The 72089-nt window shown below is 45.4% G+C and overlaps 1 long non-coding RNA gene across 1 annotated transcript; it reads right to left on the bottom strand.

Annotated features, from left to right (window-relative positions):
* Positions 1-54082: 54082 nt before the first annotated feature.
* On the bottom strand, positions 54083-58073 carry LOC125537241 (uncharacterized). Its single transcript, XR_007295712.2, has 2 exons — positions 57147-58073; positions 54083-55172 (listed from the first exon to the last, which is right to left on the bottom strand). It is a non-coding gene; the product is annotated as an uncharacterized LOC125537241 (long non-coding RNA).
* Between the last annotated feature and the right edge of the window lie 14016 nt (positions 58074-72089).

The following is a 72089-nucleotide window of genomic DNA, read 5'->3' as shown; positions in this document are numbered from 1 at the left end:
ATGATCTGATTGACATGACCCATTCCATTAGCTTAGCACCCGATCGTTTAGTATGTTGCTATTGCTTTCTTCATGACTTGTACATGTTCCTATGACTATGAGATTATGCAACTCCCGTTTGCCGGAGGAACACTTTGTGTGCTACCAAACATCACAACGTAACTGGGTGATTATAATGGTACTCTATAGGTGTCTCCAAAGGTACATGTTGGGTTGGCGTATTTCGAGATTAGGATTTGCCACTCTGATTGTCGGGGAGGTATCTCTAGGCCCTCTCGGTAATGCACATCACATAAGCCTTGCAAGCATTGCAACTAATGAGTTAGTTGTGAGATGATGTATTACAGAACGAGTAAAGAGACTTGCCGTAACGAGATTGAACTAGGTATTGAAATACCGACGATCGAATCTCGGGCAAGTAACATACCGATGACAAAGGGAACAACGTATGTTGTTATGCGGTCTGACCGATAAAAGATCTTCGTAGAATATGTAGGAGTCAATATGAGCATCCAGGTTCCGCTATTGGTTATTGACCGGAGATGTGTCTCGGTCATGTCTACATTGTTCTCAAACCCGTAGGGTCCGCACGCTTAAGGTTTCGATGACAGTTATATTATGAGTTTATGCATTTTGATGTACCGAAGTTTGTTCGGAGTCCCGGATGTGATCACGGACATGACGAGGAGTCTCGAAATGGTCGAGACATAAAGATTGATATAATGGAAGCCTATATTTGGATATCGGAAGTGTTCCGGATGAAATCGGGATTTTACCGGAGTACCGGGAGGTTACCGGAACCCCCCGGGAGGTATATGGGCCTTAGTGGGCTTTAGTGGAAGAGAGGAGAGGTGGCCAGGGCTGGGCCGCGTGCCCCTCCCCCCTAGTCCGAATTGGACAAGGAGAGGGGGGCCGGCGCCCCCCCTTCCTTCTCTCTCTCCTCTTTCCCCCTCCCGAATCCTATTCCAACTAGGAAAGGGGGGAATCCTACTCCCGGTGGTAGTAGGACTCCTCCTGGCGCGCCCTCCTCCTGGCCGGCCGCACCCCCCCCCCCCTTGATCCTTTATATACGGGGGCAGGGGGCACCCCTTGACACACAAGTTGACCCACGTGATCATATTCTTAACCGTGTGCGGTGCCCCCTTCCACCATAGTCCTCGATAATACTGTAGCGGTGCTTAGGCGAAGCCCTGCGACGGTAGTACATCAAGATCGTCACCACGCCGTCGTGCTGACGAAACTCTTCCCCGACACTTTGCTGGATCGGAGTCCGGGGATCGTCATCGAGCTGAACGTGTGCTAGAACTCGGAGGTGCCGTAGTTTCGGTGCTTGATCGGTCGGGCCGTGAAGACGTACGACTACATCAACCGCGTTGTGCTAACGCTTCCGCTGTCGGTCTACAAGGGTACGTAGATCACACTCTCCCCTCTCGTTGCTATGCATCACCATGATCTTGCGTGTGCGTAGGAAATTTTTTGAAATTACTACGTTCCCCAACAGTGGCATCCGGGCCTAGGTTTTATATGTTGATGTTATATGCACGAGTAGAACACAAGTGAGTTGTGGGTGATATAAGTCATACTGCTTACCAACATGTCATACTTTGGTTCGGCGGTATTGTTGGATGAAGCGGCCCGGACCGACATTACGCGTACGCTTACGCGAGACCGGTTCTCCCGACGTGCTTTGCACAAAGGTGGCTAGCGGGTGACTGTTTCTCCAACTTTAGTTGAACCGAGTGTGGCTACGCCCGGTCCTTGCGAAGGTTAAAACAGCACCAACTTGACAAACTATCGTTGTGGTTTTGATGCGTAGGTAAGATTGGTTCTTGCTTAAGCCCGTAGCAGCCACGTAAAACTTGCAACAACAAAGTAGAGGACGTCTAACTTGTTTTTGCAGGGCATGTTGTGATGTGATATGGTCAAGACATGATGCTAAATTTTATTGTATGAGATGATCATGTTTTGTAACTGAGTTATCGGCAACTGGCAGGAGCCATATGGTTGTCACTTTATTGTATGCAATGCAATCGCGCTGTAATGCTTTACTTTATCACTAAGCGGTAGCGATAGTCGTGGAAGCATAAGATTGGCGAGACGACAGCGATGCTATGATGGAGATCAAGATGTCTCGCCGGTGACGATGGTGATCACGATGGTGCTTCGAAGATGGAGATCACAAGCACAAGATGATGATGGCCATATAATATCACTTATATTGATTGCATGTGATGTTTATCTTTTATGCATCTTATCTTGCTTTGATTGACGGTAGCATTATAAGATGATCTCTCACTAATTATCAAGAAGTGTTCTCCCTGAGTATGCACTGTTGCGAAAGTTCTTCGTGCTGAGACACCACGTGATGATCGGGTGTGATAGGCTCTACGTTCAAATACAACGGGTGCAAAACAGTTGCACACGCAGAATACTCAGGTTATACTTGACGAGCCAAGCATATGCAGATATGGCCTCGGAACACGGAGACCGAAAGGTTGAGCGTGAATCATATAGTAGATATGATCAACATAGTGATGTTCACCAATGAAACTACTCCATCTCACGTGATGATCGGACATGGTTTAGTTGATTTGGATCACGTAATCACTTAGAGGATTAGAGAGATGTCTATCTAAGTGGGAGTTCTTTAAGTAATATCATTAATTGAACCTAAATTTATCATGAACTTAGTACCTGATAGTGTCTTGCTTATTTATGTTTGATTGTAGATAGATGGCCCGTGTTGTTGTTCCGTTGAATTTTAATGCGTTCCTTGAGAAAGCAAAGTTGAAAGATGAGGGTAGCAATTACACGGACTGGGTCCGTAACTTGAGGATTATCCTCATTGCTGCACAGAAGAATTACGTCTTGGAAGCACCGCTGGGTGCCAGGCCTGCTGCTGGAGCAACACCAGATGTTATGAACGTCTGGCAGAGCAAAGTTGATGACTACTCGATAGTTCAGTGTGCCATGCTTTATGGCTTAGAATCGGGACTTCAACGACGTTTTGAACGTCATGGAGAATATGAGATGTTCCAGGAGTTGAAGTTAATATTTCAAGCAAATGCCCAGATTGAGAGATATGAAGTCTCCAATAAGTTCTATAGCTGCAAGATGGAGGAGAACAGTTCTGTCAGTGAACATATACTCAAAATGTCTGGGTATAATAATCACTTGATTCAATTGGGAGTTAATCTTCCAGATGATTGCGTCACTGACAGAATTCTCCAATCACTGCCACTAAGCTACAAGAGCTTCGTGATGAACTATAATATGCAAGGGATGAATAAGACTATTCCCGAGCTCTTCGCAATGCTGAAAGCTACGGAGGTAGAAATCAAGAAGGAGCATCAAGTGTTGATGGTCAACAAGACCACTAGTTTCAAGAAAAAGGGCAAAGGGAAGAAGAAGGGGAACTTCAAAAAGAACAGCAAGCAAGTTGCTACTCAACAGAAGAAACCCAAACCTGGACCTAAGCCGGAAACTGAGTGCTTCTACTGCAAGCAGACTGGTCATTGGAAGCGGAACTGCCCCAAGTATTTGGCGGATAAGAAGGATGGCAAGGTGAACAAAGGTATATGTGATATACATGTTATTGATGTGTACCTTACTAATGCTCGCAGTAGCACTTGGGTATTTGATACTGGTTCTGTTGCTAATATTTGCAACTCGAAGCAGGGACTATGAATTAAGCGAAGATTGGCTAAGGACGAGGTGACGATGCGCGTGGGAAATGGTTCCAAGTCGATGTGATTGCAGTCGGCACGCTACCTCTACATCTACCTTCGGGATTAGTGTTAGACCTAAATAATTGTTATTTGGTGCCAGCGTTAAGCATGAACATTATATCTGGATCTTGTTTGATGCGAGACGGTTATTCATTTAAATCAGACAATAATGGTTGTTCTATTTACATGGGTAATATATTTTATGGTCATGCACCCTTAAGGAGTGGTCTATTCTTATTAAATCTCGATAGTAGTGACACACATATTCATAGTATTGAAGCCAAAAGATGCAGAGTTGATAATGATAGTGCAACTTATTTGTGGCACTGCCTTTTGAGTCATATCGGTATAAAGCGCATGAAGAAACTCCATACTGATGGGCTTTTGGAACCACTTGATTATGAATCACTTGGTACTTGCGAACCGTGCCTTATGGGTAAGATGACAAAAACACCGTTCTCCGGTACTATGGAGAGAGCAGCAGATTTGTTGGAAATCATACATACAGATGTATGTGGTCCGATGAATGTTGAGGCTCGTGGCGGATATCGTTATTTTCTCACCTTCACAGATGACTTAAGCAGATATGGGTATATCTACTTAATGAAACACAAGTCTGAAACGTTTGAAAAGTTCAAAGAATTTCAGAGTGAAGTTGAAAATCATCGTAACAAGAAAATAAAATTCATACGATCTGATCGTGGAGGAGAATATTTGAGTTACGAGTTTTGTGTACATTTGAAACAATGTGGAATAGTTTCGCAACTCACGCCACCTGGAACACCACAGCGTAATGGTGTGTCCGAACGTCATAATCGCACTTTACTAGATATGGTGCGATCTATGATGTCTCTTACTGATTTACCGCTATCGTTTTGGGGATACGCTCTAGAGACGGCCGCATTCACGTTAAATAGGGCACCATCAAAATCCGTTGAGACGACGCCTTATGAACTGTGGTTTGGCAAGAAACCAAAGTTGTCGTTTCTGAAAGTGTGGGGCTGCGATGCTTATGTGAAAAAGCTTCAACCTGATAAGCTCGAACCCAAATCGGAGAAATGTGTCTTCATAGGATATCCAAAGGAAACTATTGGATACACCTTCTATCACAGATCCGAAGGCAAGACTTTTGTTGCTAAATTCGAAAACTTTCTGGAGAAGGGGTTTATCTCGAAAGAAGTGAGTGGGAGGAAAGTAGAACTTGATGAGGTAACTGTACCTACTCCCTTATTGGAAAGTAGTACATCACAGAAACCTGTTTCTGTGACACCTACACCAATTAGTGAGGAAGCTAATGATAATGATCATGAAACTTCAGAACAAGATACTACTGAACCTCATAGATCAACCAGAGTGAGATCCGCGCCAGAGTGGTACGGTAATCCTGTTCTGGAAGTCATGCTACTAGATCATGATGAACCTACGAACTATGAAGAAGCGATGGTGAGCCCAGATTCCGCAAAATGGCTTGAAGCCATGAAATCTGAGATGGGATCCATGTATGAGAACAAAGTATGGACTTTGGTTGACTTGCCCGATGATCGGCAAGCAATAGAGAATAAATGGATCTTCAAGAAGAAGACTGACGCTGACGGTAATATTACTGTCTACAAAGCTCGACTTGTCGCAAAAGGTTTTTCGCAAGTTCAAGGGATTGACTACGATGAGACCTTCTCACCCGTAGCGATGCTTAAGTCTGTCCGAATCATGTTAGCAATTGCCGCATTTTATGATTATGGAATTTGGCAGATGGATGTCAAAACTGCATTCCTGAATGGATTTCTGGAAGAAGAGTTGTATATGATGCAACCAGAAGGTTTTGTCGATCCAAAGGGATCTAACAAAGTGTGCAAGCTCCAGCGATCCATTTATGGACTGGTGCAAGCCTCTCGGAGTTGGAATAAACGCTTTGATAGTGTGATCAAAGCATTTGGTTTTATACAGACTTTTGGAGAAGCCTGTATTTACAAGAAAGTGAGTGGGAGCTCTGTAACATTTCTGATATTATATGTGGATGACATATTACTAATTGAAAATGATATAGAATTTCTGGATAGCATAAAGGGATACTTGAATAAGAGTTTTTCAATGAAAGACCTCGGTGAAGCTGCTTACATATTAGGCATTAAGATCTATAAAGATAGATCAAGACGCTTAATTGGACTTTCACAAAGCACATACCTTGACAAAGTTTTGAAGAAGTTCAAAATGGATCAAGCAAAGAAAGGGTTCTTGCCTGTGTTACAAGGTGTGAAGTTGAGTAAGACTCAATGCCCGACCACTACAGAAGATAGAGAGAAAATGAAATATGTTCCCTATGCTTCAGCCATAGGCTCTATCATGTATGCAATGCTATGTACCAGACCTGATGTGTGCCTTGCTATAAGTCTAGCAGGGAGGTACCAAAGTAATCCAGGAGTGGATCACTGGACAGCGGTCAAGAACATCCTGAAATACCTGAAAAGGACTAAGGATATGTTTTCTCATTTATGGAGGTGACAAAGAGCTCATCGTAAATGGTTACGTAGATGCGAGCTTTGACACTGATCCAGACGATTCTAAATCGCAAACCAGATATGTGTTTACATTAAACGGTGGAGCTGTCAGTTGGTGCAGTTCTAAACAAAGCGTCGTGGCGGGATCTACGTGTGAAGCGGAATACATAGCTGCTTCGGAAGCAGCAAATGAAGGAGTCTGGATGAAGGAGTTCATATCCGATCTAGGTATCATACCTAGTGCATCGGGTCCAATGAAAATCTTTTGTGACAATACTGGAGCAATTGCCTTGGCAAAGGAATCCAGATTTCACAAGAGAACCAAGCACATCAAGAGACGCTTCAATTCCATCCGGGATCTAGTCCAGGTGGGAGACATAGAGATTTGCAAGATACATACGGATCTGAATGTAGCAGACCCGTTGACTAAGCCTCTTCCACGAGCAAAACATGATCAGCACCAAGGCTCCATGGGTGTTAGAATCATTACTGTGTAATCTAGATTATTGACTCTAGTGCAAGTGGGAGACTGAAGGAAATATGCCCTAGAGGCAATAATAAAGTTATTATTTATTTCCTTATATCATGATAAATGTTTATTATTCATGGTAGAATTGTATTAACCGGAAACATAATACATGTGTGAATACATAGACAAACAGAGTGTCACTAGTATGCCTCTACTTGACTAGCTCGTTAATCAAAGATGGTTATGTTTCCTAACCATGGACACAGAGTTGTTATTTGATTAACGAGATCACATCATTAGATGAATGATCTGATTGACATGACCCATTCCATTAGCTTAGCACCCGGTCGTTTAGTATGTTGCTATTGCTTTCTTCATGACTTATACATGTTCCTATGACTATGAGATTATGCAACTCCCGTTTGCCGCAGGAACACTTTGTGTGCTACCAAACGTCACAACGTAACTGGGTGATTATAAAGGTACTCTACAGGTGTCTCCAAAGGTACATGTTGGGTTGGCGTATTTCGAGATTAGGATTTGTCACTCCGATTGTCGGGGAGGTATCTCTGGGCCCTCTCGGTAATGCACATCACATAAGCCTTGCAAGCATTGCAACTAATGAGTTAGTTGTGAGATGATGTATTACGGAACGAGTAAATAGACTTGCCGGTAACGAGATTGAACTAGGTATTGAGATACCGACCATCGAATCTCGGGCAAGTAACATACCGATGACAAAGGGAACAACGTATGTTGTTATGCGGTCTGACCGATAAAAGATCTTCGTAGAATATGTAGGAGCCAATATGAGCATCCAGGTTCTGCTATTGGTTATTGACTCGAGACGTGTCCTGGTCATGTCTACATTGTTCTCGAACCCATAGGGTCCGCACGCTTAAGGTTTCGATGACAGTTATATTATGAGTTTATGCATTTTGATGTACCGAAGTTTGTTCGGAGTCCCGGATGTGATCACGGACATGACGAGGAGTCTCGAAATGGTCGAGACATAAAGATTAATATATTGGAAGCCTATATTTGGATATCGAAAGTGTTCCGGATGAAATCGGGATTTTACCGGAGTACCGGGAGGTTACCGGAACCCCCCGGGAGGTATATGGGCCTTAGTGGGCTTTAGTGGAAGAGAGGAGAGGTGGCCAGGGCTGGGCCGCGCGCCCCTCCCCCCCCCCCTAGTCCGAATAGGACAAGGAGAGGGGGGCCGGCGCCCCCCCTTCCTTCTCTCTCTCCTCTTTCCCCCTCCCGAATCCTATTCCAACTAGGAAAGGGGGGAATCCTACTCCCGGTGGGAGTAGGACTCCACCTGGCGCGCCCTCCTCCTGGCCGGCCGCACCCCCCCCCCTTGATCCTTTATATACGGGGGCAAGGGGCACCCCTTGACACACAAGTTGATCCACGTGATCATATTCTTAACCGTGTGCGGTGCCCCCTTCCACCATAGTCCTCGATAATATTGTAGCAGTGCTTAGGTGAAGCCCTGCGACGGTAGTACATCAAGATCGTCACCATGCCGTCGTGCTGACAAAACTATTCCCCGACACTTTGCTGGATCGGAGTCCGGGGATCGTCATCGAGCTGAACGTGTGCTAGAACTCGGAGGTGCCATAGTTTCGGTGCTTGATCGGTCGGGCCGTGAAGACGTACGACTACATCAACCGCGTTGTGCTAACGCTTCCGCTGTCGGTCTACAAGGGTACGTAGATCACACTCTCCCCTCTTGTTGCTATGAATCACCATGATCTTGCGTGTGCGTAGGAAATTTTTTGAAATTACTACGTTCCCCAACAGCTGGACGATCCGCTGGCAGAAATGGGCGTGCGCCAGCACTGTAAGTTGTGGTCGAGGCCAGGGCATAGCCGCATGATGTCAGCAGGGTTGGTGAAGAGCCAGGCTGGCCTCACCTTGTTGTGCAGAGGAGCGATCCGGCGACGGATGAAGTCCGCCCCGATCATCTCGAGGGTGAGCCCAGCCTGGGTAAGCCGGAGAATCCCGGTGATGGCAACCGTGAGATTTTCGTCGTCGGCGTCGACATCGCTGCAACCGCTTCCGCGAACCGACGGCGCCCGGCGAACTCTGCAGAACACCGGCGGGTCCGTCTCGTCGATCCAGCACCACCGGGCCCGCCATTCTTCCCACCTCTCCTTCATGGCCCATCCGGGTACGCTCCCTTGGCTTTTGGGATCCAGGCGACGCACCCCGAGATGGCACCTCCCATCTGGATCCGAGGGAAGAAGTAATGGCGGAAGAGCGCCGTGTTGGGATGCACCTCGGCACAGCCTACGCAGAGATGCGCAAAAGGGTCCATGCACGCCACCGCATTCGGAGTAAAATCCAGGAGGTGGAAGACGAAGGTGTGCATGATGTCGCTGAATAAATTGGAGAAGGGAGGACAGAGCCCGCAAGAGAAATAATCAACAAAGAAGGGGTACCGACTTGGGGCAGCCTCGGCGCAGTCGGCGGGGATAACGCGGGTGGCCGGATGCCCCGAATTCTCTCCCCCCGTCTTCACTCCCCACAGGGACCTGAAGGACTCCCGAAGCTCGAACACTCGAGCGTCGAGGGGAAGAAGGCGGATTGCGTCCGCTGCACCGCCAGTGCACTCTCCGGCGGCTCCGTGGCTTCGGCGTCCTTGGCCACTCCCTTTCCCTTGGTGAATTTTGGCGCCATGGCGACTAGGAGAGGAGGGCGGGACAGAGAGCGACGGAAGCACAATGACGGCAAGCGAGGACGAAGCTTAAGGAAGAAGAGGAAGGCAGATGGAGATTTCCGAGATTGGGGTTGCGCGGAGGGTAAAAGGAACAGTGCGCCCGCGGTTACCCCTTTTTATGGGGAAGCCGCGGGGCGCGCTGCCCATTTACTGCGACGTGACGCATGCGCGCGGAAACCGTGCCACGCATGCCGCCCACATCACGCACACCCCCCCACACCGTGCCACGCGCGTGGGTCGTGGGAGACGGAGCGCACGAAGAATCTTACCACGGTAAAAACCGCCCCACCTGGCCGCGCACCGTTTTGGCCCTGGCCCAACAACGTGTTGCGCTTATGTGTGGCACAGGCCCGGGGCTCCTGTCGGTGGACAAAAATAGGGGTTCATCTTTGTACCCCTTTTCCTGTGCACGGGCAGTCAGAGCCACGCCCGCGGCCACACCAAGCAAAACGAGGGGGGTGAGCCAAGGTAAGATCAAAGTCCAAGACAGTCAAAGTGACGCCAAGGCCAAGACTACAAAGAGCAGAGGGACGAAGCAGGTTCCCCCGGCAAGACCCTTGCCGGGTGGCCTCAGCGGCCCTGGCAAGACTCTTATCGGGGCAGCTCGCCCCGCACCAATAGAGCGAGCCACCCATGAGCCCACGGCCCCTAGTGCCATCATCAACATGGGCCCGGGGCTCGGGAAGGCACCCCTGTGGTGGCATGAAGATCTTTGTGAAGACATATTCAAGATCAGATTAGAAGACAACGGTCCTCGGCAAGATCCTTGCCAAGGAAGGCCACCAGACCCCCGGCAAGATCCTCGCCGGGGACGACAACAAGCCATGGCGCGGCCCTTGCCGGGCCACCAGGCAAGGCCCTCGCCAAAGACGCTGGCAAGGCCACCGCCAAGCCCACGTCAACCAAGCATCCACCACCGTTCACATGCAGCTGCTAGCCCAACCAGCTGGGCGGGCACCTGCGTGGCAACATGCAGCTCCTAGGCAAACTCATCAAGCGCCTGCGTGGCGGCATGCAGATCTTCGTGAAGGCTCCACCACCGCACCAACACAGCTGCCTACCTGCCTACATGGCACTGCATGCATCCCTGGTTGAGGCGCGTGTCGAAGCGAGGAGGAGCGGTGACGGATGGGACGGGCCTCACCCCCGTCCCTGATAAAGCAGGAGGACACCTAAGCGGTGCATTAAATGCACCTTGTCCTGTAATACGAGGGATAACCTCGTGCCACTGTAGACCTTACCACCTCCTGTGTGCCACTGTGGCAACCCCTTTTCCTATAAAAGGAGGCCCAAGGCGACCAGGAGAGGGATTCGGCTCTTTGGAACCACACGCTGACTACAGCTATTTCGAGAGCTCAAGAACTCTCAGAAATACACCCACCAAAGCAGGACTAGGGTTTTGCGCCTCCTTGCGGCCCGAACCTGGGTAAACGATCCTTGTGCTGTCTACTAGCCCTGCTCTCCTTGCAACCCTGCGCCCCGGCAACCGTAGTAGGGATTCTTATGATCCCATAGGTGTCGTTCTCAACCCCGACAGAAAGTAAAAGAAGTTCAGCATCAGGAACTCGGGAAGTTCAGCTACATCACAACAGGCAGTTCAAAAGGCCAGAAGTTCAGCACCAAAGAAGTAAAAATTAGAAGTTCAGCAACATAGAGTAAAGAAGTTCAGGTATGAAACCATAGGCAGTTCACAGGGGGTAGATGGATGTAAAATATTAACCACCTGCACTCACCTCTTGGAACGATCATTCTTAAGCCTAGTTACACTGAAATAAAAGTCATCAACCTTCTTTCGGACGACAGCAAGGTCATTATCTGCTCAACAAAAGAAATAGAAATTAAGAGCAACATTCAAGCACATAGATTCACGACAGTTCAATCAATAGCAACATTCAAGCACAACATTCAAACACAAGCACATCTCAGCTGCTACACCAGAAAACATCACAACACATGCATTACAAACCTTCCCCCACATAGAAAACATGTTCACTTAACTTTCTTTACAACCCACATGACAAAGCATTAAGCCAGAAGTTCAACTTGCACCACACAAGAAGTTCACAGGGATATCATGGACAAAAACAAACAACAAGAGGGACGGGGATGGGGAAAGAAGAGAGAAGCATGCTCCTCTCTTTATGGATTCTTGCCTAGACCAGTGGCAGCACAGGAATGATCAACCTCCTCTCCATAGCTATCGCTTTCAGTCTCTTCATCATCATCTCCAGTAGACATTGCAACGTCCTCGGGAAGGACACCAGCAGCAGATGGAGCAACTGGAGAATCTTGTAACACCCCGATGTAACTTGCCATATTTGTACTCCGACTATTGCCATTTTCGGCTCTAAGTTATGAGATTCCTTCATGGTTGGGTTTCGTCTTTGTTTTGCATTTTGTTCTTGTCATGCATTTTATATCATGTCATCATGTGCATCTCATTTGCATTCGTGTTCGTCTCATGCATCCGAGCATTTTCCCCTTTGTCCGTTTTGCAATCCGACGCTCCTACGTGCACTGGCGCCCCCTTTTGACTCTTTTTGTGAATGGGTGTTAAATATTCTCGGAATGGACCGAGATTTGCCAAGCGGCCTTGGTACACCACCGGTAGACTGCCTGTCAAATTTCGTGCCATTTGGAGTCCGTTTGATGCTCCAACAGTTAACCGGGGATCCGTAAAGGCCTTGTGTGTGTTGCAGCCCAACACCCCTCCAAAATGGCCTGATAACCCATCCAAACCTCTTCCATGTCCTCCGCCGTCGGATCACGATCGCGTGGTCAAAAACTACACCCCATTTGGATACTCCTACCTCCTCCTAGGTATAAATAGGTGCACCCCTCTGTCAAATTCGCGCAGTCAAACCCTAGATCCAATCCCTCCGCGTCGCCGGACACGTCCGCCGCTGGCTGGACGCGTCCGCCGCCTCCCTCAGCCACTCCGGGCGCGACACGTGTCCCCGGACCCGTCCCCGCCATGCGGCCCGACGATCCCGAGGAGGGCCCGCCCGAGCCCAGCTGCCGCCGGCGCGCTCCGCCGCCCCGCTCGCCGGCCACCGCCGCCTCGCTGCCCTACACGCCGCCGCCCTGCAGGCCACCACGCGCCGCTCCTCCGCGTGTTTCCCGCCGTCGCCGGTGCCTCCTCCGGCCAGATCTGGGCAGGAGCCGCCCGGATCCGCCGGCCCCGAACACCACTGCTCGCCGGAGTTGCGTCCGTCGCCGCCTCGGTTCACGAGCCAACGAACCCTAGATCTGAGGTTGACCCCCCCTTTTTTTCCTCTAAGTCTTTTCTGCAACTTTTTCTTGCCCTGTTCATCATGCCATAACTCTGTGACCGTAGCTCCGTTTCATGCACATGATATATCAAAATGTTCATCATGATGTTCTCTTCATTTTGTTTCATTGGGTCATGCTTGTTTGAGTCCATCTTGATGCCCAAATCACTGATGCAAGAGTGTTATATATTGTTAGGTGCTGATTCTTGTCAGAGTATGAGGATTTGTCATTTTTGTCACATTTGTTGTGTGCTGCATATGTGCATGAGCTCTACATGTGTTTTGGTCTATGCCATGCCATCTTTACAAGGGTGCTTGCCATGTATTTTTGTGATCTTTTTGGTGACTATCACAAGCATGCAAAGTAGCCTTCATGTTCTTGCTGATTTCAGGATCTCAGGATTTTGGCTAAGTCTTGTTTGCTTTTATTTTGATGCCATTTAACCATGTTGCTATAGTGAGATACATGCTTGTTTTGAGTTGCTTCAATAAGGATGATTTGGACATATGGTTATGCTCTATCCATCCATGCCCCTGTTTGTAATTATGGAGTGCCCTAGCATGTCTCAATCTTGCTCTACTTTTGCTATAAAATGTTCCTGCCAGATTGTTTACATGTTAATCAATTTTTCCATGGTTGTTGTAGTTGATCCATGCATGCTATGAACTTGCTCTTACCTTGGTTAGCTTCATAAACATGCCATCTTGCTGATGCTATGGTTATCTTCTCATGTAATGCCTTGTGTTGAGTGAATCAAGCTCGCAAAGATGCCTTCATAACTCTGTTTATGCCATGCTCAGTTTTCTGCTAAGTCTGAATCTGTTTATAAAACTTGCTATGTTTACATGGGTGCCATCATATCTTCTGTGCCTTTTTGGCTCATGATCAGTAAGGGACTTTTGTTCTATGCATTTAGTAGATTCATGCCATGCCTTTGTTTGCTATGATCTGTTCATGTAGCATGTTGTTTGCTTGCTCTAAACATTGCTTCCTGATGTTATTTCCTGGCATGTTAGTATTTTCACGAAGTCTGTGAAGGTGATATCTTTTGCACTTTTGCCATGCTTGTTTGAACCTGCTATTGTGTGTTTTAGCCGTAGCTCAGTGTTCATGTTTTGTCAAGCAACTTGAGTAGATCACTGCCATATTCTTTGTGGATATGTTGGAGTGCACTAGCTTAGTTTCTTGTTGCACTCTAGATGGCATCGTGTTGTTAATCGCAGAATTGTGCCATTATTGTTTTGCAAACCGTGCATCCGATTCCGGTGATCTTTATATTGATTTCGACCAAAATCATCTCATCTTTCCAGCGGCACACTTGGTTTGCCAAGTTGATGCCTGGTTCAATCTTTTCCTTCCGGAGCATGCATATGCATTGCATATCACATCTCGCATATCATGTCATGCTTTGCATCATGTTGCTTGCGCATTGCGCTGTGATTGATTGTTGGTCCTTTGCTTGTGTTCTTGCTTTGGGTAGAGCCGGGAGACGAGTACGTGATCAAGGAACCTGTTGAGTATGCTAACGAGGATCAAGCTTTCGTCAACTCTGAGAATTTTGCAGGCAAGATGACCATACCCTCAAAATCACTTCTATCTTTGCTTGCTAGTTGTTCGCTCTATTGCTATGCCGCAATACCTACCACTTGATATATCATGCCTCCCATATTGCCATGTCAAGCCTCTAACCCACCTTTCCTAGAAAACTGTTGTTTGGCTATGTTACCGCTTTGCTCAGCCCCTCTTATAGCGTTGTTTGTTGCAGGTGGAGATGAAGTTTTGTTCCATATTGGAACATGGATATTGTTGGGATATCATTATTATATCTTGTTTACTTTAATGCAACTATATACTTGGTAAAGGGTGGAAGGCTCGGCCTTATGCCTGGTGTTTTGTTCCACTCTTGTCGCCCTAGTTTTCGTCATACCGGTGTAATGTTCCTTGATTTTGCGTTCCTTACGCGGTTGGGTGTTATGGGAACCCCTTGACGGTTTGCTTTGAATAAAACTCCTCCAGCAAGGCCCAACCTTGGTTTTACCATTTTCCTACCTACCACCATATACCTTCCCTTGGGTTCTGCAGACTCAAGGGTCATCTTTATTTTAACCCCCCTCCCCCCCGGGCCAATGCTCCTCTGAGTGTTGGTCCGAACCGAGCTGCGTGCGGGGCCACCTCGGGGAAACTTGAGGGTTGGTTTTACTCATAGCTGGTCTCATCCTGTGTTGCCCTGAGAACGAGATACGTGTGAATCCTATCAGGATTTGTCGGCACATCGGGCGGCTTTGCTGGTCTTGTTTTACCATTGTCGAAATGTCTTGTAACCGGGGTTCCGAGACTGATCGGGTCTTCCCGCTAGAAGGAATATCCTTCGTTGACCGTGAGAGCTTGTGATGGGCTAAGTTGGGACACCCCTGCAAGGTTTTGAACTTTCGAAAGACGTGCCCGCGGTTATGGGCAGATGGGAATTTGTTAATGTCCGGTTGTAGAGAATTTGAAACTCAACTTAATTAAAATGAATCAACCGCGTGTGTTGCCGTGATGGTCTCTTTTCGGTGAAGTCCGGGAAGAGAACACGGTCTCGTGTTATGCTTGAACGTAAGTAGCTTCAGGATCACTTCTTGATCACTATTATTTTCTCGACCGTGCTTTGCTTCTCTTCTCGCTCTTTTTTGCGTAAGTTAGCCACCCTATATGCTAGTGCTTGCTGCAGCTCCACCTCACTACCCCTTTCCTACCTTTAAGCTTAAATAGTCTTGATCGCAAGGGTGTGAGGTTGCTGAGTCCCCGTGACTCACAGATACTTCCAAATAGATGCAGGTGCCGATGATGCCAGTGAAGGGGACGCTACCGAACTCAAGTGGGAGTTTGACGAGGATTCGGGCTGTTACTATGTTCATTTTCTGGATGATCAGTAGAGGAGCCAGTTGGGGCGATTGGGGATCTAGCATTTGGGGTTGTATTTCTTTATTTTGGTTCCGTAGTCGGACCTTGATTGTATTCTTGGATGATGTATGATATATTTATGTATTGTGTGAAGTGGCGATTGTAAGCCAACTCTTTATCCCTTTCTTATTCAGTACATGGGATGTGTAAAGATTACCCCTCTTGCGACATGCCTACCATGCGGTTATGCCTCTAAGTCGTGCCCCAACACGTGGGAGATATAGCCGCATTGTGGGTGTTACAAGTTGGTAATCCGAGCCTTCCTCGACTTAGGAGCCCCCTGCTTGATCGAATCACTAACGTTGTTGAGTCTAGAAGAAAACGTTTTGAGTCTTAGGATTATATATAACGGAGAGTAGGATTCTTTTTACTCCTCAGTCCCTTCATCGCTCTAGTGAGGCCTCCTGACGTAGAGTTTTGACCCTTCTCTTCTCAAATTTCACTAAAAATAATTTTAGGATCACGCGGGTATCTTGGAATCGTTCCGATGGTTTTATGATGAGAACATTGTTCTTGGTGCCTCCTGACATTTAGGGGTTGTGGCAGTGTCCCGGGGAGTTGAGCTCCGAGGTGTTGTCGTCACAATTTTATCGTTGCAATTCTGGAATACCTGAGTTCACCGACATCAAAAATCTCTTTTATGCGGTTGTTGGTGAGATAACCTCGACGCCACCCATTACTGGGGCGGGAGTTCAGGAGTACTGCCATAACTCGTATAATGGATGCTTTTCGAAGGTTGAGGTAAATGATTTCCGAAGGTTTCTTGGTTATGTGTTGAAGGATGGATACAGCTGGATGTAGGATTTGGTAGTTTTGGGTGAGATATTATGCTTCCCCTGTATCCCCAACACCTGATTGCATAACCAGAAAGTTTCAGGAGTTTTATTGGTGGGAATTCATGTAGCTTTAGTATTTCTACACGCAGATATTTGGTTTGCGATTGGGTAATCCTTACCAATTATTTGTTCATATCTGTACCTTGTCGATTTATTCATCTACCTTTATCTAAGTGGCTTCTCAACTTAATGGAAGTGTGATGATTTACCTTGGAATTCATTCGTTCATTCTTGTTCGAATGTTAAGGCTATATGTTGCAATTTTGATCCATTGATTCAGCTTGAATATATGTCTTTCAAGATGCTAACAGATGTCAACCTCTTCAGGATGGCTCCTCCAATGCGTCAGAATCCGGACCACAATGATGGGGAACAGTCGCAACCTCCGCCACCACCTCCACCTCCGGAGCCATGGAAAGCTGTCATGGCAGCCACCAATGCCAACACTCAGATGCTTTTGCAACTCTTGCAAGAGCGCAACCAAGAGCAAGGCAACCAGAGGAATCAAGGCCAAGGCAACAATCGACCTCAGTTTGCTACCCTCAATCAGTTCCTCGCAAACCAGCCGAAGTCCTTTAGTAACTGTGTCGAGGCCACAGACGCCGACGACTGGCTCATGGATATCTGCAAACATTTTGAGTGTAGCAATGTCAGGCCTGAGGACTTTGTCAAGTTTGCTTCATTCCAATTCAAAGACCAGGTTGCTGAGTGGTATCAACAATACAGAGATTCCAGAGGAGGTCGTGTGATTACCTCGGATGATTTCCGCCGAGACTTCAAAGCTCACCACATTCCACAAAGTGTTGCTGAGAGTAAGCGTGTGGAGTTCCGCAATCTCAAGCAAGGCAGCATGTCTGTTTACCAATACAATATCCTGTTTCAGAGGCTCGCTCGCTTCACTAAACAAGATGTCCCTGATGAAAAGAGCATGATTTATCAATTCAGAGGTGGCCTCAGAGAAGATCTGCCATTAGCTCTCGTGCTTTTTGAGCCGACCAAGTATGATGAATTCTACAACATGGCACTAAACCAAGAAGCTGCTCAGCTCAAGTATGATGAATTCTACGGAGACATACCCATAGGATTTTTATATGCAGTTCTATAAGCCCATAATGCATCATCAAGTTTCTTGGACCAATTCTTTCTAGATCTATTAACAGTCTTTTGCAAAATTAATTTGAGCTCTTTGTTACTCAATTCTATTTGACCACTAGACTGCGTGTGATATGGAGATGCAATTCTATGATTAACATCATACTTAGCAAGCATTTTACGAAAGGCACCATGAATAAAATGTGAACCACCATCAGTCATTAAATATCTAGGGACTCCAAACCTCGGAAAAATAACTTCTTTAAGCATCTTAATAGAGGTGTTATGATCAGCACTACTAGTTGGGATAGTTTCTACCCACTTAGTAACGTAATCAACAACAACTAAAATTTGTGTACACCCATTAGAGGAAGGAAACGTTCCCATATAATTGAAGCCCCAAACATCAAATAGTTTAATAATGACTGAATAATTCATAGGAAATTCTTTACATCTACTAATATTACCGATTCTTTGACATTCAACGCAAGATAATACGAACTTACGGGCATCCTTAAAGAGAGTAGGCCAATCAAAACCGGATGCAATACCTTATGTGTAGTTTTATTTCCAGCATGGTGTCCTCCATAAGCTTCGAAGTGACACTTGCGTAGGATCTGTTCATGTTCATACTCAGGTATACAATGTCTAATAACACCATCTACGCCTTCTTTATAAAGGTGTGGGTCATCCCAGAAGTAATGTCTTAAATCATAGAAAAACTTTTTCTTTTGCTGGTATGTGAAACTAGGTGGTATAAATTTAGCAACAATGTAATTAGCATAATCAGCATACCATGGAGCAGTGCGAGAAGCATTTATGACAGCTAATTGTTCATCAGGAAAGCTATCATCAAATAGGTAGTGGGTCATCAAGAACATTCTCTAACCTAGACAAGTTGTATGCAACGGGATTCTCAGCTCCCTTTCTATCAATAATATGCAAATCAAATTCTTGTAGCAGGAGAACCCATCTAATAAGTATAGGTTTAGCATCTTTCTTTTGCATAAGATATTTAATAGCAGCATAATCAGTGTGAATAGTTACTTTAGAATCAACAATATAAGGTATGAACTTATCACAAGCAAATACAACTACTAAGAATTCCTTTTCAGTAGTAGCACAATTTCTCTGTGCATTGTCTAGAGTTTTACTAGCATATTGAATAACATTTAATTTTTTATCAACTCTTGGTCCTGGAACAGCACCTACCGCATAGTCACTGGCATAAGACATGATTTCAAAGGGTAAATTCCAATCAGGTGGCTGAACAATAGGTGCAGAAATCAAGGCTTTCTTAAGTATTTCAAATGCTTCTACACAATCATCATCAAAGACAAAAGGAATATGTTTTTGTAATAGGTTAGTCAGAGGCCGGGAAATTTTTGAGAAGTCCTTAATGAACCTCCTATAAAAACCGGCATGACCAAGGAAACTTCTTATACCTTTGATGTCCTTGGGGCACGGCATCTTTTCAATAGCATCAACTTTAGCTTTGTCAACTTCAATACCTCTTTCAGAAATTTTATGCCCCAAGACAATACCTTCATTAACCATAAAGTGGCACTTCTCCCAATTCAAGACAAGGTTAGTTTCTTCACATCTCTGCAAAACTCGATCAAGGTTGCTCAAGCAATCATCAAAAGAGGATCCATAAACAAAGAAATCATCCATGAAAACTTCACAAATCTTTTCACAAAAGTCAGAGAATATAGCCATCATGCATCTCTGAAAGGTAGCAGGTGCATTACATAAACCAAAAGGCATACGTCTATAAGCAAAGGTACCGAAAGGGCAAGTAAAAGTAGTCTTTTCTTAATCATCAGCTGACACAGGTATTTGAGAGAAACCAGAGTAACCATCTAGAAAGCAAAAATGTGTATGTTTGGATAATCTTTCTAGCATTTGATCAATGAAAGGCAAAGGGTAATGATCTTTTTAGTAGCTTTATTTAATTTGCGAAATCAATCACCATCCTATAACCTGTAATAATTATTTGTGGAATCAATTCATCTTTATCATTAGGAACGACAGTAATACCTCCCTTCTTAGGGAAACAATGGAGAGGGCTTACCCACTGACTATCAGCAACGGGATAAATTATACCTGCTTCAAGGAGCTTTAATATTTATTTTCTTACCACTTCTTCCATCTTAGGATTTAGCCGTCGTTGGTGATCAATAACTGGTGTGGCATCTTTCTCCAATTTTATTTTGTGCTGGCATAAAGTGGGACTAATGCCCTTAAGATCATCAAGAGTATATCCAATAGCAACACGATGCTTCTTCAGAGTTTTCATGTCACATCCGTAGTTCTAGTATGACCTAGACTAGCTAGTCATGTGTGCATCATGTTTAAATTTCATTTAAACTTGAAATGGGGATTTGTTAAACCCTCAGAAATCATTTCTGGTAATAACCCAGATAAAAATTGCTCCAAAAAGGTCTAAGAAAATGTTCATGTCTCTCTCTAAAAATATTGGTCAGAGGTAAAATTCAAACCAATATTTTTAAGAGCTCATAAATATTTATATTGGCCATTTGTAATTAATGCATAATTATTTGCATTGGATATATATATATGTTATATACATAATATATGTCCAAAAATTATGCCAGTTGTTGAGGAGCTCTGGAATAATACCACTAGCTCCTACAAAAATTGGCATAAGAAAATAAATTGGTTTAGTATTAGTTTTAAAGCAAAAACAAATGTCAAAAATAGAAAACAGAAACAAAATAGAAAAGAAAGCTTACCTGGGCCGACCTACCTGGCACTGTGCAGCCCAGCCGGCCCACTGGCCCAGTTCCAGTTGTCCTCGCGCCAGTCGGACAGGCATGTGGCCGACGCGTGCGTCCCGCCGTGCCGCCACGACACTAGCCTGCCTGCCCCCTTCCCTGCTAGCGCGACGCGCTGGGCGACGTCGCTGGTGTCGTCCCGATCCGATCGACCTCCTCACTTTTCCCCTCGCCTTCTCCCTTGCTTGCCGCAGCCATGGCCGAGCGCCATCCTCGCCGCCGTTCGCCGTAGTCGTCGCCAGAGCCACCTCCTTGCCCCTCTGTCGTGCCCAAGAGCTCCGCTCCGTCGTCCTGCGTCGTCTCCATCAGCCACGCATCGCTGGACGCCCTGTGGAGCTGCCTCCGCCGTCGTCTTCAACATCCACCACCGGAGATCTCCACTGCCGCCCCGTCGACCTCAGCGCATCCCCGAGCTCGCTAACGACTTCCCCGAAATCGTTGTGAGCCACCGCGTCGACTCCCCCTACTTCCCAGCTTGTCCACGCCCTCTGGCCCCTCCTGCCGCTCGAGCCGAGCTTCGGCCGCCGCCACGAGCTCCGCTCTGGCGAGCTCCGACCTCCCCGCCGTGTCCCACCTACCGCCCTGGATGCGGGTGAGCCCGGGCAGCGCCCCGATGCTCTCAGCTGCCGCCCTCGTGCCCTGCACCGCGGACTCCTCCGCGACCAGAGGTCGTCGGCGATGACCTCGCCGGCCTGACATGCGGGCCTGGCCTGCCAGGTGATTAGCTTAAGGCCAATCACCATTTAACTAAACCCTGACACTGACAGTGGGACCCTACGCCCTAATCTTTTAATTAGATTAGTAATAACCCCCCTGTTTAACACTGTGTCACTGACTTGTGGACCCCACAAGTCAGGTTTGACTCTGGTCAGCACTGTTGATTTGCTGACATAGGCATGACGCAGTGCTGATGCAATTAACCATTTTCTGGATTATTTCTATTTTGGAAATTCCAGAAAATAAGCAAAACTTCTAAAATTCACAGAAATTCAATCGGAGCTCAGATTGAAATAATTTATATATGAAAAATTATCAGAAAAATTCAATCTATCCATCTGTACCAGTTTCATGCATGACAAACCAACTTATACATGTTGTATAAGTGAAAACACATAAAGGGCATTTCAAATGCTTAAGTTTGGAGTTGCATTTGAATCCTTGATTCGAATGAGCTCCATTGAACTTGTTGATGGTTACATTAGCACAAACAACATCACATCTACATGCCATGATCATGCATCATATTGTTGCATATGCTTGTGTATTGATTGTCGGCACTGTTCTTCTCGATAGGTCCTGCTCTGGAGAGTGTTCGAGAGTACCTGTCTGAAGAGCAGTGCTCTCCTGTCGATTTATTAGGCAAGCAAACCCCCCTTGTTCATTTCGATACAATCCTACTCTCTCATTGCTGCTCTCTTTTATTGCATTAGGACAACAATGATTCAACTGCTACTTTATGTTGCGGTAGTTGAACCCATTCCTCTGCATGACCTATCATTGCCACAGTAAATAGTTGAAACCCACTAGCATGTGTAGGAGTTGATTGAGCCATGTTGTGTTCCTACCATGCCATGCCTGCTATTGCTTAGAGTTGTGTCAGGTCTGATTCATTGGGAATGAATTGGAGTGTTATGATATGTTCTGGTGCTGAGAGTTAAGTGTGTGAACACGATTTGGTAAAGGTAGTGGTGAGAGGCCATGTAGGAGTACATGGTGGTTTGTCTCACTGGAACCGTCCTTAAGCACTGAGTTATGTGTATGTTGTCCAATGACTAGCTACTACCACACATTGGAATGCTAAAGTGCCCCTCTCGACTTATTAACCAACTTGATCTCTGTCCAGGAGTTCCAATTAGTTTCTGGTGTTTGTAGGTAGTGTTAGTAGTCTACCAAGTGGCACCCGGCCAGGTGGACTTGGGACAGACTAGGCATAGTGGCACGGTGTACCAAGTGGCTCCTGGATGGTGGGCTTGGGAACCCTGCTGACATCATTTGGGGCCGTGAGCGACACCCCGGCCGGATCTCCTTGCGGATGGAACCCGAATAGGCGATAAACCTGGACTAGAGTCTTGTGTGGTTAGTCAGGTCGTGGCCGAGTCCCTCGCCAGGCTTCCGCTTGAAGATTTCCGAGATACATGACGTGTACATGGTGGTAAGTGGCGAGAGCGTGTGTGAAGAAGTACACCCATGCAGGGTTAACATGATCTATTCAAATAGCCGGGTCCACGATTATGGACTTCTTGGATGCTTATGTGGTACATAGACAACTTGAAGTGGATACTCTTAAATGCTCAAGACAAGTGTGAGTGCTACTGATGGCCTTCTCATAGGGAGACGGGAATGAATCCATAGTGGTGTATTGATGTGGTGATTAGTGGACTCGTGTGCGCTTTCTTACCTCAAAGAAGTTACTCGTAGTCATAGAATAGGTTAGCCACTGAGTCAAAGTTGGCTTGCTGCAACTGTTCCCCACATTACCTCCTTGATACTAATGCATGTACGATAGGATTTGATGTAAGCCTTGCTGAGTACCTTTGTACTCACATTTCTTAATTTATGTTTTTGCAGATGAGACTTCTGTCTCAGTAGTAGTTCTGCATGGACTTCGACGACTAGCTTGTTACCTCAGCTACGATTTTGTACCCTTGGGAGGGTCTTGTAGATAGTCAGGCTTCTCAGCCTTTTTCTTTTGTAGATGTCTATACTCAAACATGTAATGCTTCCATTGCTTGTGTGCTCTGAATGATGGGTCATGAGACCCCTGTTTGTATTAAATGTTATGTGGCCCTTCTGGGCCTTTATCTATATGAGTTTGAGTTATGTTGTGATGCCATGTTTTACAGCACATACTTGCATGTTATGCGTACGTGTGACGTGTATTGCTATGTGTGGGATCCGACAAACTAGTTGTCTATCCTTGGTAGCCTCTCTTATGGGTAAATGTAGTCTGGTGCTTCCACTGAGCCATGGTAGTCCGCTGCAGCCCGGTTCACCGGAGTCCTGCTAGCCCAGAACTACTGCTCCGGAACACTTAGACTGTCCAGCATGTGATTCACATCGTTCCTGTGTCTATCCCTTCGGGGAAATGTCACGCGGTGACTTCCGGTGTCCTGCTAGCCTGCTACAACCCGGATTCCCAGAGTCCTGTTAGCCCAGTTGCTACAGCCGAATTCACATGCTGATGACCAACATGCTCGATGTTGTTTCATGTATATCTGTTCCTGTAAGTTAGTGCCACTTTGGGTTCACGACTAGTCATGTTGGCCCAGGTTCTCTGTCATATGGATGCTAGCGACACTATCATATACGTGAGCCAAAAGGCGCAAACGGTCCTGGGCCAGGTAAGGCGACACCCGTGGGAATACCATGCGTGAGGCCTCAAAGTGATATGATGTGTCACATGCTAGATCGGTGTGACTTAGAATCGGGGTCCTGACAGCTTTGGTATCAGAGCCTGACTGCCTGTAGGATTACCAAGCCAAACTGGTCGAAGTTGAGTCTAGAAATTCTTTAGTTATATAAAGGAATTGATTGTGGAAGGGAGTGTAAGGCTCTTTTTACTCCTTATACCTCATGCCTTCTGATCTGAGTAATCCTATCTTTCCTATGGGGTTAAGGAACTAGGCTTTCTCTTCCATCTATTAGGATCACAAGTTACTACTCCATAGTCTCTTAGGATTGGTTGATGAGAGTCATATTCCAGTTTTCAAGTACTTCTGGTGTAGTCTATTTAGTACTATCGCAGAACCTTGAGTGATGATGTTGAGTATGGTACTACCCCATCGTTTGCAGGATGTCTAATTTTGAGCATTTTACTGCCATTATGCTGCCGGAACTGTCCTAGGAGTTCGAGAGATACTAATTTCCTTGTGCTACATACTGCATCCTATAGTTGATGTTGACTCCGCCCTTGGTTACGTTTCTCAGGACGTCGTCAGCTAACTGAAGTTTTGTTGCTCGTAGTCGGTACCACGAAGATGGTAGGGATGAGGATCCTCCCGACCAGCCTTCGTTGGCAGAGTTCATGTTAGAGATGGAGAGGAACAAGCGTGAGTCTAACCGCTTGTTAGCACGTTTGAGGAGAATACCACACATCAGTACAAAGAGTCAGCGACCATCTATGACTTCGTTGGTCTGAACCCACCCACCTTCCATCATTCCATTGAGCCACTCGATGCAGATGACTGGCTTCGTAGTATCACTCACAAGTTGTGTTATGCGAACGTAGCTGAAAGTGACAAGGTCACCTACGCTGCATATCACCTGGAAGGTCCTGCTAGTCTTTGGTGGCAGAACTATGAGGGTATGCTTCCAGCTGGTTAGATTCCTACCTGGAGAGATTTCACTGAGGCCTTTCGCGAGCATCAGATTCCTCAAGCCCTCATCGATCGCAAGAGAGAAGAGTTCTGTAGTTTCACCCAGAGTAAGATGGTTGTTGATGCTCATAGTAGAGAGTTTGAGAACCTCGCCCGCTATGCTACAGAGGAGGTGTCCACGAACGCCAAGAAGCAAGCTAGGTTCCGGAAGGGTCTTAACACCAAGTTGCGTCGTGATCTCCACTTGCACCATTGCAATAAATTCTAGGCTCTTGTAACCAAGGCCATTAATGCGGAGACAGCTCAGCTCACTTACGAGGAGTCCCGTAAGCACACCCGTGATTTGGGTTCTTCCTCCGGTTCTAGTTCTCAGAAGCGTCGGATTTGGGTTCCGAACTCTGCTCTTCCACCCGGATATTCACCGAGGCCATCTTATGTGGCACCTCACCCATTTCAGCAGTATGCTCCACCTAGGCCTATTGTTAGACCGCTTGTCAATGCGGGTCCACATCCAACTCCAGAGACTTTCTTCACATGCGGAGAGCCAGGGCACTATGCATGTGACTGCTCTCAAGCCAGTTATGCTCCACCCTAGCCCGAGAAGCCTATTGGCCGTGGTAAGCCACCATGCAAGATGATCAGTGTCAAGTCAGCTCCCACTAAACATGGACGTGTGCATAACGTTTCAGCTAGAGACGCTCATGATGATCCAGATGTCGTTCTTGGTACACTCCTTGTCAATTGTCATCCAGCATCGGTTTTGTTTGATACTGGAGCATCTCATTCTTTCATTTCTGAACGCTATGCTAGCTTGCACAACATATCATTTTGTGATATGCCCTCTCCACTAGTCATTCAAACTCCTGGATCCAAATGGCAAACTTCTAGTGTAAGCCATGGTAATGAAATCCTCGTTGATAGACTGGTATTCCTTGCATCACTTATAGCTCTCAAGTCTACAGATATCAACATCATCTTGGGTATGGATTCGATGAAAGCTCATTATGCCAAGATTGATTGTTTCACCAGGTCTGTTCAGCTTACACACCCATCTGGCAAGATAGTCACTGTATCCACCAGAGTTTCAAGGCGTCAACTCTCTTCTCTTAATGCCAGCCCCCTTCCAGACCATGAAGATATCCTGGTAGTCCGTGAATTTCCGGATGTCTTTCCAGAGGAACTGCCAGGTATTCCACCTGACAAAGATGTAGAGTTTGTCATAGATCTTATCCCAGGAACCGCCCCAATTTCTAGGAGACCTTACAAGATGGCACCCTTAGAACTAGCTGAGCTTAAGAAACTACTTGACGAGTCCTTGCAAAAGGGTTTCATCCGTCCTAGTTCTTCTCCTTGGGCTTGCTCCGTCCTCTTTGTCAAGAAGAAGGATGGTACGGACCGGATGGTTGTAGATTATCATCTCGTTAATTTGGTCACGATAAAGAACAAGTATCCGCTCCCTAGGATCAACGACCTGTATGATCAGCTCGCTGGATCCTCAGTCTTTTCCAAGATGGATTTGAGGTTAGGCTACCACCAAATCAAGATGAGAAACGGGGACATTCCTAAAACGGCTTTTGCCACTCGTTATGGTCAGTACGAGTACACTGTCATGTCCTTTGGTCTAACCAATGCTCCAGCTACCTTCTCCCGTTTGACAAACTCGATCTTCATGGAGTACATAGACAAGTTCATCGTGGTTTACCTTGATGATATCCTTATTTACTCGAAGAACAAGGAAGAGCATGTCGAACATCTTAGACTTGTGTTAGAGAAACTCAGAGAGCACCGCCTTTATGCCAAGTTCTCCGAGTGCGAATTTTGGTTGCCAGAAGTGACCTACCTGGGCCACTGATCTCTGGTAAGGGCATTGCTGTCAATCTCGAAAGATTTTAGGCCGTTCTTGATTGGACTCCACCTAAAACAGCTAAACAAGTTAGGAGTTTCCTTGGTCTAGCCAGTTATCGTCGCTGCTTCATTGAGAACTTTTCCATAGTGGCCAAACCTCTCACGGAACTTCTCAAGAAAGATAAAAAGTTTGAGTGGTCCCCACAGTGTGAGTACAATTTTTAGGAACTGAAAAGACGCCTGACTTCTACTCCCATACTTGTGCCACCGGATTTCACTAAGGACTTTGTTATCTATTGTGATGACTCACGACAGGGACTAGGTTGCATTCTTATGCAAGATCGTCATGTGATTGCCTATGCATCTCGATAGTTGCATCCACATGAGGATAATTATCCTACACATGATCTAGAGCTTGCAGCCATAGTCTATGCACTTAAGACATGGCGACATTACCTTCTTGGTAAACGTTGCGAGATTTACACCGACCACCAGAGTCTCAAGTATATCTTCACCCAACCAGATTTGAACCTTAGGCAAATACATTGGTTGGAGTTGATCTCAGATTACGACTTAGGGATTACCTACACCCCAGGCAAGGGCAATGTCATGGCTGATGCGCAAGTCGTAAGTCCTATTGCAACAATCTTATGTTGCAGCAGGGCCAACCACTTCTCCATGAGGAATTCTGTAAGCTTAATCTTTACATTGCTCCTCACAGATTCCTTTCTACCTTGGTGGCAAAACCTACCCTTGAGGATCAGATCATTTCTGACCAGAAGTTTGATAGGGGTGTTATCCGCATCAAGAGAAACATTAAAAAGGGAGTTGGTGGAAGTTTCTCTATAGATGATCGAGGTGTTGTTTTCTTTGAGAATCGCTTGGTGGTTCCCAAGAATCAACATCTACGACAACTGGTCCTTAAGGAGGCTCATGAATCTCCTCTCACGATTCATCCTGGTAGTACTAAGATGTATCAGGACCTACGCTAGAGGTTCTGGTGGACTAGGATGAAGAGAGAAATCGCTGAGTTCATTGCTAACTGTGACGTTTGCCATCCCGTTAAGGCAGAACATCATAGGCCTGCTGGCACCCTTTAGCCTTTAGCTATTCCTGAGTGGAAATGGGATAATGTTGGTATGGACTTCATCACCGGCTTTCCCAGGACCAAGAGAGGGAATAATGCTATCTTCGTAGTCATTGATTGTCTTTCCAAAGTGGCTCACTTCCTACCTGTTCGAGAGAATATCACCGCTAGTCAGCTCGCTAACTTATATATTTCTCGAATACTTTAACTTCATGGTGTTCCACTAGAGATCAATTCAGATCGTGGTAGTCTTTTCACTTCTCATTTCTGGGAGAGTTTCCAAACTGCCATGGGCACCCATCTTTCCTTCAGTACCGCTTTCCACCCTCAATCAAGTGGTCAGGTAGAAAGGGTCAACCAAATTCTCGAAGACATGCTTAGAACTTGTGTTATCTCATTCGGTATGGATTGGGAGAAGTGTCTTCCTTTTGCCGAGTTTTCTTATAACAATAGCTACCAATCCAGCCTCAAGAAAGCTCCTTTTAAGATTCTGTATGGACGAACATGTCGAACACCTTTGAACTAGTCAGAAACCGGTGAATGACAATTCTTTGGACCGGACATGATCCAGGAGGCGGAAGAGCAAGTTCGCATCATTCGTGAGAATTTAAAAACAGCCCAATCTCGTCAAAAGAGCCAGTATGATCGTTGTCATAAGGAAGTGGCTTATGAAGTTGGCGACAGGGCTTACCTTCGGGTTACTCCTTTGAAGGGTACCCATCGTTTCGGTATTAAGAGCAAGTTGGTTCCTCGTTACATTGGTCCTTTTCGCATTCTCGCTAAACACAGAGAGGTTTCCTACCAGTTGGAACTACCCCCACATATTTCTCGAGTACATGATGTCTTCCACGTCTCTCAACTTAGGCATTGCTTCTCGGATCCCATCTGTGGAGTGGACCATGAAACGCTTGATCTCCAAGATAACCTCACATATCGAGAGTACCCTGTTCACATTCTTGATCAAGAAGAGCGTGTCACTCGACGTCAGAACATCAAGTTTCTCAAGGTTCAGTGGTCTCGTCATTCCGAGAGAGAAGCTACCTGGGAGCGAGAAGATCGTCTTCGACTTGAGTACCCCACTTTCTTTCCGCAGACTCTTGAATCTCGGGACGAGATTCTTTCGAGTGGGGGCGAGTTGTCACATCCCTAGTTCTGGTATGACCTAGACTAGCTAGTCATGTGTGCATCATGTTTAAATTTCATTTAAATTTGAAATGTGGATTTGTGAAACCCTCAGAAATCATTTCTGGTAATAACCCAGATAAAAATTGCTCCAAAAAGGTCCAAGAAAATGTTCATGTCTCTCTCTGAAAATATTGGTCAGAGGTAAAATTCAAACCAATATTTTTAAGAGCTCATAAATATTTATATTGGCCATTTGGAATTAATGCATAATTATTTGCATTGGATATATATATATGTTATATATATAATATATGTCCAAAAATTATGCCAGTTGTTGAGGAGCTCTGGAATAATACCACTAGCTCCTACAAAAATTGGCATAAGAAAATAAATTGGTTTAGTATTAGTTTTAAAGCAAAAACAAATGTCAAAAATAGAAAACAGAAATAAAATAGAAAAGAAAGCTTACCTGGGCCGACCTACCTGGCACTGTGCAGCCCAGCCGGCCCACTGGCCCAGTGCCAGTTGTCCTCGCGCCAGTCGGACAGGCGTGTGGCCGACGCGTGCGTCCCGCCGTGCCGCCACGACACCAGCCTGCCTGCCCCCTTCCCTGCCAGCGCGACGCGCTGGGCGACGTCGCTGGTGTCGTCCCGATCCGATCGACCTCCTCACTTTTCCCCTCGCCTTCTCCCTTGCTTGCCGCAGCCATGGCCGAGCGCCATCCTCGCCGCCGTTCGCCGTAGTCGTCGCCAGAGCCACCTCCTTGCCCCTCTGTCGTGCCCAAGAGCTCCGCTCCGTCGTCCTGCGTCGTCTCCATCAGCCACGCATCGCTGGATGCCCTGTGGAGCCGCCTCCGCCGTCGTCTTCAACATCCACCGCCGGAGATCGCCACTGCCGCCCCGTCGACCTCAGCGCGTCCCCGAGCTCGCTGACGACTTCCCTGGAATCGCTGTGAGCCACCACGTTAACTCCCCCTACTTCCCAGCTCTTCCATGCCCTCTGGCCCCTCCTGCCGCTCGAGCCGAGCTTCAGCCGCCACCGCGAGCTCCGCTCCGGCGAGCTCCGGCTTCCCCGTCATGTCCCACCTGCCGCCCTGGATGTGGGCGAGCCCGGGCTGCGCCCCGGTGCTCTCAGCCGCCGACCCCGTGCCCTACAACGCAGACTCCGCCTCGACCAGAGGTCACCGGCGACGACCTCGCTGGCCTGACGTGCGGGCTCGGCCTGCCAGGTGATTAGCTTAAGCCTAATCACCATTTAACTAAACCCTGACACTGACAGTGGGACCCTGCGCCCTAATCTTTTAATTCGATTAGTAATAACCCCCTGTTTAACACTATGTCACTGACGTGTGGACCCCCCAAGTCAGGTTTGACTCTGGTCAGTGTTGTTGACTTGCTGACATAGGCATGACACAGTGCTGACGCAATTAACCATTTTCTGGATTATTTCTATTTTGGAAATTCCAGAAAATTAGCAAAACTTCAAGAGTTCACAGAAATTCAATCGAAGCTCAAATTGAAATAATTTATATATGAAAAATTATCACAAAAATTCAATCTATCCATCTTTACCAGTTTCGTGCATCAGAAAACAACTTATACATGATGTATAAGTGAAAACACATAAAGGGCATTTCAAATGCTTAAGTTTCGAGTTGCATTTGAATCCTTGATTCAAATGAGCTCCATTGAACTTGTTGCTGGTTACATTAGCACAAACAACATCACATATATATGCCATGATCATGCATCATATTGTTGCATATGCTTGTGTATTGATTGCCGGCACCGTTCTTCTCGATAGGTCCTGCTCCGGAGAGTGTTCGAGAGTACCTGTCTGAAGAGCGGTGCTCTACTGTCGATTTATCAGGCAAGCAAACCCACCTTGTTAATTCCGATACAATCCCACTCTATCGCTCCTCCTCTCTTTTATTGCATTAGGACAACAACTATTCAACTACTACTTTATGCTGCGGTAGTTGAACCCATTCCTCTGCATGACCTATCATTGCCACAGTAAATAGTTGAAACCCACTAGCATGTGTAAGAGTTGATTGAGCCATGTTGTGTTCCTACCATGCCATGCCTGCTATTGCTTAGAGTTGTGTCAGGTCTGATTCATTGGGAATGAATTGGAGTGTTATGATATGTTCTGGTGCTGAGAGTTAAGTGTGTGAACACGATTTGGTAAAGGTAGCGGTGAGAGGCCATGTAGGAGTACATGGTGGGTTGTCTCACTGGAACCGTCCATAAGCACTGAGTTTTGTGTATGTTTTCCAATGACTAGCTACTACCACACATTGAAATGCTTAAGTGTCCCTCTCGACTTATTAACCAACCTGATCTTTGTCTAGGAGTTGCAATTAGTTTCTGGTGTTTGTAGGTAGTGTTAGTAGTCTACCAAGTGGCACCCGGCCAGGTGGGCTTGGGACAGACTAGGCACAGTGGCACGGTGTACCAAGTGGCACCTGGATGGCGGGCTTGGGAACCCTACTCACATCGTTTGGGGCCGTGAGCGACACCCCGGCCGAATCTCCTTGCGGATGGAACCCGAATTGGCGATAAACCTGGACTAGAGTCTTGTGTGGTTAGTCAGGTCATGGCCGACTCCCTCGCCAGGCTTCCGCTTGAAGGTTGCCGAGATAGACGACGTGTACATGGTGATAAGTGGCGAGAGCGTGTGTGAAGAAGTACACCCATGCAGGGTTAACATGATATATTCGAATATCCGGGTCCACGATTATGGACTTCTTGGATGCTTACGTGGTACATAGACAACTTGAAGTGGATACTCTTAAATGCTCAAGACAAGTGTGAGTGCTACTGATGGCCTTCTCATAGGGAGACGGGAATGAATCCATAGTGGTGTATTGATGTGGTGATTAGTGGACTCGTGTGAGCTTTCTTACCTCAAAGAAGTTACTCGTAGTCGTAGAATAGGTTAGCCACTGAGTCAAAGTTGGCTTGCTGCAACTAATCCCCACATTACCTCCTTGATACTAATGCATGTATGATAGGATTTGATGTAAGTCTTACTGAGTACCTTTGTACTCACGTTGCTTATTTTATGCTTTTGCAGATGAGACTTCTGTCTCAATAGTAGTTCTGCATGGACTTCGACGACTAGCTTGTTACCTCAGCTACGATCTTGTACCCTTGGGAGGGTCTTGTAGATAGTCAGGCTTCTCAGCCTTTTTCTTTTGTAGATGTCTATACTCAGACATGTAATGCTTCCATTGCTTGTATGCTCTGAATGATGGGTCATGAGACCCCTGTTTGTATTAAATGCTATGTGGCCCTTTTGGGCCTTTATCTATATGAGTTTGAGTTATGTTGTGATGCCATGTTGTACAGCACATACTTGCATGTTATGCGTACATGTGACGTGTAATGCTATGTGTGGGATCCGACAACCTAGTTGTGTATCCTTGGTAGCCTCTCTTATGGGGAAATGTAGTCTGGTGCTTCCACTGAACCATGGTAGTCCGCCACAACCCGGTTCACCGGACTCCTGCTAGCCCAGCACTACTGCTACCAAACACTTAGACTGGCCGGCATGTGATTCACATCGTTCATGTGTCTGTCCCTTCGGGGAAATGTCATGCGGTGACTTCCGGAGTCCTGCTAGCCTGCTACAGCCCGGATTCTCATAGTCCTGTTAGCCCAGTTGCTACAGCCCGGATTCACACACTGATGACCGACATGCTCGATGTTGTTTCATGTATGCCTGTCCCCGTAAGTTAGTGCCACTTTGGGTTCATGACTAGTCATGTCAGCCTGGGTTCTCTGTCATATGGATGCTGGCGACACTATCATATACGTGAGCCAAAAGGCGCAAACGGTCCCGGGCCAGGTAAGGCGACACCCGTGGGAATACCATGCGTGAGGCTGCAAAGTGATATGACGTGTTACATGCTAGATCTATGTGACTTAGAATCGGGGTCCTGACATTTTAATAATTTCTTTTCCTCATGCTCTGAAAGGTTAGCACTAATAATAACAGGATATATCTCTTTCTCATCAAGATAAGCATATTTGAGAGTATCAAGTAAAGGATTACGCTCAAACACGGGATCACCCTTGGGTGGAGGAGGATCTCCTAGAATTTCAACAGGCAAGTTGTGTTTCAAAATAGGTCCTTGTTTAAACAATACTTCATCTATTTCCCTTATTTCATTCATATACGTATCATTTTCATGGTCTAGCAAATATTGTTCTAAAGGATCACTAGGAGGCACGCAATAGAAGTAAGACCAATAATTTCATCTTTACTAGGCAATTCTTCATCACGGGGTTGTCTACTAAATTTAGCAAAATTAAACTCATGAGACATATCACCCAAACCAATAGTAAAAACATCATTTTCGCAGTCTATCCTAGCATTAACAGTGTTCAAGAAGGGTCTACCAAATATAATGGGACAAAATCTATCTTGTAGGGAACCAAGAACAAGAAAATTAGCAGGATATTGAACCTTCCCACACAAGACTTCAACATCTCTAACAATCCCAACCGGTGAAATAGTATCTCTATTGGAAAGTTTAATGGTAACATCGATATCTTCTATCTCAGCAAGTGCAATATCATGGATAATTTCTTCGTATAAGGAATGAGGTATTGCACTTGCACTAGCACCCATATCACATAAGCCATGATAACAATGATCTCCTATTTTAACGGAAATAACAGGCATGCCTACAACAGGTCTATGTTTATTTTTAGCATCAGGTCTAGCAATTCTAGTAGCTTCATTGCAGAAGTAAATAACATGCCCATCAATATTATTGGCCAAGATATCTTTAACCATAGCAATTTTAGGTTCAACTTTAACTTGCTCAGGGGGTTTGTGTGTCCTAATATTACTTTTATCGACTATAGTTGAAGCTTTAGCATGATCCTTTATTCTAATAGGGAAGGGTGGCTTCTCAATATAAGCAGCAGGAACAACAGGATCATCATAAGTGATAGTCTTTTCTTCAACTTTAATAGGAGCAACTACTTTTACCTCAGTGGGAGGATTATATTTAAACCACTTCTCCTTTGGGAGATCAACATGAGTAGCAAAGGATTCACAGAAAGAAGCTACTATCTCAAAGTCAAGTCCATATTTAGTGCTAAATTCACGGAAAACATTGGTATCCATAAAAGATTTAACACAATCAAATAGGTGTTATACCTGACACCTTACCTTCGTCGAGGTCCCAATCTTCAGAGTTGCGTTTAATTCTTTACAATAAATCCCAATTGAATTCAATAGTCTTCATCATAAAAGATCCAGTACAAGAAGTATCAAGCATGGAGCGATTATTGAGAGAAAGCCGAGCATAAAATTTTTGAATAATCATTTCTCTTGAGAGCTCATGATTGGGGCATGAATATAACATTGACTTAAGCCTCCCCCAATCTTGAGCAATGCTTTCTCCTTCGCGAGGCCAAAAATTATATATATAATTACGATCACGATGAAGAAGATGCATAGGATAAAACTTCGGATGAAATTCCAATTTCAATCGTCTGTAGTTCCATGATCCCATATCATCACATTGCCTATACCATGTCAATGCCTCTCCCTTCAAAGATAAAGGGAAGACCTTCTTATTGATAACATCATCGGGCATACCTTCAAGCTTAAATAATCCACAAACTTCATCCACATAAATTAAGTGTAAATCGGGATGCAATGTTCCATCTCCTGCAAAAGGATTAGCTAGCAGTTTCTCTATCATACCCGAAGGAATTTCAAAGTAAACATTTTCAGTAGGTTCAGTAGGTTGAGGAGCAACTCTTTGCTCTACTGGTCGGGGTGAAGATACCCCGAACAAGCCCCTCAAAGGATTATGTTCCATAGTAACAAGTGACAGTAGATTTCAGCACACTATATAAATTTTTGCTTACCAAATTCCACCTACCAAAGGCACTTCACTCCCCGGCAATGGTGCCAGAAAAGATTCTTGATGACCCACAAGTGTAGGGGATCTATCATAGCCTTTTCGATAAGTAAGAGTGTCGAACCCAACGAGGAGCAGAAGGAAATGATAAGAAGTTTTCAGTAAGGTATTCTCTGCAAGCACTAAAATTATCGGTAACAGATAGTTTTGTGATATGGTAATTTGTAACGAGTAGCAAGTAATAAAAGTAAATGAGGCGCAGCAAGATGGCCGAATCTTTTTTGTAGAAAAGGACAAGCCTGGACAAACTCTTATATGAAGGAAAGCGCTCCCGAGGACACATGGGAATTATCGTCAAGCTAGTTTTCATCACGTTCATATGATTCGTGTTCGGTACTTTGATAATTTGATATGTGGGTGGACCGGTGCTTGGGTACTATCTTTACTTGGACAAGCATCCCACTTATGATTAACCCCCATTGCAAGCATCTGCAACTACAACAGAAGTATTAAGGTAAACCTAACCATAGCATGAAACATATGGATCCAAATCAGCCCCTTACGAAGCAACGCGTAAACTAGGGTTTAAGCTTCTGTCACTCTAGCAACCCATCATGTACTTATTACTTCCCAATGCCTCCCTCTAGGCCCAAACAATGGTGAAGTGTCATGTAGTCGACGTTCACATGAAACCACTAGAGGGATGACAACATACATCTCATCAAAATATCGAACGAATACCAAATTCACATGACTACTTATAGCAAGACTTCTCCCATGTCCTCAGGAACGAACGTAACTACTCACAAAGAATATTCATGTTCATAATCATAGGGGTATTAATATGCATAATGGATCTGAACATATGATCTTCCACCAAGTAAACCAACTAGCATCAACTAGAAGGAGTAATCAACACTACTAGCAACCCACACATACCAATCTGAGGTTTGGATACAAAGATTAGATACAAGAGATGAACTAGGGTTTGAGATGAGATGGTTCTGGAGAAGATGTTAATGGATATTGACCCCCTCCTGATGAGAGGACCGTTGGTGATGACGATGGTGATGATTTCCCCCTCCCGGAGGGAAGTTTCCCCACCAGAACAACTCTGTCGTAGACCTAGATTGGTTCCACCAAGGTTCCGCCTCGTGGTGGCGGAGTTTCTTCCCGAAAGCTTGCTTATGATTTTTTCCTCGACGAAAGACTCCATATAGCCAAAGATGGGCATCAGAGGGCCACCAGGGGGCCCACGAGGCACGGGCGCGCCCAGGGGGGTAGGGCGCGCCCTCCACCCTCGTGGATGGTGGGTGGCCCCCCTCTGGTACTTTCTTCGCTCAGTATTTTTTATATATTCTAAAAATAACTCCCGTGGAGTTTTAGGACTTTTGGAGATGTGCATAATAGGTCTCTAATATTTGCTCCTTTTCCAGCCCAGAATTCCAGCTGCCGGCATTCCCCCTCTTCATGTAAACCTTGTAAAATAAGAGAGAATAGGCATAAGTATTGTGACATAATGTGTAATAACAACCCATAATGCAATAATTATCGATATAAAAACATGATGCAAAATGGACGTATCAGTCACCTATGACTAAGAACAGTAATAACTGAAAGCTAACAATGAACAGAATCAATTTACCTCTTTGGTATGCTCCACGTGGCCTCCTTCACGACCCAAACAAACAGAATCCTGCCTCTGAATCTGTCTCACAACAACACTTGCCTCATCTTCAAAAGGCTTGCCACGAGCATCCTGCATTTCCTTGAACAACCCAAAGCTAGCACGGAGGTGGGAAGTGCTCTGACGAAGCTCTTCAAGAAATCTAGCTTCAATTGACAAAACCTCATTCGAAGAATCAGCATCAAAACCGTGTCCGGGAGGAAGAATCCCATCAACGCGACTAAGACGCTCAACAGTTGACGGAACACGGGCCAACTCCCCACAAACGGTTTCAAGAAGACTGTCAATCCTAACCAGGGAAACATTGGCAGCTTCAAACAAATTCTCGGAAGACACACCACCTGCAGCACTCACACGGGCAGAAGAACCTCCTAGATCTACAGGGGGCACCAGTATTAACATCCCGGGAGAATTCAAATCTTGGAGAAGTTCCACTCCCTAGGCCGGCGGCACGAGGCATAGTTAGAACAGGACGTTCGATAACCCTAGAGAACACAACCTCAGCCAGTGTCTTCCACTACATACAAAAATAAAAGTTAATGCGTCAAAAAACAAATGAAGGAACATGGGAACAAAGATATAGAAGATAGTACCAGAAGTTCAAGTTAAACTACACAGGAAAGAATGATGCGTATAAACACTCACAGGTAGTTTCCCTTCGAAGAATCAGCATCAAAACCGTGTCCGGGAGGAAGAATCCCATCAACGCGACTAAGACGCTCAACAGTTGACGGAACACGGGCCAACTCCCCACAAACGGTTTCAAGAAGACTGTCAATCCTAACCAGGGAAACATTGGCAGCTTCAAACAAATTCTCGGAAGACACACCACCTGCAGCACTCACACGGGCAGAAGAACCTCCTAGATCTACAGGGGGCACCAGTATTAACATCCCAGGAGAATGCAAATCTTGGAGAAGTTCCACTCCCTAGGCCGGCGGCACGAGGCATAGTTAGAACAGGACGTTCGATAACCCTAGAGAACACAACCTCAGCCAGTGTCTTCCACTACATACAAAAATAAAAGTCAATGCGTCAGAAAACAAATGAAGGAACATGGGAACAAAAATATAGAAGATAGTACCAGAAGTTCAAGTTAAACTACACAGGAAAGAATGATGCGTATAAACACTCACAGGCAGTTTGCCTTCGAAGAATCAGCATCAAAACCGTGTCCAGGAGGAAGAATCCCATCAACGCGACTAAGACGCTCAACAGTTGACGGAACACGGGCCAACTCCCCACAGACGGTTTCAAGAAGATTGTCAATCCTAATCAGGGAAACATTGGCAGCTTCAAACAAATTCTCGGAAGACACACCACCTGCAGCACTCACACGGGCAGAAGAACCTCCTAGATCTACAGGGGGCACCAGTATTAACATCCCAGGAGAATTCAAATCTTGGAGAAGTTGCACTCCCTAGGCCGGCGGCACGAGGCATAGTTAGAACAGGACGTTCGATAACCCTAGAGAACACAACCTCAGCCAGTGTCTTCCACTACATACAAAAATAAAAGTCAATGCGTCAGAAAACAAATGAAGGAACATGGGAATAAAAATATAGAAGATAGTACCAGAAGTTCAAGTTAAACTACATAGGAAAGAATGATGCGTATAAACACTCACAGGCAGTTTCCCTTCGAAGAATCAGCATCAAAACCGTGTCCGGGAGGATGAATCCCATCAACGCAACTAAGACGCTCAACAGTTGACAGAACACGGGCCAACTCCCCACAAACGGTTTCAAGAAGATTGTCAATCCTAACCAGGGAAACATTGGCAGCTTCAAACAAATTCTCAGAAGACACACCACCTGCAGCACTCACACGGGCAGAAGAACCTCCTAGATCTACAGGGGGCACCAGTATTAACATCCCAAGAGAATTCAAATCTTGGAGAAGTTCCACTCCCTAGGCCGGCGGCACGAGGCATAGTTAGAACAGGACGTTCGATAACCCTAGAGAACACAACCTCAGCCAGTGTCTTCCACTACATACAAAAATAAAAGTCAATGCGTCAGAAAACAAATGAAGGAACATGGGAACAAAAATATAGAAGATAGTACCAGAAGTTCAAGTTAAACTACACAGGAAAGAATGATGCATATAAACACTCACAGGCAGTTTCCCAAACACCCAGTTGGTTGGGTCATCGTCACCCTTCTTGACCAAGTCAGGCGCAGCAAGCTCAAGAAGCTTGACCTGATCCATGAAATTGATGCAAGGGGTCCTCAAGTCAATATTAGGCGTCTTGCCAATGATAAGGCGGTCCAGATACATATGAAGCGGCACGATGGCACAGCCTATGACAACTTTTCCTCTGCTAGTACCTTGCTGATACCTAACAACAGTACTTCGAATATCATCAACAACCAACTGGCAATAGTCCATATCTGCCATATCCTGAAACACAAGATTCTCAGCCATTGCTGCCTCCCTGGACACTCGTGTAGACGTTCCAGGGATAACCACCTTCATGAAAACAATCAGGTAAAACACCTACAGAGCAAGATCATCCTTCGTCTCATCCTTCACAAGTTCTGCGAGGATATTCCGCAAATCATTTGTCTTGATGTCGTCACTCCAAGCGTGCCCAAGCTTGCCCTTCAACCTCATAATAGCATCATCAAACCCATCATTCGAGGGCCTAGGAGGGGTACGATTACCTTGAGGAATCCAAACAGATGGTGAATGGCATCACTTGTAATACGTAGAACCTTGTTCGCCTCACCCATGTCCAGAATCATGGTTGTAGGGTCAATCCTTGTGTAGATGTTGCCCATCAAAGGATGAGAAATGTTGGAATCAACCTTCAAGTCAAACACACAACCAAAACCAGCCTTGATAACCCTCGTCTTGTGCCTAGGTTGTAGCATTTTCGCACACATCTTGACCTCTCCTAGTGAGCAGCGAACCGTCTTGTTAAAATGTTTCGCCTCACCTCCTCCTTGGCCACCTTCTTCGGGCGCTTTGCCTCCTCTCTTCCTCCTCTCAGGCCGCTCCACAAGCTGATACTAAAAAAATTAAATGACAAGGAAAAAAGGCAGAACAATGAGATACACAAGCTTCACCAAAATTCCACTAATGCCTACATACGCAGTACATTTCAGAAGTCCAACTATGTCTACATAGGCAGTACAACCATGTATGACCATAAGTAAAGATGCTTTCAAAATGTTGGAAATTTACAAAGCATAAGTTCAACCATATACACCAAGGCAGTAATCAAACATGTATACCAACAAGTTAAGCTAATTTCTTCATGTATATATCCAGAAGTCCAACTATGACACAATGGCAGTAATACCATAAAAGCAAAGGAGATCGGCTAATTTATTCGTCTATATGAAGCAGAAGGTCAGCTATGTACGCCAAGGCAGTGCTAAAAACACAAAACTACAACAATAGCGACAAATGCTCTAAAAAGCGGTAAACATTAGACATTCAAACCTGATTAGAGGCAGCATCATCATCGTCCTCGTCCTCGTCATCTGCGTTGAAATCAGCATCATCCTTGTCCTCTGGATTAACACAAGAACGCTTATTCTCACCCTCGTTGACCTTTGCAGGTGCAACCTTGCACTTGACGCCGCATTTCTTCCCCTTACCAGATGCACCAGCACCAAGTGGAGAAGGGGTAGGCGCGGTAGTGGCAAGAACACGAGGACTACGGCGTGGCGTACCACCGAGGCCTAGCCCTTCATCTTCAACAAGTTCTGTAGGCCATGAAACACGTGGGATCCTCCAAGGAGTAACTTCACAAACTACATGCTTCCTCGCAGCGGTCTTCTTGATTTTCTTCTTAACAGGGACAACCGTTCCATCACTGCCACACGGCACATCTTCCTCAACCGTGAGCTCAGCCGCATGAACAGATCCAGGAACATCAGAACCTTTCTGAAGGCGGGCCGCCATCTTCTTGTCAAAATCTTCTTGCTTCTTCCTCTTACGTTGGTCCTCTAGAAGAATCTGAAGAGGCACATCCTTAGGTTGCGTGACAGGTTCAGTGTCATCAACAGACTGCGATTGTGTCTCTGACATCTGAAGAGAGCACAAAGGATCCGGAACGGAATCACAACCTTTGACTGACGGAGCCCCCTGCTCAGCAGCAGCGGGGTTTTCTGATAAATCCAACTCAGATAGAACATCGTTGATGGTGTTCACAGCTTCCTCCTCTATGGACACATCTGCAAAGAACACAAAAAATCAAAGCAAAAAATAAAAAAAGTCAGGAATAAAAAAACCGACGAGAACAAGTTAAAAACATGGCTCAAGAATTTAAAATGAAAAGAAAAGGGGTTTCACATACTAGGTGAAGCAAGAGCTGCAGAAGCAAGATCCTCGAGGCTTGAAAAATTCTCAAGGCTCGAAGAAACCTTAGCAATCACAGTCAAAGGAATAATGGGTGATTTAGCCGCATCAGATATTGGAGCATCAATATTAACTTCTGAAGCTCCATCTTAATCACAGGCATTTTTTCAGAACTATTCAACTCATCACCAACTACAAAAAATGCAAGTAAAAAGGCAGCTGAGTTCTAATCCGCAATCCTACACCAAAGGGACTTCTACTTTTACATCAATGTCCAATACCCAGAAGTTCAACAAAGCAGTAAACACAACAAACAATCTAAAATTTACATACTAAATATAAAAACAATCTACACCAGAGGGGCTACTACATATAAGATGAATGTCCAGAAGTTCAACAATATATAACAAAGCAGTAAAACAAAATGTGCATAACAGAAGTTCAAACAAATTTCATTATAAACAAACAATAATTAAAACCAGAAGTTCAACTATGTGACCCAAGCAAGTAGCACATAAAAAAGATGTAGCATGGCCACAAATAGTATTTCACAGGAAAACTAAATATCAATACCATGAACATGATAACAAAAAAACAAAGATATACACTATAAATATGAAACATTTGGGAAGTCCAACAACACTTGGTGACATAGTTTCACTTGCAAATCATCAACTAAAAAGTAAGAAACACTCTACTAACTCAAACTAAGGGTAAAATGCATACACATAACCTTTGTTAGAAGTTCACACTATTAAGAATGGCAGTCCAACAATAAAACTAAGTGAAGATATGGTCAGACATATATAAGAATACTGCTATTTAAAATACAAGATCCAACTACATTAAGATACCTGGAGAAGGTTTTGAAGCCATGACAACACAACCGCCTTGATGAATGCAACTCCAAACACTAGAACAGCCTACTAAAAACAGGGGATTGATTGCATGTAGTTAGCAAGTAGAAAATCATACAACAAAATACAAAAAGAAACTGAATCAAACCCTAGGATGAAACAACTAGAACATACCAACAAGTATGAAAAGATGAACAGTAGCACATCTAGGCAAGCACAACAAAAAATGTATCCATAAACTAACTAGAATGCCACATACATAATCTAGACTTCGAAACCCACAGCACTAATGCAATTAGATACATCAGATCCAGCATCAACCATCACACCACACCCTCTCTTACATGCATCTGGCTGCCAAAATCAACAAAGGGGTGAAATCCACACAAGTTTGAAGGGAGAAATAGCACACACAAGCATCTCACAAACAAGTCTGACCACGGGGGAATGCAATCCAACCACCACACACACAAGAACCCTACCTAATCTCCCACCAACCCATCAGAACAAGGGGGTAGGAGGCGGACGCGAGAGCACACAGAAGAAACAGGCCGACCTCGACAGATCTGAAGAAACTAAAAGCAAGCATTAGAGGGGGCAGCACTTGTACCTCTCCAAACGACCCCCGCACGCATGAATCTGCGGCGGTTCTTCCACTCCCCACGACGCCACGTGCACCTTGGAACCGCGCAGGCAGTTGCCGCCCTCGCTTCAGAGCAGAACAGAGCGGGCTGGGCGAGGGAGAGCGGGGCGTGGGGGATAAATAGGAGCGGGGGCGTGCGCCGGTTACTCCACTCACGAGGGCAGTGGACAGGGGCGGAGAAATCGGGGGGAGTTGGAGGGGACGAAGGCAGCGGAGCGACGGAGAGGGGGGAGAGCGAGCGACAGGGGGAGAGGGGTTTTCTGACAGATGGTGGCGAGGGAGATGGGCACTTAATGCGTCTTTGTCATGGGTGTTGCAGCGCTGGTGAAATTACAGTTTTACCCCCCAACGGCTAAAAAGTAAATACATCTATAGATAAATGAATGCACCATTTGAATGCATCTATTATAATGGAGAGAAGTGCATATTTCAACCCTGAACTCTTACCCTAGTCTAATTTACAACCCTGAACTTTAATACCGTCTAAATTACAACCCCCAAGTCTCAAAACCGGTCAGGATTCAACCCTCCCCTCCCTGTTGACCGGTTTTGACCTGGGGTGACCAGTTTTGACTAGTCAACGGGTCCAATCAGCATGCCACATCAGAAATTTTTTTCAAAATTTCAAGAAAAATTAAATAAAAATCTATAAGATCAGGGAAAAATATAAAAAGGCAAAATTCCAAAAAAAATTATTTGCGAAAAAAGCTAGGGAAAATAAAAAATGATTTTTTTTCTGGAATTTGAGTTTTTGGGTTTTTTCTGGATTTTTTTGGAAATTCGTTTTTTTATTTTCCGTGTTTTTCGGAAATTGGATTTCTTATTTCTTTTCCTGGATTTTCTTCGATTTTACAGGTTGTTTCCTTGGAAATTTTGCATTTTTTGCTGATGTGGCATGCTGACTGGACCTGTTGACTGGTCAAAACCGATCAACAGAGAGGGGAGGGTTGAATCCTGGCTGGTTTTGAGAGTTGGGGGTTGTAATTTAGATGGTATTGGAGTTCGGGGTTGTAAATTAGACTAGGGCAAAAGTTGAGGGTTGAAATATGCACTTCTCTCATTATAATGAGATAAGATCACACAACAGCACTGCTGATGTCCTTAAAACCAAAAATTGATGGCAAATACACTACCAAGGGAAGAAAAATACATACACAAATATGCACCTAAAAACAAGAGAAAGAAGTTCAAAAAATAAAGAACAGAAGTTCAAGTACTCTAATCAAACAAGTAAAGGCATATGAATAAATAAACACTAAGAAACAAAAAGAAGAAGTTCAAGTACAAAAACAGATGAAGTTCATATCTAACTAAAATACACAACATAAAAACAATATAGATAGTGGGGTCACGGATGTGACGGACTCGCCTCCGCATGCGACGACGCGGCATGCCGCGTCGTCGCCTGCTCCGGCTCATTCCTGCCTCGGCCTCGCAAGGGGAATGGGAGGGGGGTCGGACCCCCCTCCCCCTTGCTCGGCCTCGCGCTACCGCATTGTTGCACGCAAGGTTTTGACAGGACACAATGCGATTATTCTGTTTCCACCATCACCGCACACACCCCTAAGATAGATAGCTAGTGGGGTCACGGATGTGATGGACTTGCCTCTGCATGCGACGATGCGGCATGCCGTGTCGTTGCCTGCTCCGGCTTGTTCCTGTCTCGGCCTCGCAGGGGGAGGGGGTCCCGACCCCCCTCCCCCCTGCTCGGCCTCGCGCTACCGTATTGCTGCGCGCTAGGTTTTGACAGGACGCCATGCGGTTATTTTGTTTCCACCCCCACCGCACGCACCCGAGATCCACACCCCTAAGATAGACAGTGGGGTCACGGATGTGACGGACTCGCCTCCACATGTGATGACGCGGCACGTCGCGTCGTTGCCTGCTCCGGCTCGTTCCTGTCTCGGCCTCGTAGGGGGAGGGGAGGGGGTCCCGACCCCCCTCCCCCCTGCTCGGCCTCGTGCTACCACATTGCTGCGCACTAGGTTTTGACAGGACGCAATGCGGTTATTCTGTTTCCACCCCCACCGCACGCACCCCAGAGCCACACCCCTAAGATAGTGGGGTCACGGATATGAAGGACTCGCCTCCGCATGCAACGACGCGGAACGCCGCGTCATCGCCTGCTCCGGCTCGTTCTTGTATCGGCCTCGCAGGGGAGGGGAGGGGGTCCCGACCACCCTCCCCCCTGCTCGCCCTCGCGGTACCGCATTGCTACGCGCTAGGTTTTGACAGGACAAATTGCGGTTATTCTATTTCCACCCCCACCGCACGCACCCCAGAGCCACACCCCTAAGATAGATAGTGGGTTCACGGATGTGACGGACTCGCCTCCGCATGCAACGACACGGCACGCTGCGTCGTCGCCTGCTCTGGCTCGTTCCTGTCTCGGCCTCACAGGGGGAGGAGAGGGGGGTCCTGACCCCCCTCCCCCGTGCTCGGCCTCGCGCTACCGCATTGCTGCGCGCTAGGTTTTGACAGGACGCAATGTGGTTATTCTGTTTCCAACCCCACCGCACGCACCCCAGTGCCACACCCCTAAGATAGATAGTGGGGTCACGGATGTGACGGACTCGCCTCCGCATGCGACGACGCAGCACGCTTCGTCGTCCCATGCTCCGGCTCGTTCATGTCTCCGCCTCGCAGGGGGAGGGGAGGGGAGTCCCGACCCCCCCTCCCCCCTGCTCGGCCTCGCGCTACCGCATTTGTTAATAGGCGCAATGCCGATTTCAATGTCTACAAATATTTAAATCCAAAAATAACAAACAAAATTATAAATAAGAAGTTCAAATGGTGAAGATATAGAAGTTTGTGGTTTTGTAAAACCTCAAATTAACATGTTAAAAACGATTATCATACAGAAGTTCAGGATAGTTATTCAGTGAAGACCAACAACTATTATAAGTACAAAAACTTACTAGAAAAAATAAAACATATACGCATATCTGTCGGCCAATTCCATGGTTGCTCATGGGACTAAGTCAAAAAAAATCCAAACCAATGCAAAGAATGAAAAATAACATAAAAAAAGAAAGAAATACAAAGGACTTGCTGCATTACCTTGTAAAGAATGAAAAGCAGAAGTTCACGTATGAACAACATAGAAGTCCAGCTTGTACAATGACCCTTAGATGATCTAGAAAAAGTGCATGCATACTTGGGCTAATCCCATGATTGCTCACGAGACAAAGTCTAAAAAGAACATCTGAAGAATTAAAATTACAAAAAAACCAAACAAAGAAAATATAGAGCACCATGCACCTTCGCCTTGCAAATGTGGAATGCAATGTGGAAAACCAGAAGTTCAACCATTAATAAAAAAGAAGTCCAGCTTCTACTGAAGATAGTGGATGATCAAAAAACTATCCCAAAACATAGACTAAAGGAAAATAGGATGCATGTGCCTGTGGTCCAGCTCCACACTTACACACATGACGACAGTCAACAACATAAAACATACTTGATTTTTTATACAACAACAGCAACAGACTAGATCATATTGCCTCATCTCCTAAAAGCATGCGTAAAGAGCACAGAAGTTCAACTACGAATGTTATAGCAGTCCAGCTTGTACAACAGAACGTAAAATGATTGAAAAAACAACCCCGAACAAATTTGGTTCCCAAATTTAATCATTTGGGTAAATTCCAACATGTCAACATCCATTTCGAACGTTGTCATACTCCAGATAAAACATCAAAAAATGATCCACCATCAAGTTGTCCGCTCGAACAATGAACCACAGCGGGAGGCAGAAGGTCCAATCCACATTTTCGGAATGAATGAGCCAGCCAAATCAAATTAACAACGTGGAAGGATTCAACCGCCATTTCGAACGTCATCATGCTACAGATAAACAAGAAAACGATTCTCATCATATTGTCCCTCGAACAGAAAACCACGGCGGGAGGCAGAAGATCCAATCGCCGGATTTCGATTTGTATGAGCCCGCATAATCAAATTAATAACATGGGCAGCATTCTGTCTCACTAATGCACGCAAATCCGCCGCCAATTTGAACAGCAAAACTACAAATCTACAACGGCGGCCAGAACCACTCCCGCGGACGAAGAACAGAGGCGGCGGACCACCAAATTGAATTCGTTCGAAAATAACAACAAAACATGCAATAAACTCGTACCTAAACCCAATTCTCATCCTGTTAGAGATTCTAGAACATCCAGTACATGCAAAAAACTTGTAACAGACCCATGTTCATCACCGCCCGAGAGCAAATCCGCCAACGTGCTAGATTCCGAATCAAAACAAGCATTTAGATTCTAAAAAATGTGTCCACATTACACTTACATCACAAACAACACGAATGATCAGAAAAACTCGGGGTAGAAGGCACGGTTGCGAAGATAGCCCGAAGGTCGGGTTCGTACAGAGGGAAGTTCAAGCTCGTTACTCAGGCAGTTCAGGTTGTGATCAGAATATTATTCTGATCCCATGATCAGAATATTTATATATATATATATAGTGTTACTATTCATCACCCAGGGTGCAGAATAAGTTATTCTTCACCTGAGCTAATTTTATGATCATTTCATAATTAAATTACGTTTGGAATTCAAATAGTTACATTCCTATTGATTCACTACGTAAAAATTGACATAAGAAAATAAAAATATAGGTCATAAGACAAGAAAAATTGCAGTTTATGTGTATTTTAGACTATGTTTTTACGTTTGTAATTTTACATAACATAAAATATTTTTTACGGCGATTATATATTTTCTTGCGGTCTCTTTTTGCGTCGGAAATAAGACAAAACTTATGAAACGTAAAATTACGGTGCATTGATGGTAAAATAGAGGGGGTGAAGAATAACTATTCCTCACCCAGGGTGACGAATAGCGTGACCCTATATATAGAAACTCTATTAGTGACCCTGGGTAAGAATAAGAAATTCTTCACCCCAGTCCATCAACCGAGCCAGGGTCTGGTTTATAGGCAAATCTCGACCGATGTAAATTTTGTTGCGCTGCCGTAAATTTACGTCGACGGGCGCGGTTGCCTGGGAAGAGGTATCCCACACCCCGTATCAATATTTTCTGTAATATAATCCCTCCCAAAAAAATATCTTTTCTAATCAGCTGCGAGCGGTTCACCTTTGAGGATGAACTACCAGCGGCGGCTGTGCTCGACATCCTTCCTCTCTGACGATTGCGGAGGCCACGGCAACAAAGACGATGGCGCCGGTGCCGGAGGGATGACCCCGGAGGCAAGGTATACTCCCCTCTCTCGTACGTCGAGTGCTCCCCCTTTCTCTCTTGATGCGGTGGCGACCAGGGGGCAAATTGGGCAGTGTAAAGGTACGGCGCGAGCTCGGCGACGGCAATGACTTCTCCGGCGTCCCTCTCCACGTCTGGTGGTTTGCTCGCATGTAAGATCTCCCTACTCGTATTCCTTTCCCTGTCCTCGTCCATGAATTTCTGAATTTTTAGGTTTAGGGTTCTTGATTTTTAGGGAACGGGGCAAAGAAAGAGGTAGAAGACCAAGAAAGGAGATGAAAGAAAAGAGGGGAGCTTGCATACTGAATGGGATGACGGAGTAGAACTTCGCTCGAATGTGGGATCAATTCGGAGATCATACATGAGGAGAAGAAGAGGAGGAGCTCAACGCTGCAGCAGAGAAATAACACTAGAGTATCGCCTTAGATCCAACCTTTGGTGATAGCGCTGTTTCTAGATTTTCTTCTCTGTTTGGATGAACTGTTCCTTCTTTCTTCTTTGGAGCTCCACTGCTTAAAATTAAAAAAAGGAACCATGTTCAGTTGTTTTCACTTGGAGTGAAGTAGGGATGCTTCTACTATATCAGGAGGGTCATCCCATCATTGCGAATCTGCTCTGTTGCAAAAGATGAAACACATGGAAACCAGAAAGCGTAAAGCACAAGAAAATGTGAAAAAACAACCCGCACACAGCGAGCAACGAAGAATCACGCCCCCAAAATAAGCACAAATCATTCAAGCACAAGTAACTGTGATATTAATGCCCAGTGTCACTGACTCCCTGGTAAGGAGTATAACGTTTTGTTAGGTTTTGAGTGGGTCAAACCACTTCCATCGGAGCTGATCATACCTCTGAATAGACCAAAATTTAAACCTTTTGATTCAATGATCTTGCTAAAGGACACAAATGTGTCTTTTTTTTAAAATGTTGACTCGTCCTGAACACTACTAGTGAGGCCTCAGAACTCTCCAGTTGCAGACCTGAACACTATGAGACATGGTAGCAACTAGCAACACGAAAGATGCCGAATCAGGTTTTCCTTTTTCAATTCATGGAAGCACTAACCTTCTGTGAAAGCACTGCATACACCTGCAGTACACTAACCTTTTTAGGTTTGCTTCTCGGATTTTTACACTGAGCTTAAGGAAAATGATGAATGGTTAAGCACCTATTTATTTCTAGCTTTGATCTGTTTGGTTCTTGATACACACTGAAGAGAAAGATATAGCTGGACGGCGCCTATTTTATGTTGATGTAAACAAGTGACGTAATCTACGTCACATGCAAGTTTGGAAAATGTATTAGTTGGACATGCTCCTATTTTTTGTTGGCCCCATATATATTACCTTGTCTCTAATAATTCTTACATTATCTAGCGAACTTGGGTTGGCTCCATACTGTACACTAGATTTTTGTACGTGGCTGGTTGGAAACATCATGTTGGTGGACACTGACCATCTCCCAGTTCGTCAATATTCATGAAAGCTGAGTTAGATTTATTTTAATTACCATGAGTTGGACCCTGATCCTCATCCAGCCTGTCAAACTTTGCTGTTTTATTTTTGTTTAACCCGCCCTCAATCCAGGATTAATCTTCTATTCTATAATAGGAATTTTTTTATTTTTTATTCAGGTTGTTGCTTTCTTTTCTGTAGCATAAACCAGATGGGAATGTACTATTTTTGGCGAGTAATCATATGATTCTAGCTAGGCTCCATGAACTGAATTTTTCCTTAGCCATGAATACTGTAAAGAAGATCCACACAATCATTTTGGCTTTAGATTCTTATATACTGGAAAATGTTGACTTTGTTCACATTTAACCTATTTTCCTATCTTACAGAGCAAGCCATTATGCTTGGCGGTTTTGGCATTTGCCTTACCATTATATGTATCTTACCAATTATGTGTTTCATTTTGATGACTCTTTCATGACAGACAATGTCTTAAATGGTTACAAGACATAGACTAGTTCAGTATGATGACTCCCGGTATTGTATCTGCCACAGTTTAATAAAAGACACGGTTAGTGTGCATTGAAAGTTTGAAACAACAGTTATAGTGTTTGGCCTTTTATCTTATTTCTCTCTATTTTTGATTCAGACCGTGCAGCCAGCGTGTTATGGGTTCATGTGATTCTGATGAATTTAGTCATCCAAATCACTCCGCTAACTTTCATTTCAACCTTGTTTCCAGTTTAGAGTACCAAAGGTTGTTTAATCCTTTTAAGTGTTATATGTGCTTGTGAGTTGGTGGCCTCTACCTGTTCATTGGTATACTTCTGAGAACTAAAAATATTCTGTTTTTCAGGTATCTGTTCAAGCGGACGACGTTTAATGTATGAGGGATAGAGAGAAATGTCTTTGTATTTATGGTGGGCAGAGTAATATTGAACAAAATTCAGGCCTTCTTTTACTAATACCCAGAAGCTAAATTCAGGTTTTGGTGAGAAGAAAAGTGAACCTAAAGGCTACAGTACTATTAATAGGATACTATGTTGGTTACAGCCCATGGATAATAGTGTTTCAGTCACTAGACAGATTGCTGAACAGATGAAGTTGATGTAAAATCTCTGGTCACCTGCCAATTAAGCCTTGAAGATCAAGTTCAACATTAGTCACTTTTCAAGTTTGGTAGTATTCAGTTTGCAATAGTGATTTCTGAATTTTCAGGCTGCTGGTAACTTAGTGCTAAGTGGCATTCAATTGTGTCAAGACGAATTTGATTTGTAATTGCAAGGATAGTTTTTGTTACGTGAGGTATTTCTCGGAACCACTATGTATTAGATCACTTTGTTATTCCACAGTTACCAAAAATTCATTGTGTACAAAATGAATAAATTTCATATGTTTCTTACAGTTACCGAAAATTCCTCCTACAGAATTAGGATAGTGGCCTATGTTACTTTTTTTAGAGACACGGTGTACTCAGTACAATAAATAGAAAGAGTAACAGAACTAACGAAATATACATGAAGTAAGGAACACAACATTATATCTAAGAAAATCAGGAACACCTCACTACTGTAAAATTACCTAAGTGGCCTTATGTCTAAAAAATCAGGAAGGACTCGCAACTGTAAGATTACCTGAGTAGATGTAAGATTACAGCAAGATGCACCAGATTGGTTCCTCGACCACGGGACTTGATTGACTCACATGCAAACTGTAAGATTACCATGCACTTTTTTTTTGTTTACGGTGGTTTTAGTGCAGGTACTGGTTCCTCTTTCCAACTATAATATTACCACACAAACCTGATTTTCTTACAGATTGTAGTTTTAAGCGTGGGTACAAAAGCTGACTGGGGTGAGGAATAAGAATTCCTCACCCAGGGTGACGAATAGCGCGACCATATATATATATATATATATATATATATATATATATATATATATATATATATATATATATATATATATATATATATATATGTTTGTGTGTGTGTTAGCCACCACCATAGAAGGGGCGATCAAATCCGGAGCCTCACCACCACACACCCAAGCCTCAGGAGCTTGTTCTTCCTCTGTACTAGTTCATCCTCAGCCCCTCGCGACGCTAATCCACACCAAAGCAGGAGTAGGATCTTACACCGCAAGGTGGCCCGAACCTGGGTTAACTGTCGTGTCTCTTTCCTTTCCCGTTCATCGAGCTAGGTCGTGAGAGCGGCGGGTTGGTAGGCTAGGGAGGTTGAGTTCTTCGCACGCGCGGCAGAGTTCCAACCTTTCTTGGGTTTGCGGAGCCCTGAATCCGACAAGTACCCAAAACTTATGCACAGGCAATGGCAATCCCCCGACAAGGAGGCTTACCGGAAGATGACCCGAGACATGATTGCTAGGCTATAGAGAAGATCTCCTATAATGACCTCAACCTGATAAGATTCGATGTCTCTGTGCTCACTGTGCTAGTCCCTAGATCAATTGCTAGCACACAGTACAAGATGTAATATCAAGAGTAAACCACATGCCATAATATTACATCGTAGATCCAAAACTTAAATAATATACATACCTGCATAGCTCAAAGCTAGCATACAAACAAAATCCAGCGGAAAAGCAAATAAAATCTTAATAGAATCCATCAACACCCACACGCAAATGTCGAGTATAGACATCGTAACCCTGCATCGTATCACTCACTCGTTGTATAAAATATGCAAAATGATAAGTTACAACCATAAGGGTCAGTATGTTGAATGTACTGGCAAGTCACACAAGAGTTATATAACAGACCTACATGTATATGCAAGGTATATCAAAAGGATGGTGTACTGGTTGTTTTGCAGAAAAGCTAAATTTTCCCTGATAACTACATAACATAATAGTCAAGTTTTAATTTGTCTTCCTAGAATTAAATACTTATGGTTGAATTGGGAACTCCAATACCAACCTATCCCCATTATTAAATTTCCCACACAACTTTTATGAAGGTATCATCTGTCAAGATCATCCAACAACTGTAATGGCCTGGCTGCTCAAATTTGTGCATAACCAGGGACACGACTAATCATGATTAGTTTTTAATACCTTGCAGAGTTTAATACGCTTTACCCACTGGACCCAATCTGAAGATTGAGACGAAGTCTTTCAAAAGAGGTTCCTTTAACCAGCTGATGGCCACATCCCACCTATATACGCTACATTTGTCGACATTGTCTGGGTAAGGGTTCCAACAACTGATCAACTAAGCCAGAGCCCATATAGCTAGTGGTTGTACATGGAAGCTACTAGTTACTAAGTCGGTCTGATCTTTTTGAACCTGGGCGGCATTCCACTTACATTCAAAGGGTATAAACTATGATGTTCTTGAAACCACCCTAGCAATACCACTTCCACCAATATGTGAATTAAATCCTTAATCTTTCCCTAATAATAAAGCACAAATTGACTCTGTCGGGTTCACTGTCGCTCCCTTTTTGCGAAATAGCCCTTCTATTTTTGGGTAATTGAACCCATAGTCCATATATAAGTAAAAAAACGTTTCACACTACTGGGGCGAATCAGCGGCCCTACAAGACCCAGATCAGGCCCTGGGAAATCCATCAAGGCCCAAGCCGCGCCAGTACGCCGCCGCTTCCCCGAGCTCCCTCCTGCGCCCGACCACGCCGGCTGGACCTCCTCCACCTCGCCTCGCCGCCTGTGACCGGACCCTCGCCAGACCAGCAGATGAGCAGCGCATCTCTCTCTCTCTCTCCCTTCCTTCTTCTTCTATCTTCCTCACATCTCCCACTCTTTAGGACGCCATGAGCTCCACAGCCACCGCCACGAGGAGTCCATGCTCGGATCCGGCGAGATCCGGCCGCGGGCAACCCATCCCCGCCACTCTCGCGCTAGATCTGCACCACCCCTCACCGTCCCCGTCGGAGTTTGTCTCCAGCGTGCCACAAGCCACCTCCTACCTCTTCCTTCATTCGAGGAGAACGACGACCAAGCCTCACCTGCTCGCTCGTGTGGGCCGTGTGACCCTCCAAGGCCCAGCACAACGCTCGCGACCAAGCCCAGCCTCCCTGGCCCAGCCGCGCATGAACAAATGTCTGGTGTACGTCCAACATTTGCCAAGAAAAATGCGTGTGTACATCCATAAAAGTAGGAACAAATGTTTCACCCCGTACCCTACTGCTAGCAGGAGGATGGTGTGTGGGTTGATGATGGCAATAATAGCAGCAGTCGAGCGGGTGTTAGGCCATCGTCTCATGAGCGGCCGGTCTGATCTAGGAATATATAAAATCATGCGTACAAGCTTTTTTTATGGAACATGCATACAAGTTGAGCTTAAGGTGAGCACATACAAAATTAGATGCCTTTGCACTAGAAAAAGAAACTTAGATCCTGATCGATCAAGGTTTTGTGTTGTTCAAAATAATAATGGGATGCACTAACGCGCGACTTACACAATATCACCCACCAAGGACATGACAGTAGCAACCAATCAGATCATCATCACATGTGCGGCTGGTCTCACATATTTTTTAACACAGTACACATGCAAGCTCTCGTATACACACACATACACTCACCCCTATAAACGCACACACGCGCACCCTACCCTTATGAGCACCTCCGGTCTCACATATTAAACGATGTGGCACCCATCGCGCTTGAGGAGATGAGGAAACACATTCGTGCATTAGAATTCCCGATAATAATATTAGACATATTTTATTAATTAGATGGATAAAAAAGTACAACTTCATTTGCATGTGAATTGCAAAATAATAAACAAGAAATAAAGTATTAAATATATTTCCGTTATTTAATATTGAGGCATAGGGCTTAAACATGAAATTTAACCAGTCAAACAAAACATAAGATTAAAGTTAAAGTAATTATAATATGATTCCAATCTAAGTAGAGTATAAGTCTGTTGAAGAACAATAAGATATTTGACAAGAAAATTAAATACCATTTTTAAATGAATATACACCAAGAATTACTTTACCCCATATACAAGACATTTGGTAATTATGCCGCAAAAATATCATAGTTTTTCTACATGCTCCGAGGCTTATTTAGTTATTGAACTGATGAATTTCTTCTTTGTGTCTAAATCATCCTGAACCCCTTTTTTGTAGCTAAATTGTGAGGTGTTGTGTTTAGGTGCACATGCCACGAGTGAACTACTTTATATATGAGTTGTTGATGTCAAAAACTAAGATACGATACTGTGATTCTAATATTTGACATTTCAGAACTGTTTAACTCAAGAGCAAAATATTGTGACAACACATACAGAAAAACTATGTCTAAATCACAATAAAAACTTTTCATTATTTGTTCGTCATATGCTATATTTTTCTATGAACAAAACAAATCTTCACTCTTATTTTTCAGCTCGACCCACTAGCGTCTGTCACCAAAGTACAAGGAGTTGGACTCGGAGTCTCTACTATGTGTGACAAAAACTGTGCGACACAAACTCCACATGTTTCTCTGTTATATTGCCAAAGATGGGGGTCTTTGGACAATGCTCCTAATTTATTTTTTTGTTTCTCGTGTGGCAGTGTGGAGGAGTTCTAAGAAGTTTGTTGATGATGTCATGTCTGATGATGGGTCATTGGGGAGGAGGTCTTGAGCCATTGGGTTAGTGAAGTGAGGTTTTCTTTTCTCATGTTGCAACGCATGGGCATTTGTGTTAGTTACTACTCCCTCCGCCCCAGAATTATTGTCGCGGGCGCAGTATAGTGGATGTTTTGCAATAAACACCTCGCAATTTTAAAAATAGTAGCAAACAAGTACATGACTCTTTCTCCTTCCTCCATCCAGCGCCCGCTCGTCGCCAGGGGGCAGAGGCCGACGCCATGGGATTCCTCCGCCGCGCTGGAGATTCTGGTGCTCGCAACCCACCCACAATCACCCACCGCCGCTCACCCGCCACCAGCTGCTCACCGATTCCGCCGTCCATCGCCGTGACCGCCAGGCGAGCTGGTCCTCGATCCACCGCGACCACTTGCCGGCGCCCAGCTGCGTGATTCCGCCGCCCACCTGCGCGACCAATCACTGCGGCGCCGCCCACCTGCACCTGCAACCCTGTCAACCTCCGCGATTCCGTCGCAATCTTTCCCTGCGCCCCGTCTCTGTTGCTGGGAGACACCGATCGCCGGCCCAGCCTCTCCTTCCCTGCCGGCTCCTTCCTCGTCGGCTGTGCTGCTGAGGTGGTCTTTCCCTGCCGGCTCCCTCCTCGCCACCGACGCCTACTACTGCTGCTGCCCCGCCACTGACGCCTACTGCTACTGCTGCATCGACCACCTGCAGCTGGTATTTCTTCCTCGACCAAACGAACTCGCCCAGCCTCTGCTGCTGCTGCTAGGTAGGTAGTCCTGCAAAATTGGTAATGTTAGATTTGGAAACATTCAATCAGGAAGATTTTGTTAATTCTGGAAACATTCAATCATCTTAATTATGGAAACATTAAATCAAGAAATGAGATTTTGTTAATTTTGGAAACAATTCAACCATGTTAATTTCAGAAACAATCAATCGGACAAAATTTTGGCAACTGGAATTATTACGGCATGGATTATGGACTCTCACGATCATCATCAATGTTCAGGTTCTAAAAATGTTCAAACAGACATCATGGATTATGAACTTGAACTAGTTACAATGATTTGAATCTTGCACTAGTTGCAATGAACTTGCTATACTGAAGATCAATCCAAGAAGATGGTATCGGCTTGCCATGCTGAAAGAGAAAACAAAGCACCCAAAAAAGAAACGTTTCTTTTCTTTCATGGAAGGGGCCTGTTTCTCAGTTTGTATCGCCAATTTTTGCGAGAATCATACTGTATCCAGGAGGGGTAATGTGCTCACTGTTAGTGCACTGCTATAGCACATGCTCACCTTGTGAATTCAGCTCACACAGCCAAAATTAACTTAGTAAATTCAGTTAAAGATGCATTTAGTCAATTGATTTGCTTAATACAGTAAGCCCTTTATTTAGTCAGTAATCTTAGAGCAATTTTACTGTCATGTTTACTGAATCTATATCACAGGAGTACTATGATTTCTAAATTCGTTTCAGTCAACTTGTGTCAAATTGGTTTCAAACAATTTTCTGTCAACTTGTGAGCAGGAAAATGGCTTCAGAAAATTCAGTTAACTGAGACTACAGTGAATAATGTTTCAAACAGTTATGAGTAGAAGTGGTTAGAGCAAAGTGTTTGATAGCAGGATTAAGCTAAAATCCTGATTACAAATGACACACTGATTACAAATGACACTTTCTAAAATCCTCCACAGCCATTTTTTGAATTGTGATGATCAGTTGTGCAAGCAAGTCAAGTTTTCACTAAACTGAACATACAAACTATGGATTTTGAATCAATATGCTAACAACTCCATGATATGTTGATTCTTTGCAGGGTGCTGGTCCTGTCAAATGCAGCGGAGTTTCTACGTCTGGACTAGTACTAAAAATCATCAGGATGCAAACTTAACCGATTGAACTCTCCGAAACTTGATGTTTTCAGTTTCTAATGGACTAGGACTGGAATTGAGAAGATGAATGATGGCAGGGCAGGAATGGAGAAGATAAATGAATTGAGTGGGAGCTTCATGGAATTTTTAAATGCAAACCAGCACTAAAACTGAGTTGGATATTGACACAGTACAACTGAGTTGATCCAGACTCAAACTGAATTTTTAAATGCAAAATATGGATGAACACTGGTGATTACCACTACACTCCATCCAATTGTATTTGTAAACCTAAATAAAGTGGGGGACGACATGGATATTGGCACAGTACATTACATACTCAAATCTATACCACCTTAGTTTGAAGAAAAAGATCGATAGATGCTTCAGAACAAAACAAAGTTAAGGAACAAAAGCAATCAGGACACACAGGAGGATATTTCGTAGCTACGACTTACATTTTCTTATTCCATTTAAACTGAGTTCAATTGTTCAAACATAGGATTCCAACATGACATCCCAATCCATGACAGAAGGGATTGTTGCATCACTGACGACCGACCGACTGAAAGATAACATGTTGTTTCTTCCTCGCGTAACCAGCTCTAATTAACCCCAGACAGAGAGACACTCGAGCTCGCGATCAAAAACACCACAGGACTCAAAGACACGACACACGACTCAGACTGACACATGAACACGACGACGCCTACATTCAGTAACATTCAATACAAATTAAGTACTGGAAGATAACAAATTCAGTAGATTCAGTAACATTTAGTGAATCACAGTGGAGTACATATGCAGAAATTGACAGCGACAGTGGCAGAAATTGACAGCGGCGAAGCAAGGGGAAGATGGGCCAGGGGAACAACCTGAGGGGAGACGAGGCATCGGGCTCGGGGGCTGGGTCGAAGAAGGGGAGCTCGAGTTACTGTGCCACCGCCACCTCCCCCCGGCGCGGCGACCAGGGATGAGGCTGTCGCCATGCACTCCAGATTGAGCACCCGGACGCGCTCCTCGCACGAGTAGAAGCGGTGCTCGGCGACAGCAGGCCTCCTGCGTCCCTCGTCCGTGGACCCGCGGCCTGCTCGTCGTCGTCCGCGAGAACCTTGGCCTCCTGGACGGCCACATCGGCAGCCGGTCTCCGTGCATCACCACCACGCACTGCCGCACCACCACAAAAATCGCAATTTCTCCTTCCTCTATGCAATCCGCGGTGAGAAAGTTGGCATTTGTGAGTGTCGACGGTGGCCAGGGTTTGTTTGGGGCTGCGAATTGGCGGGCAAATGGACTGGACGGAGGTAGGGGAAGGAGGGGGTGGCGACAAAGGTCGGCAGGGCAAGGACAGGCCGGAGTTGGCCGGGATCTGGCCGTGAACCGTGGTGGCCGACTAGGGAATGGGGAAAGTGAGACGCCGTCGCGACTGAACACTGGAGAGAGGGACGCGGGTTGTGTCGGGAAACACTGGAGAGTTTTTTTTAAATTGTCGTCACGACATGAATTTCGGGATGGAGGGAGTACTCAATGAGTTATATATATAATCATCACATAAGCTCAATGTATACACGAAACAACCCCATCTACAAAGCGTAACAAAATTACAACTACCACGATCTACATTGATGGGAAGATAGCTCAACAGCATAGCAAAATGATACATTATTCTTATGCATGCATATATTCATAGTGTGATATAGACTACATGTGTAGAAAAATAATAAGTAAAGGAGGATCAGCTAGAGGGAGAGAGTTGGCTCACTGTGCTGCTGTATCCATTATTGATGAGGACATCAATACCATTTTTATATCCACAACTCCTACTGTTACATATACTGGACCAATTACTAGAGCTCGCGCACGCCAATTAAATTACCAGGTACTTTCGTTTCTTGGTAATGATTCTAATGTTCATGAGATTATGATGCTGCCTAAATTGGATACATTTGTTTTGCTTACAAATGAAGGGTCTAGCTTGAAGAAGGATGAACATTGGAGCAAGAACACGCTGGCATGCGCAAGGGGATCAAGAACGGAGTTACAAGTGGTGATTTCAGGACTTTGAAGCCGCCATAAGGAGTGCATGAAGCCTTGGACGAAATATACAAGATGCCACTTCATAATATTCGTCCATAGGCTATTCTAGGTGCTGCGTCACCTTATTAATGGGCCAGGCCCATGTAATTTCGAAATACTTAAGTATAGGCTATTTTTAGAGTCTGTATGTGTGGGGAAACAAGAGTTAGGGTTGGTTTCGGACCCCACCCTCAAGGGCCACGAAATTCCCCCCTCTTCCTCCATATATACAGCCCTTAGGGCATCGTTTAGACTTTGGGTTTTGTTTAGATTAAAAGTTTGCCATAGCTGCAACTTCGCGTACTTCGTTTGTGTCCAACGACCAGACCAAGACGTCACAGAACCCCACCTTGATCAATAAAGCTTTCATCTTATATTCGCAATATCCCAATTGCAATCTCAGTTTCTTACTTGTTCTTCGTTTGTTCGCAGGAAACAGACCCTCGTGGTCAGGTTGATCGTGCTCCGGCGTGGTCAATAACCCTCGGAAGTTGGTTTAGCGATTGCTAAGGCGCGACGTCTCGCACGTTCGTAGTCGGATCGTCAAGGTCGACTCCCACAGAAAACGATAGCCACCATCTCATCGAAACATCGGGACACCTTAGTCTCTATCAAGTGGTATCAGAGTTCCAGGTTGCTCGGTGAGATTTTACAGTTTTTCGTAGATTAGATCGAGTCTGTTCTTCATACCTACAGTCCACGAAAAAGCCAGAAAAAAAATTAGGGTTAGTTCATCATATCCGAACCAATCTGAGCCTTTGCATAATCTTTTTAGGGTTTTTGCTTTGTTGAATTTGCGGTTGCATCGTCGTGTCAAGTTGCTGGTCTTAAAGTCTAGTCTTTTAGAGTTTCGAGTTCTGGTCATAAGTTGTCACGCCGCCGCCGCACCATCATCATCGCCCATCTACCACTTTTGCTTATCCGCCACCGCTCTGAATCCATATCCATATACCACCACCAATCTGTATCCATATACCACCACCAATCTGTATCCATATACCACCACCGGTACCATATACCACCACCGCTGCCATATACCACAACCATATATCCACCACCAATCCGAGTTCTTCTCATATTAGGTTTGTTCTTGAGATCAATCTAAATTCCGATTCGTGTTTCCTTGCCTGCGTAGGTCTCGGAAAAAAAAGAGTCTGGAGACCCCCGAGCAGTTTTTAGGCCAAAATTTTCACGGGCAAATTTTTTTTCCCTATCCTATTTTTAGGCTTTTCTGAGTCTTTTGAGCCACGTGCCATCATAGTGATTTTTTGTCGCACTTTTTCATCGTCGCTGCCCTGATTTCCGAAAAAAAGTGAAAAAAAATTCCGTGCCCATCCTATCAGTTTGATGAGGGAAGAGTTTTGAGACACTCGCCATTATAGTGATTTTTCGCAAAAAAAGAGGAGCGCAAAAAAAAGGAGCGCAAAAAAAGAGAGAAAAAAAGAGAGTTCCAGAGTGTGCTTTTCCCTTATATAGGTGCAGCGCCGTGATTTTGTTAGTGTTCTAGGCTCGCGTCTCTAGCACGGTCTAGCCTAGGACCAGCACAGTACCGTCGTTGAGCGTTTATTCAACTTTGCATCTCTGAATTGATTATTGCTGACCCTTTTTGCTACCATACTATAAGCCTTCCCAGCTCCACATACATCTGCGTCGTGCGTTTGACTCTCCCTGGCAATCGCTCTATCCAAGCTTTTGAGAGTTTTGACTATAACGGTTGCCGATCACCGCCTGCTGCTGGGTAAGAACTGGTAAGAATTTGAGATTTGCTTGACGGATTTGTGACACCCGCCACCACCACCACTTGTTAGTTGTCTGTAGGATCATATTCTTGTGTGTTTCTATTGCTGCTAACCATGCCAGGATCACAAGCCGACGAGACTGACTGGGAGAACTTGACGAACAAGGAGCTTCATGATACGTTTCAACAAATGATGAGTGGACAGGTGCAAGATGTGATAAAAAGATTTGAAGAGGCCATGGAGAAGATAGATGGCATGGAGAAGACGTTTGAAACAAAGCTCGATAACAAGTTTGCTGAATTGCTTTCGCGTTTTCCACCACCACCACCGGCTGCTCCTGCTGCACCTCTGCAACAACAGCAACAACACCGACTACCTCCACGTCGGGAAATAGCCCTCCGCCGAGCGAGCCGTGTCCCTCTTCAGTCGGGCCAAACTGCTGGTGCTGCTGTTGATACTTCTGTGGCTCCTACTGCTGATGTGGAGGAGGATGATTATGTGGGAGATTATGAGGATGAGGTTGATCAAAATCAGAACTACCTGCCACCACCAGCACAGCAACCACCTGGTCGTCCACATGCAAATAATGGCAATAGTAGGGCTCACCCTCAGGTACGAGATCATGACCATCTCCCTAAACTAAAATTGAATATTCCACCATTTGAGGGTAGATATGTTCCTGATATATATCTTACTTGGGAGTTAGAAACTGAACAACGATTTACATGTTTACAATATCCCGAGGAGAGACGTGTTCCTGCTGCTGTTTGTGCTTTCACTAGTTTTGCATGTGTTTGGTGGTCTGAGCATTGTAGATTATATCCTCTTTCGGCTACTTGGCCTGCTTTGAAAACTGCTATGCGTACTCGTTGGGTTCCACCATATTATCAACGTGAATTACTTCAAAAATTGCAGCGCTTAAGACAGGGAAAAAATTCTGTAGAATAATATTATCAGGAATTACAAACTGGCATGATTAGATGTGGTATTGTTGAGGAGAATGAAGCTATGCTTGCACGTTTTATGGGTGGATTAAATAGAGAGATTCAGACGATTCTAGAGTGTAAGGAGTATACTAATATCACTCGTTTATTCCATCTTGCTTGTAAAGCTGAACGTGAAGTGTAGGATCGACAGGCATTGGCGCGGACTAACTTTTCTGCAGGTCGACCTTCATCATGGACACCACGTGCATCATCTACTTCCACACGTTCTGCTACACCGGCGCCTCCGTCGGCGGCCACCTCCAACCGTGATACAATAAAGCAGGCACAATCACCACTATCTGCCAAGAGCACACCTTCTGGGCCTGCAAAGAGCTCTTCTTCATCCATGGCATCAACAGGGCAAACACATGATATTATTTGTCGACGTTGCAAGGGTGGAGGTCATTATGCGAGAGAATGCCCATCTAAGCGTGTGATGATTGTTACTGAGGATGGTGGGTATGAGTCCGCTAGTGACTATGATGAGGAGACTTTGGCTCTTATTACACGTGACGAACACGGTGGAGACGATTCTGATCATGAGACGCAATACATGGCTCCTGAAGATGCTGACAGGTATGAATGTTTAGTTGCTCAACATGTTTTGAGTGTGCAGGTTACACAAGCTGAGCAAAATCAGAGGCATAATTTGTTCTATACAAAGGGAGTTGTGAAGGAACGTTCTGTTCGCGTGATCATAGATGGAGGGAGCTGCAATAACTTGGCTAGCATGGAGATGGTGGAGAAGCTATCTCTCACCACAAGACCACATCCACATCCTTACTACATCCAATGGTTCAACAACAGCGGCAAGATTAAGGTAACACGTACTGTTCGTGTGCATTTTAGTATCTCTACATATGCTGATTATGTTGATTGTGATGTGGTACCCATGCAAGCATGTTCCTTATTACTTGGTAGCCATGGCAATTTGATAAAAAATTTGTACACCATGGTAGAAACAATCAGTATACTCTTGTTCATAACGATAAAAATATTACTTTGCTTCCTATGACTCCTGATTCCATTTTAAAAGATGATATTAATAGAGCTAATAAAGCAAAACAGGAGACAAATAAGAGTGAAAATCAGATTGTGGCAAAAGAATTTGAGCACCAAATGAAGCCTAATAATAAACCATCTACTGTTGTTTCTGAAATTAAATTGAAAAGTGCATGTTTACTTGCCACCAAATCTGATATTGATGAGCTAGATTTTAGCAAATCTGTTTGCTATGCTTTTGTGTGCAAAGAGGCATTATTTTCATTCGAGGATGTGCCTTCCTCTTTGCCCCCTGCTGTCACTAACATTTTGCAGGAGTTCGCTGACGTCTTTCCACAAGACGTGCCACCGGGATTACCACCTATTCGAGGGATTGAGCATCAAATTGACTTAATTCCCGGTGCTTCGCTACCCAACCGTGCACCATACCGTACCAATCCAGAGGAGACGAAGGAGATTATGCGTCAAGTACAAGAACTGCTCGACAAAGGTTATATACGCGAATCCCTTAGTCCTTGTGCTGTTCCTATCATTTTAGTGCTGAAAAAGGATGGTATGTCACGTATGTGCGTTGATTGTAGAGGCATTAATAATATTACTATTCGTTATCGTCATCCTATTCCTAGGTTAGATGATATGCTTGATGAATTGAGTGGCTCTACAATATTCTCCAAAGTTGATTTGCGTAGTGGATACCATCAAATTCGTATGAAATTGGGAGATGAATGGAAAACAACATTTAAAACTAAGTTTGGATTATATGAGTGGTTAGTCATGCCTTTTGGGTTAACTAATGCACCTAGTACTTTCATGAGGTTAATGAACGAAGTTTTACGTGCTTTCATTGGACGATTTGTGGTAATTTACTTTGATGACATATTGATTTATAGCAAATCTTTGGAGGAACATTTGGAACATTTACGTGCTGTTTTTATTGCTCTACGTGATGCACGTTTGTTTGGAAACCTTGGAAAGTGCACCTTTTGCACCGACCGAGTATCTTTTCTTGGCTATGTTGTTACTCCACAGGGAATTGAAGTTGATAAAGCCAAGATTGAAGCTATTGAGAGTTGGCTGCAGCCCAAAACGGTCACACAAGTGAGGAGTTTCCTTGGCCTCGCTGGTTTCTATAGGCGTTTTGTGAGAGATTTCAGCACCATTGCTGCACCTCTCAACGAGCTTACAAAGAAGGATGTGCCTTTTGTTTGGGGTACCGCACAAGAAGAAGCCTTCACGGTATTGAAAGATAAGTTGACACATGCTCCTTTACTCCAACTTCCTAATTTCAATAAGACTTTTGAGCTTGAATGTGATGCTAGTGGAATTGGATTAGGAGGTGTGTTATTACAAGATGGAAAACCTGTTGCATACTTTTCTGAAAAATTGAGTGGGCCTAGTCTGAACTATTCTACTTATGATAAAGAATTATATGCTCTTGTTCGGACCTTAGAAACATGGCAACATTATTTATGGCCCAAGGAATTTGTTATACATTCTGATCATGAATCTTTGAAACACATTAAAAGTCAAGCAAAACTGAACCGTAGACATGCTAAATGGGTTGAATTCATTGAGACTTTCCCTTATGTGATTAAACACAAGAAGGGTAAAGAAAATGTTATTGCTGATGCCTTGTCTCGTCGTTATACTATGCTTTCACAACTTGACTTTAAAATATTTGGTTTGGAGACCATCAAAGATCAATATGTTCATGATGCTGAATTTAAAGATGTATTGCAGAATTTTAAGGAAGGGAGAACTTGGAACAAGTTCGTTCTTAACGATGGATTTGTGTTTCGTGCTAACAAGCTATGCATTCCAGCTAGCTCCGTTCGTCTTTTGTTGTTGCAGGAGGCGCATGGAGGAGGATTAATGGGACACTTTGGCATCAAGAAGACGGAGGATATACTTGCTACACATTTCTTTTGGCCAAAGATGAGACGGGATGTTGAGCGTTTTGTTGCTCGCTGCACTACATGTCAAAGAGCTAAGTCACGACTCAATCCTCATGGTTTATATATGCCTTTGCCTGTACCTAGTGTTCCTTGGGAGGATATATCTATGGACTTTGTTTTAGGTTTACCTCGAACAAAGAAGGGGAGGGATAGCATATTTTTTGTCGTGGATAGGTTCTCGAAAATGGCACACTTTATACCATGTCATAAAAGCGATGATGCTGTTAATGTTGCTGATTTGTTCTTTCGTGAAATTATTCGCTTACATGGTGTGCCAAATACTATTGTTTCAGATCGTGATACTAAATTTCTTAGCCACTTTTGGAGATGTTTATGGGCTAGGTTGGGGACTAAGCTGCTTTTTAGTACTACTTGTCACCCCCAAACTGATGGACAAACTGAAGTAGTCAATAGAACTTTGTCTACTATGCTTAGGGCTGTTTTGAAGAATAACAAGAAAATGTGGGAAGAATGCTTGCCTCATATTGAATTTGCTTATAATCGTTCATTGCATTCTACTACTAAGATGTGCCCTTTTGAAATTGTGTATGGTTTCCTACCTCGTGCACCTATTGATTTGTTGCCTCTTCCATCTTCAGAGAAGGTTAAATTTGATGCTAAAGAACGTTCTAAATTGATTTTAAAAATGCATGAGTTAACTAAGGAAAACATTGAGCGTATGAATGCTAAATATAAACTTGCTGGAGATAAGGGTAGAAAACATGTTGTGTTTGTGCCTGGAGATCTTGTTTGGTTACATTTGCGTAAAGATAGATTTCCTAATCTGCGCAAATCAAAGCTAATGCCACGTGCTGATGGTCCTTTTAAGGTGTTAGAGAAAATAAATGATAATGCATATAAACTTGAGCTACCTGTAGATTTTGGGGTTAGTCCCACTTTTAACATTGCAGATTTGAAGCCTTATTTGGGTGAGGAAGATGCTCTTCCGTCGAGGACGACTTCATTTCAAGAAGGGGAGGATGATGAGGACATCAATACCATTGTTACACCCACAGCCCCTACTGTTACATATACTGGACCAATTACTAGAGCTCGCGCACGCCAATTAAATTACCAGGTACTTTCATTTCTTAGTAATGATTCTAATGTTCATGAGATTATGATGCTGCCTAAATTGGATACATTTGTTTTGTTACAAATGAAGGGCCTAGCTTGGAGAAGGATGAACATTGGAGCAAGAACACGCATGGAGTTGATGGCATGCGCAAGGGGATCAAGAACGGAGTTACAAGTGATGATTTCAGGACTTTGAAGCCGCCATAAGGAGTGCATGAAGCCTTGGACGAAATATACAAGATGCCACTTCATAATATTCGTCCATAGGCTATTCTAGGTGCTGTGTCACCTTATTAATGGGCCAGGCCCATGTAATTTCGAAATACTTAAGTATAGGCTATTTTTAGAGTCCGTATGTGTGGGGAAACAAGAGTTAGGGTTGGTTTCAGACCCCACCCTCAAGGGCCACGAAATTCCCCCCTCTTCCTCCATATATACAGCCCTTAGGGCATCGTTTAGACTTTGGGTTTTGTTTAGATTAAAAGTTCGCCATAGCTGCAACTTCACGTACTTCGTTTGTGTCCAACGACCAGACCAAGACGTCACAGAACCCCACCTTGATCAATAAAGCTTTCATCTTATATTCGCAATATCCCGATTGCAATCTTAGTTTCTTGCTTGTTCTTCGTTTGTTCGCAGGAAACAGACCCTCGTGGTCAGGTTGATCGTGCTCCGGCGTGGTCAATAACCCTCGGAAGTTGGTTTAGCGATTGCTAAGGCGCGACGTCTCGCACGTTCGTAGTCGGATCGTCAAGGTCGACTCCCACAGAAAACGATAGCCACCATCTCATCGAAACATCGGGACACCTTAGCCTCTATCAATTATGCGCAAGAGTTACAGAGTACATATAGCCGGATCACCCAATGTCTCCCATGATACACGGCACGCAGGCCAACGTGGAGAGTGGTTGTGATCCATAAGACCAGGAGTTAGTTACAACAGATTCTATACAGAGTACACGGTCATACATGCAAGAGATAACGACTTAACACCCCCCCACAGTCGGAACTCCGCCGGGGTGGATGTTCAGGCTAGATCTGAAGTCGTTAAAGACCATGCTGGGGAGCCCCTTGGTGAAGACATCTGCGTACTGGGAGCCGGATGGTACATGAAGAACTCGTGCTTCGCCCAACGCAACATGGTCGCGTACAAAATGAAGATCAATTTCGACGTGTTTGGTGCGCTGGTGTTGGACGGGATTGGAAGACAAGTACGTGGCACTGATGTTGTCGCAATAGACAAGGGCAACACGAGTAGGAGGGCACCGGAGTTCGTGGAGCAGCTGGCGTAGCCAGGTAGTTTCAGCGACGCAGTTCGCGACAGCCCGATATTCAGCTTCAGCGCTGGATCGGGAGACAGTGTGCTGGCGCTTAGAAGACCAGGAAATGAGGTTAGCGCCGAGGAAGACACAAAAGCCAGAGGTGGATTTGCGCGTGTCCAGACAACCGGCCCAATCGGCGTCGGAGTAAGCTATGAGATCATGAGATGGTGACTTGTAGAACTGGAGAAGGTAGTGAGAGGTGCCCTTAAGGTAACGTAGAATGCGTTTCACCAGCTGGGAGTGAGCGGTTCGTGGAGCATGCATGAAGAGGCACGCGTGTTGGACAGCATAGGAAATGTCGGGGCGGGTGATGGTGAGGTACTGGAGGGCGCCAGCAAGACTACGGTACAGGGTGGGGTTGGAGAGGGGTTCGCCATCGTGGATGGAGAGTTTGGCTTTTGTGTCAACGGGAGTAGAAATGGGGTTGCAGTGAAGCATGTTGGCGCGGTCCAAAATCTCAAGGACGTATTGTTGCTGGGAGAGAAAGAGACCGGACTGATTGCGTGTGACATTGACGCCAAGAAAGTGATGAATATCGCCCAAGTCTGACATGGCAAACTCGTGTTTAAGGGAAGAAATGATGGAGCGGAGTGTGGGTGTAGTGTTGGCGGTGAGGATGATGTCATCTACATAGAGGAGAAGGTAGGCGACCGAGGAGCCGTTGCGATAAATAAAAAGAGAAGAGTCACACTTGGAGGTAACAAAACCGAGTGATAGTATGAAGTGCTGAAAGCGCAAGAACTAGGTCCGGGGGGCCTGTTTTAACCCATAGAGAGATTTCTTGAGAAGGCATACGTGGTTGGGAAAGGATGGGTCGACAAACCCGGTCGATTGATGATAGTAGACGGTCTCACCAAGATCGCCATGAAGGAACGCGTTCTTGACATCAAGTTGATGGATGGGCCAAGAATGTGCGGTGGCGATGCTGAGGACGACGCGAACTGTGGCCGGTTTGACAACCGGACTGAAAGTCTCTGTGTAGTCGACCCCTTCTTGCTGAGTGAATCCAAGAAGGACCCAACGTGCCTTGTACCGAGCCAGTGTGCCATCAGGGTGGAATTTGTGGCGAAAGATCCACTTTCCGGTGACCACATTAACACCTGCAGGACAAGGAACCAAGCTCCATGTTTCGTTCATTAGCAAAGCATTAAATTCCTCAAGCATTGCGTCATGCCAATGATGATCCTCGAGAGCAGTTTTATAAGAAGAGGGAAGGGGAGAAATAGCCGAAGTAGTCGCGAGGGAGAAGAGGCGGCGTGGTTGAGCGAATCCCCGTTTGGCCCTGGTGGTCATTTTATGTGAGTTAACGGGAGGGGCGACGGGAATTACTGGGCGACGAGGTGGGCTAGGAGTGGTGGGCACGGGGTGCGAGGAAGATGTGGTGGGGCTCGGTGTTGGTGCGGAAGTGGGGCTCGGAGCAGGCTGGGCGGTCGATCCGAGGTTGGGAGGTGTGGTCGTCCGGGGGGAAGCCGGATTGGGCGGAGCGGACGAATCAGGCGAGGGCGCAGGGTGGGTGTGGGTCAGGGGGGCCCGATCCTGTCGGCTCGGTGGTGGGGTGGGGGGACGCGTGGAGCGGTGGCGATGGAGGGGCAGGGTGCAAGGCGGATTGCGTGGAAGTGCGGGCGTCCGAGGTAGCTGGCGTGGTGGGGATCCCGGAGGGGATTGGGCGCAGGATGGTGGTAGGTGCGGGATCTGCTGCAGGAGGTGCGCCTGTGACCGGTGGTGTGTAGGGAAAAATTGCCTCGTCAAAAATAACGTGTCGGGAGATACTTACACGGCAAGATGCGAGATCAAAGCATCGGTATCCTTTGTGTTCGAGTGGGTAGCCAAGGAACACGCAACGTGTAGAGCGAGGGGCTAATTTGTGCGGGCTGGTGGCGTACAAGTTGGGAAAGTAGAGGCATCCGAAGACATGGAGATGATCGTACCGGGGATGAACACCGGTAAGGAGAAAGAAAGGAGTATAAGGTGCGGTCTTGGTGCTCGGGCGGCGATTGAGGAGATGTGTGGCGGTGTGGAGGGCCTCGACCCAAAAGGGGGGGTGGTAGGTGGGCGTGGAGAAGTAGTGTACGAATGACGTCATTAGTGGTGCGAAGCATGCGCTCGGCCTTGCCATTTTGCGGGGAAGTGTGAGGGCAAGAGAGGCGATATATGATACCATTGGCAGAGAAGAAAGAGCGAAGGGAAGTGTTAATGAATTCGCCGCCATTGTAACATTGCATGCACTTGATGAGAGTGTGAAATTGAGTAAGTATGTAGGTGAAGAAACGTTGCAAGACAAAGGATGTCTCAGATTTATGACGCAGAGGAAAAGTCCAAGAATAATGTGAGTAATCATCTAGAATGACGAGGTAATATTTATAACCAGAAAAACTCACAACCGGGGAGGTCCACAAATCACAATGAACAAGTTGGAAAGGGGCACTAGTACAACTGTTGGAGGAAGAAAAAGAGAGACGAGGATGCTTGCCAAGTTGACATGTCGTACAAGGACACCGAGCAGCATTATTACAATCAGGTAGGAAATCTTTGGAGATAGCCGCTAGAGGAGCCTTCCCGGGGTGATTGAGGCGCTGGTGCCACAGATCGCCAAAAGAGGTGAAGAAGGTGGCGCCGCGGACGGAGTTATTGCCATAAAACGGGTAAAGAGGGCCGGTGCTACTGGACGTCATGATGGGTGTTCTGGTTGGAAGTGCCTTCACAGAGAAACCAAGAGGGTTAAATTCCACAGAAACATTGTTGTCAATAGAAAGTTTGCGAACAGAGATAAGATCCATGACAATATTGGGGCAGACAACAACATCATTAAGAGAAAGATTGGTGGGGGAAAGGGTGGTTGAGACAGTGCCAATGATAGGAAGATGATCAGCATTGCCGACAATAATACTAGAAGAATTATGCTTTGGAAAAGAACGAAACATAGAGAGGTTACCAGGGCTGCCAGTGACGTGAGTGGCCGCACCAGAGTCGAGGATCCAGTCAGCGCCATGTTGGGGAAGAGGCTGCTGGCTGTAGGCCTGCTGGAACAGGGCGGCGTGATCCCATGAAGGTGCGCCAGGCTGGTACGACGAGGATGGTGTAGACGGACCAGACAGCATCGGCGGATACGCCTGGGAGTGGACGCCGGGGCGTGGGCCGAGCACGCCGGCGGCGTTGGGCGGGATCCAGCCGGAGCGAGGCGCGGGGAGGGCCATGCCGTACGAAGCGAAGTAGCCGGTCCACGGCGACGGTTGAGGCGCGGCAGGGCCACGACCACCCGAGTCAGAGCGGCCATGACCGCAACCGCCGTTGCGTCCGCGGCCGTGCCCGCGGTCACCACCGCGGTTGCCACCAGAGCCGCGGCCCATTGAGGGGGCGCGGTCGCCACGATCGTTGCCAGGGCCGCCGCAGTCACTGCGGTCGGTGGAGTTGGAGCCGCCGGAGATGGTGAGCGCGGCGGAGGCAGCCTCGGTAGCCCGCAGGTTGATGTTGTACTCGGTAAGATCCAAGCGGGAGCGAGCGACGTGGAACGGTGACAGGGGCACCGTGTCGCCGAGGATGGTGCGGATGGTGTCGAAGCGGGCGTCCAAGCCATGAAGGAGCTGCATGGTGAGATCGTGGTCATCGACGGCGTGGCCGGTGTCTGCGAGGCCGTCCGCAAGGGACTTGAGAGGTCACCTTGTTTGAGATTCCGGAACTGGCGGGTCAGGTGAAGGTACTGGGCACCCTGGTTCGCCAGAAAATAGTCCCGGATGCGGCGCCAGGCGGTGAACGCATTGACGGCGCCGCCCATGACGAGCTCGAGGATGGAGTCGGCAAGGGTGAAGTAGATCTAGAGAGTAAGGCGATGGTCGACGGTGAGCCAGACAGCATCAGGGTTGGGAGGAGGAGGGCGATCCACGTGATCTTGCACGCGGTACTGCATGAGAACGCAGTAGAAGAAAGTGCGCCACTTGATGTAGTTGTTGTCGGCCAGATCGAGTTTGAATTTGATGTGGTTTGAGATGTGGTCGTTGTGGAAGGAGAGGCGGAGGGAATCGGCAGGTGGGTCGACGGGAGGCGGGAGGGAGACGGTGACATCAGGGGAAAGGGCAGCGGTGGTGCTCGGAGAGAGGGAGGAGGAGGTCCCAGGGGAGGAGGATGAGTGGGGAATGGCCGGAGAGGGGTGCTCGCTGAAAATGTCCTCGAAAGCCATGGCGATTGATACCAAGCTAGAGGGAGAGAGTTGGCTCACTGTGCTGCTGTATCCATTATGCGCAAGAGTTACAGAGTACATATAGCCGGATCACCCAACGTCTCCCATGATACACGGCACGCAGGCCAACGTGGAGAGTGGTTGTGATCCATAAGACCAGGAGTTAGTTACAACAGATTCTATACAGAGTACACGGTCATACATGCAAGAGATAACGACTTAACAGGATCAACATGTAACTTGTCTGGTATATTTGATGAAGATCGTCACACTCATAATCCTGATAATTCTATTGTCATGCTCCGAGCAATCTATCGTAAACAAAAGAATCCAAATAAATAACCATGCCATATAAAGGAATCAAAAGAAAAAAAACAAATATGGCAAGGCTAACAAAATCAATATAGTTGGGCTTAATATAAAATATAGTTTCTAGCGGTAATATAAGGAGACAGGCGAAAGAATCAACTCAAAAGAGTCAATGGATGATGAGCGGTTGATATATAAGATTATGTTGGGGATAGTATAGAACATGATCAAAAGTTTATGGATAATAACATGAATATTGTTCTACAAATTGTATATGACAGAGGTGTCCATTTGCAAAAAGAATGAATTGAATAGGAGTACTATAACGCAAGTTATAGCGAAATGAGGTATGCATTGAATTTGAATTCAAATGGGTCAAAAAGTATTTGAATATGATTATACAGAATATGTTTAGTAAGTATTTGGTTCATGTGCTCATAGGCAAAAAGAATCAATTGAATAGGATATACGGTTTGCGGGATATGATCGAATGAAGATTCAAATTTGAATTAGAATTGGTCAAATTTGAAAAGTTTGAACAAATGAAATATTGATTCTTCAGGATAGTAGAGGTCATTATGAAGATGTAGGAAAAAGAATCAATCAATTTGGATATACGGATTGAAAGTTGTGGCTAACAAAAATTGGGCTAAAATCTGTAAATTTATTGAACGGTTGCTGCAGCTGTTGTGCGGTTGTCACGTGGCAACACAGGATTTTCCAATACCTTCTCGGTGGAAAATAAAATATGGCCGCACAATGAGTTGTGCCACATTGGCTGGAGCTCGGGTACGGCTGCAGAACTCACCGCAGGTGGAGAAGACGGCGGTGGTGACTTCGGAAATCGATGATGACAAGTGCTCCGGTGGTCTTCCGTACTCAGGAATGTCCGTACGAGACGCCGGAGTGAACTGTGGCGACGTAAGCTTCCTCTTCGCCGGTGGGACCGAGCTCGGGAGCTCGTGATGTGTGGCTGGAGCACGGTGGTGGCGGTGAGTTTCGTGGCGAGCTCCATTTGCTTGACTCCGGAAGCACCTGTGGACTATTGAGAGGTGAGAGAGGTAGAGAACAAGGAGATCGGGATGGATGAAAAGGAGGGCCAAGGGTCCGATGGAGTCGCCGTAATAGCTCATCGGAGTTGGGTGCGGTGGAGGATGTGTTAAGGTCGGTGAGCAAAA

Source organism: Triticum urartu, chromosome 2A, assembly GCF_056163025.1.
Source record: "Triticum urartu cultivar PI428250 chromosome 2A, HENAU_Tu73, whole genome shotgun sequence".
NCBI classification, from domain to species: domain Eukaryota; kingdom Viridiplantae; phylum Streptophyta; class Magnoliopsida; order Poales; family Poaceae; genus Triticum; species Triticum urartu.
Note: the sequence above shows the minus strand (reverse complement) of the source record. Positions and strands in the feature narration are given on the sequence as shown.